This window comes from Mauremys mutica, chromosome 14 (assembly GCF_020497125.1).
Source record: "Mauremys mutica isolate MM-2020 ecotype Southern chromosome 14, ASM2049712v1, whole genome shotgun sequence".
Classification (NCBI taxonomy): Eukaryota; Metazoa; Chordata; order Testudines; family Geoemydidae; genus Mauremys; species Mauremys mutica.
Window position 1 is genome coordinate 1921068 of NC_059085.1, and position 58118 is coordinate 1979185.

The 58118-nt window shown below is 52.8% G+C and overlaps 5 non-coding genes across 5 annotated transcripts; 2 read left to right on the forward strand and 3 right to left on the reverse strand.

Moving 5' to 3' along the window:
* Positions 1-907: 907 nt before the first annotated feature.
* On the reverse strand, positions 908-981 carry TRNAT-AGU. Its single transcript has one exon. It is a non-coding gene; the product is annotated as a tRNA-Thr (tRNA).
* A 13909-nt stretch (positions 982-14890) lies between these two features.
* TRNAG-UCC lies at positions 14891-14962 on the forward strand. Its single transcript has one exon. It is a non-coding gene; the product is annotated as a tRNA-Gly (tRNA).
* Positions 14963-19531: 4569 nt separating this feature from the next.
* On the reverse strand, positions 19532-19604 carry TRNAK-UUU. Its single transcript has one exon. It is a non-coding gene; the product is annotated as a tRNA-Lys (tRNA).
* An 11064-nt stretch (positions 19605-30668) lies between these two features.
* Positions 30669-30741, reverse strand: TRNAF-GAA. Its single transcript has one exon. It is a non-coding gene; the product is annotated as a tRNA-Phe (tRNA).
* Positions 30742-31883: 1142 nt separating this feature from the next.
* On the forward strand, positions 31884-31956 carry TRNAR-UCU. The gene has a single exon. It is a non-coding gene; the product is annotated as a tRNA-Arg (tRNA).
* The last annotated feature ends 26162 nt before the right edge of the window (positions 31957-58118 follow it).

Below are 58118 nucleotides of genomic sequence, written 5' to 3' on the forward strand. Positions count from 1 at the left end.
CTGTGTAAGTGCAATATGTGCCAGAGATTCACAGCATCACAGTGTGAGAGGGAATCCAGGTGGTGGGACATAGGGGTCCTACTGTTGAGGTGGTATCCTGTAGATTCCCTCACAGACTTTCAACAGCCACAGCAGATGTTCACTGAGACACAGAGCAAGATACCAAATAGTGATCTCCAGGGCCTGCAGACACCAAAGAATGAGAAATTCTGTACACAGAGAGGACCCTGATAGTAGAAAATGCTTTTGAAAAAGCCCCTTCTGTCACCAGCTGTGGTCCTTCAGTGCTCTGTGTTGTGGCCTCAAGAGCCATGAATGCCAGTTGAGTTATGATGACCTTTTCCTTGTCCACGTTTCTTAGGTGCCTCCTTTCGACACTTGTCAGAAAAAAACGACCGGTTTCTTTTGGAAGCATTTGCACTGCAAGGCAGAGGCAGTCTTCTCTGCTTCCTCGAAAGATTGACCAAAAGGTGGGAAGAGCAGACACATTTGTTAAGGCACCACTGGGTGCTGCATCCCTAACCTACACTTAACCTGGCAGGTGCCTTGGCCAGCTTAGCCACGGTGTTGGTCTCTGGGACTTTTCTCCCAGCTGCTCCATTTCTCATCACTGACAATCAAAAGGAAGGTGACATGGCCTCTGTGTGTGGACATCCCCAGTGAATCACAAGGACGTGTGGCACAAGCTCTCGTGTTGCAGCAATTGCAGTTGAAGCAACCACCATGCCAATGCCAGTCACAGCAGCCTTTTCATCAGCTCCAGGCTTGTGATTTGATTCTTTCAAATGCTTCTCTCCAAAGAATCCTTTTCCTTAGCAAGATATTATTTGGATACCAAGGGAGGTCTCTTCTGTTTCCTAAGACGACACAGGAAAATGTGAATAGAGGAGACAAAAGCCATACAACAAGGCACCACTGGGAGTTGAACCCAGGATCTCCTGTTTACTAGGCAGGCACTTTAGCCAGCTAAGCCATGGTGCCTGCCTTGGAAAAATGTTTACAACTGTTCCATTTGATGGTCTAGGACAACGCCTCCACATTCTAAAGTACAAACATTTCCCATTTCCCTCAAGACTTGCAGACCTTGAGGTGCCTGGCTCTCCGTGCACAGAAAGCCACAGCTGAGTTGACAGAGGGCTTCTAACATGTGCTTCTCCCACCAGCCACTGTGATCATTTGCTCCAATCCCTCGGACAGAGATAAACACCTACAAGATCTCTATCAAGCATTCTTAAACCTACAATACCCACCTGCTGAAGTGAAAAAACAGATTGACAGAGCCAGAAGAGTACCCAGAAGCCACCTACTACAGGACAGGCCTAAAAAAGAAAATAACAGAACACCACTAGCCATCACCTACAGCCCCCAACTAAAACCTCTCCAGCGCATCATCAAAGATTTACAACCTATCCTTAAAGATGATCCCTCACTCTCACAGATCTTGGGAGACAGGCCAGTCCTTGCTTATAGACAGCCTCCCAACCTGAAGCAAATACTCACCAGCAACCGCACACCATACAACATAAACACTAACCCAGGAACCTATCCTTGCAATAAAGCCCGATGCCAGCTCTGTCCACATATCCATTCAAGTGACACCATCACAGGACCTAATCACATCAGACACACCATCAGGGGCTCGTACACCTGCACATCTACCAACGTGATATATGCCATCATGTGCCAGCAATGCCCCTCTGCCATGTACATTGGCCAAACCGGACAGTCTCTACGCAAAAGAATAAATGGACACAAATCTGACATCAGGAATCATAACATTCAAAAACCAGTGGGAGAACACTTCAACCTTCCTAACCACTCAGTGACAGACTTGAAGGTGGCAATTTTGCAACAAAAAAACTTCAAAAACAGACTCCAAAGAGAGACTGCTGAACTTGAATTAATATGCAAACTAGATACCATTAACTGTGGTCTAAATAAAGACTGGGAATGGTTGGGTCATTACACCAATTGAATCTATTTCCCTATGTTAAGTTCTCCTCACACCTTCTATGGGCCATCTTAATTATCACTTCAAAAAGTTTTTTTTCCTCCTGCTAACGATAGCTCATCTCAATTGATTTGACTCTGCCTGTTGGTATGCATACTTCCACCTTTTCATGTTCTCTGTATGTATAAATATCTCCTGTCTGTGTGTTCCATTCTATGCATCCGAAGAAGTGAGCTTTAGCTCACGAAAGCTCATGCTACAATAAATTTGTTAGTCTTTAAGGTGCCACAAGTACTCCTGTTTTTTTTGTGGATACAGACTAACACGGCTGCTACTCTGAAACCTGTGATCATGTAGTGGTTAGTGATCTGTGTTTCAGTCGCAGCAACCTTGGCTCAGTTCTGAGTCATGGTCACCTTTCCTTCAGCTCTAGACTTCTCATTTGCCGCTTTCCAAGTGTGGTGGGGTGGCTGCCCCTAAACAAGCAGGAGAAAGATTAAGGCATCATTGCAGAGGCTGCGCAGAACCCAGCCAGTCAGGAAAGGGCTTATTGGGAGAGCCAATCAGGAGAAGGCTTGCTGAAGCAGCCCATATATAAAGGGCTGCTCAGCACAGCAAGAGTCAGTCACTCCTTGGAGTTTGAGGAAGGAGGATTGGCTGCCCTGAAGGGAGGGCACCATGATCAGAGTAGTGCTGGGTGGGTAAGGGGAGCGTGAGTGACCTCCTGGCTGACTACTGTCAGACTGAGGCCCTGATACAAAGGCGGAGGAAGGTGCAAGGTCTGTGGGGAAGTGGTCCAAGGAAACAGATGGCGGGGGTTGGAGGTGCACCCCTTTTGCCTCAGTCGCCACTGACACAGGTGGCTACACCCTGGACTGCAGCTGGCCACTGATGCAAGTGTCTGGGTAGAGGACAGCTGCCCCCTGGAAGGGGGGAGAGACCTGAGTGGGGCACAGCCAGAGGCCTGTGTCCATAAGAGGACATTGAAGTCCTGAGAGCAACATGGGTCCTAATGATAGAACAGATGGCAGCCAGATGCCATTAGATGAAGGCGCACCGGGGGACCAGAGCTAACTGCCAGGACGGCCAACAGGAGGCACTGCAGTGGTGAGACATGCCCCATGGCACCAAGACTTAGCCGCAAGGAAGGCTCTCTCTGTCTTGAACCACCACTTAGAAGGATTCTGCTGACAGGTCTTTTCTTTTTATGAAAAGAGATACAAAAAAGGAGCCAACAGAGACATTAGGTTCAGCAAGGAAGAACTGTCAGGCCAAGCCAGGATTTCCTGGTTACTAGGAAGGCTCTTCAGCCAGCTCTTCCCAAAGACCACTATCCAGAGGCCCTTTAACAGTCACTGCAGATGTTCACCACAAAAGAGACAAAGAGATGCCAAAATAGAGTTCTCCACTGCCTGCAGCCATCAACCGACCAGGAGTTCTGTGCACAGAGAGGCCCCTGCTGGTGGAAAAAGGCTTTGGTAGAGACTCTTCTGATACCAGCCATGGTCATATAGCGTTTAGCGCTCTGTGTTGTGGCTTCAGCATCCACAGATGCAAGTTCAGTTGGGGGATGTTTTTCTTGTCTCCACATTCGTCTAGTGGCTCCTGTCAACACTTGTCACCAAAAAGACCTGCTTCTTTTGCAAGCAATGTACAGCTAGGCAAAGGCAGTCTTCTCCATTTCCTCGAAAGATCACCAAGCTGTGGGGAGAGGAGAAACATTCAGCCAGGCACCACTGGATGCTGAATCTCCTCTTTATTCAGCAGGTGTCTGTGAAGGACATAAATCTACACCGTGTCGAGGTCAAGAATAGGAGATTATTACACACAGCGCTGGTGGAGTGTCACCTGGCTTATTAGGCTCAGAGACTCTGTCAGTCAATTGATTACAGCAGAATATATAGGTTTTCCATGGGTGGGGGAAAGTGACAGGGTAGGCAGTTCCACACCCCAGGATAAGTTCTGCACCAAGACAAGACAAGATAGCACAGCAGCCAATGGTTAACAGGTTACATAATGTCTCCGCCCATGGTCTCAAGTTAACATTTAATTAATACTTTGATACAATGTTAGTAGTATATTCAGGGGGAGGGATAGCTCAGTGGTTTGAGCATTGGCCTGCTAAACCCAGGGTTGTGAGTTCAATTCTTGAGGAGGCCACTTAGGAATCTGGGCCAAAAATTGGTCCTGCTAGTGAAGGCAGGGGGCTGGACTCAAAGACCTTTCAAGCTCCCTTCCAGTTCTAGGCGATTGGTATATCTCCAATTATTATTTTTTTTAAATAAAATATCTATGTTGAATTCAGATTTGAGGTCCACAGAAATGGAGAAACTCTTTTGATTGTCTAACAGGTACATTCCTAGAGGTTAAAGCAAAGAACCAGTGAAAGTTTATGGCAATAAAGATTGTTTTCTGTGGGTATGTCTACACTACAAGAGTTGTTCGATTCAACTTAATTCGAATTTGTGGAATCTACCTTACGAAGTCGAATTTGTGTATCCACACTAAGGACACTAATTCGACTTTGTGAGTCCACACTAACGGGGCCAGCGTCGACTTTGGAAGCGGTGCACTGTTTGGAAGCTATCCCACAGTTCCCGCACTCCCCGCTGGAATGCTGGAATGCTGGAATGCTGGGTAGAGCCCCCAATGCCTGCTGGGGGAAAAAATGTGTCGAGGGTGGTTTTGGGTAACTGTCATCATTGAACCGTCAGTCACGCCCTCCCTCCCTGAAAGCGCCAGCGGGAAATCTGTTCGTGCACTTTTCTGGTCAGTGACAGTGCGGACGCCACAGCACTGCGAGCATGGAGCCCGCTGCCCTTATGGCCGTTTTCACCTCCTCGCACCTTATCGTCCACCTCTTCCACAGTCAGCTGCTGAGAAATTGGGCTCCTTTTCAATGGTGCTGCAAGCACTGGTGGACCATAGGGGACATTTTACCAACATCAACGTTCGGGTGGCCGGGCAAAGTTCATGATGTGCGTGTTTTCAGGAACTGTGGTCTGTTTAGATGCCTGCAATGTCTTACACAGAACACACACACACACACACACTGCTCCTGGTGTTGGGAGGGGAACAGGAGAAAGGACAAAAGAAGCAAGAGAAGAAGAGAAAGGAAGGAGGGAGGGAGGGAGGGATGGAGGAAAAGGTGAAACAAAAAGGACAAACCCTAATATCCCCAGTGATTCTATGGGACAAAATCCCAAGTGTGGAATAAAATTCTACCTCCTTAAGCTCATGTTTTCCATGCCTAGAATTCAACTGTCACCAGATGGATCAGACTGAACAGGTTTCAAACCTCAAGGAGGCTCTTACCTTCTAAACAGGGACGTCTGTTTTCTAGTAAAATTAGGCAAAGGGAAGGAGAAAACTCTAAAGAGGTTCCTGCTGGCGCTCACGTACATGAACCTGAATACTCTCTCAGTCCTCAAAGAGAGACCTGGAGAAGGAGACTTGCTGAAGCAAAGCCACAGGGGTCTCTGAGCTTTCCCTGGCCCCTTGCCCCTGTCCTGCCTGGCTGATGTCAGCATCTCTCTGTGAGGTCACCACCTCCCCACCACCTTTGACCAATAGTCTGAGGTCCTGCAAAAGGCCTTTGTGATGTCACTGCCACACCCCTCCTTTGCTGCGCCAATGTCCTGCCCCTGGCCAGGCACTTTGGAGGTTTGAGCTACTCCCTGGGGATCACCCCACTCAAGGAGCGTTCGTTCTAGGAAGCAAGCCGGCTAGACAGGAAAACATCAGACGCTGCTGCTCCCAATGCTACACTCAGTTTTTCAGAAATTAGTCAACTTTATGGACAGAAGAGACTATTAGAGCATCTAATCTGACCCCCTGCATATCACAGGCCTCTAGTATGACACAATAGCTACTTTTGGAGCAAACACATTCCAGAAAGGCATCTAGTCTTCATTAAATGACATCAGGAGATGGAGAATCCACCACTTTCCTTGGTAGCTTGTTCCTCTGGTGAATCATCCTCGCTGTTGAATATTTGTGTCTTATTTGTAATATGAATTTGTCTCTTTTCACCTTCCAGCCACTGGGTCTTGCTATGCCTTTCTCTGCTAGATTAAAGAGCCCTTTAATACACAACCTTTTCTCTCCATTAAGGCCCTTCAACACTTCAATGAAGTCACCTTTCAATCTTCTTTTGATAAGCTAAACAGGTTGAGCTTGTTCAATAGCTCACTAGAAGGCATTTTTCTCCAGCCCTCAAAACATTTGGTGGCTCTTTGGTCATCAGACTCCTGAACTGCAGCTGGATGTGGTTCTTGTTCTTCTGCACAGCATAGCTCCTGGAGAAGAGGGATCTGCAAATGTACATTCATATGATCCCTTTGTTTAATTGATGAAAACATAAACTAGACACTTAGAGGATTGGAACTGATTTCAGCTGATGGACAGCTTCGCTAGGTTTTTATGCATTTGGACAATGAAATGTTGAGTGTTTACATTCATATCAAGCACCCCTGTATAGTGGAGCTTCTGAACATAATGGAGAATGGAAATGAAAATGTTTTCCTTTTTTAAAAAAAAAAGAAAAAAGGTTATAAGAGAACACAGGGGTTTGAACCAAAGAGCAATTGATGGACAGACAAGCACTTGACCACTGAGCTATACCCCCATGACAATAAAAGAATGGACTCATGATCTCCAGGACTTTGAAGGACAAACCCTGCTTCATCGAGGTCCTTTGCCATTCCCACACCACAAGTGGTTTTAAAAATGGGGTTTGATTAAACTTCTTAAATGTGGTAAACACCACAGCTTGCACACCCACCGATATAGCTTCTCCCACTGACATAGCTGCCACCTCTTGGGAAGTGGATTAACTACACCCACAGGAAAACTCTCTCCCATCAGCATAGAGCAGTGGTTCTCAAACTGTGAGTCAGGACCCCAAAGTGGGATGTGACCCTGTTTTAATGGGGTCACCAGGGCTGGCATTAGACTTGTTTGGGCCTGGGGGCTGAAGCCAAAAGTCTGAGCCCCACCACCCAGGGCTGAATCCCTCAAGCTCTGGTTTTGCCCTCCCCTAACTGGGGCAGGGCTCAGGCTTTATTTCCCCTGCCTCTACCCAGTGTGGAGGGGTTTGGTCCCTCTTTCCAGGGCCATGTAGTAAGTTCTTTTTGGCAGAAGGGGGTTTGCAGTGAAAGGAAGTTTGAGAAACCCTGGCATAGAGCCTCCGAATATGTCTAGACTTGGCTCCCTGGGGCACTGTGGGTGATCAGACACTGAAAGTGCAGCCATGGAGACACCACACACCAGCCTTGCCTAGCAGGCAAGAATCAAACCTCCACAAAAAGGCACTTGTTGCTTTTTAATCCATCCCCCTAAGCACTCAGCCACCACCACTTAACAAAGGGGCTTTTCTACACTATGGTTCTGGTCTCACTGAAGGGTCATTTCCAATGGTTTGCTCAGACCAGCATTAGGGAAAATGGTGCCCTGGGCAAAGCTTGTACTTTGGCACTTCCCCATTGCCCCTGGACGATCCCCACTCCCCCTTTACCGCTAGCTCCTGCACTCCCAACCCTTGCACCTCCTTCACCCCTAACTCCTGCCCCCTCCTGTGCCCCCTTTGCCCTTAACTCCCTGGGCCACCAGCCATTGCCCCTCTCCTGCAGCCCCTTCACATGGCTCCAGTGCTGGGGGCCCCGCACTTGTTCTCCCTTTCCCTGGGCTTTGGCATCACTAGCCGCTGATTAGCGAGTAGGGTTCAGTGGTCCCCACAATGTGGGGCATGACTCCTAGGGGGACACAGATGAACATTCATAGGGGCACCTCAGGGTCCGAGCCAGCCCCCATGGAGGGCAGGGAGATAACACCACTCAGCACCACTCTGCCCCAGATCTTCCCCAACCCCACCCTCAGCCTGGGCCTCTGGTGCCCAGCTTGGCCTCGACCCCCTTACCCCCGTCTGCACCCCTCTCCCCAGCAAGCAACAGCCCCATTCCCAGCATCGGTACATGACCGCGGCTTCCGAGGGGCCACAGCCATGGCTAAGAGGGCACAGTGTGAAATGTTTGGGGACCACTGGTTTAGGGTGATGTTCTCAATCACTTCTACGAAGTCCAATAAAAGCAATTCCTCACCCACCCACCCACCCCTCCATCAGGACGGACTAGGTATGTTCTGCTGCCCTTCACTCATGCAGGAAGGATAATAACATTTCATTCCACTCAATCCTAAGGTGATTTGTAACCCACCACCAGCCAAAACGGGTCATTTTGGGAAAGCGGCCCCATCATGCTGCATAGCTAGGCAGAGTAGGTGTGTCTACGCAAACACAGTCTGTTCCTGAAGTCTTTCCCCCAGCTCCTCACTAGATGTGAGGGGGGAGCTCATTCAGCCCCTGCTTATGCTTAGTATTTAAAAACTCCTTAGTGTCCCTATCTGTGCTGACCTCAGATTTCTCCTCCTGTCTCTTTCATGACAGCTCAGATGAGGTGGCTGAGTGGTTAAGATAATGCATTGCTAGTCCATTGTGCTCTGCATGCATGGGTTTGAAACCCATGTTCATTGGATGTGTTTAGTCTTTACCCTGCCTTTATAGACAACCCTCCTCTCTTTGATACAGTAATAGCTCAAGCAATGTTGCTTCCTGCAAACAAAAACCTTCTAAAAACTCAGACCACTGCCCCCCCCTTTGAAAAAAAAAAAGTCTAAATCCCAGATTTCTTTAAAAAAAATTCTCTAGTGCTGTATTTCTTAGTTTTTAATCTCAAAAGGTAACATCCTCATCATCTCCCCCAAACACCCTGGGACCTGTCCAAATTATTAAAATACCCTCAACCCGAGCAAGGCCACACCAGTGAACCAGAGCCAGTGTCTAGGCCAAGCCGTTCTGAAGGAGGCAACTCAAACATTTTCTCCCTGCTTCCCTTGGCAAGGTCTGACTGAGAAAACAAAATTCCCCAAACTGAAAATTTTCTGCTGAAAAATCAATACTAGTCTGTTTAGGGACTTTGGTTTGAATGTATTATTCTTATTATTCTCTTCTGATTTCTGAATCAGTTCAGTTCAGTCTTTGTCCTCCAGGTGTGTTTCCAGCTGCTGAGTTGTGGGGGAGAGAGTCCAAGTCACGATGTCTCTTCTCCTCTTTCATAGTTTCTTCTGACTTGCTAGGAAGCTCTTTTGCTACCATGTGAGTCAAGCAGTGTCCGTTGTCTCTGTGCTATCTCGGAGAAGCCTGCATTGTACATGGTTCCTGGGATAGTCCTTGGGAGTGTGGATCCCTTTAATGGGCCAGCAGTGAGTCCGGTTCCTCCCTTGTCGCACCTGAAAGGCTGGTGGGGGGCATTTGCCAACCTCATAACATATCTCAGTAAGGCACACAGAGCAAAACTTCATAACTTCTCAACCAATGCGAGCACACACAATCCAACCCGATATTAATGTTCAACAGATCAAGACTTTTGAAATGACACCTCACCAGGCAGACTTTGTACAAACAATGTCATCATTATATGAGAGTGGTGAATATGGGGCTTCCAGGTGCTGCTTTGAGCACAGCGTGCCACACCTGGGTTTACACTGCAATGGAGACGTACCCTTAGAGTCCATCTCTCCTGGGATAAAGATGGCAGCAGGGCTGGCCTGGGTCATCTGACTTGGGCTCCTGGAGCTAAAGCTGAGGGGCTAAAAACTGTGGTGCAGATATTTGTGTTCATGCTGAAGCCTGGGTTCAGAAACCCTCACCCCTCATGGGGCCTCAGAGGTTGGGCTCAAGCCCATATGTCTGCACTGTAATTTTATAGAGGTTGGAAGGAAGTTTAGCAAGTAGAAATAGAAAAACCGCATTGAGGGGAGTGGTGTAGACATGTCCAAAGAATCACACACACACCTTGGGAGCAAAACTTCACCTGCTCCTCTGCTTTACAGAATCCAAACCCGAGCAACACTTGTCAGGGCCCAGTGGGGATTTGCAGAGAATCAGGTGTGGACAAACACAGCACTTTAAGTAATAGCTGGTACCATGGCTTAGCTGGTTAAAACACTTGTTTTGTAAACAGGAGATCCTGGGTTCCAGTGGTGCATAAGGAGTGGCTTTTGGGGCACCTGGTATTGGCTACTGTCAGAAGACAAGATTCAGAACTAGATGGACCTATGGTTTAAATAACACTCGCAGGCACTGATAACAGACTTACTGAAAGTTTGGGAGTTAAGAGCTGATAGGTCAGTGTTCCAGCCTGTCACAGATGACCCCCTCCCTCTGGGACAGGGGCAGGTCTGGGCTCTCACACCAAATGGCTCATTGTGGCTGCCAGAACCTGTGGGCAGCTCATTTAGTTTACACGGAGGGTTGAGTCCTGCTTTGTGCACCGTGTGTGAGAATGAAAATCCTAAACCGCCCTTTGAAATAACGAAGGCAGCAGGACGTGTTATTGTCCCTGCCCCAGAGCAGACAGACCAATGGAGAAATGCCATTGAGTCCAGGGTAATACTCCACTGCCATTTTACCTTGTTTGCTTGCTAAACTCCCTCCCAACCTTGAGGGCTCCCAGAGCCCGATATTGAGCTTGAGCCGAGATGTCTACAGTGCAAATTTACCACCCCACGGCCCAAGCCCCGGGAGCCTGCACTGGCACGGGGCAGCCGAGGGTGTTTCATTGCAGTGTGGACATAGCCTAGCGTTATGTCTACACTGCCATTAACACACCCAAGTTACTATTCTCAAACCCTGGGTCAGCTGATTCAGGCTTGTGGGGCTTGTGGTGCAGGGTTATAAAATTACAGTGTAGACACTTGGGCTTCAGCCCAGCCTCCGAGACCCCACGAGGGGTGAGGGTCTCCGAGCCTGGGCTCCAGTCTGAGCCCCAGGAGCCCAAATCAGATCATCCAGGCCAGCCGGGCCACAGGGATTTTGTCACAGTCTAGATGCCCTCTCAGGGTATGTCTACACTGCAATGTAAGCCCAGGGTTAGCAGAACTCATGTCAGCAGCCCCAACACATAAACATAAACCATGAGGGAAAGACCCACCCCCAAATAAGCTGGGCAGTGTCCTTCTCCCTATGGTTTGTATGTCCAGCAACCAAAAGTCCTTTAACATGAGCCATCCCCGCTCTGCAGCCCACTCACAGCTGTTGTCCTTAGTCAGTGCAAGCCCAGAGGTGCCTCTGTAGAGTTCACCTGCCATCCTGGGTGGAAAAGGGGGAAATAAGAAGGCACCGTACTCACTATGGTGTCTAGGGACTCATTCATCCCTCCACAGCCCCCCTGTCCTAACGTTGGTCTGACACCTACATTTTAGTATTGGGACCCAGACCCTGGCCCACTTGGCTTTGGAACCCCTGTCCCCTGCCTAGCAAGTGCTATTGAATTGAGGGTGAGTCCCTCAATCAGGGGCTGCCAAGCACAGTTGTGCTGCCCTCGATTCACACATCAAGGATAACAACCCTTTATTTCTCCTGCCCCTGTAACATGGAGACTGGGAATCCAACACCAGCCACAAGTGATCATTTCCGCAAGCAACCCAACCTATTTCCAACATACTGTAAAATCCACATGCAGCCTCATACACGAAACCTTGCAAGAAAATCTTCCTAAGGGGGTCTGAAGCACCTGGTGCTCGAGGGAAAGAGGGAGCCGTGGGTTGGGATTGAGGGGCAGTGGGAATAGGAGGGGGCTGTGGGTTGGGATTGAGGGGCACTGGGAATAGGAGGGGGCTGTGGGTTGGGACAGAGGAGAAAGGTGAAGAGGAGCAGGCTCTGGTTGGGAGTGAGGAGCAGTGAGCACAGGAGGGACTGAGGGTTGGGATTGAGGGGCACTGGGAAAAGAGGGGACATGGGTTTAGGCTGAAAAGCATCTTCATTTGGGGATCCAGCAGGACAGGGGAAGGCAGCAGGTGATTCTAATTCCTTAGGGATATTCTGTGTCTTTGTCTGTGTGTCTGTGTGTGTGTGTGCAGGGAAGGAACATGCTCTATGCCCAGAGGCCTTTATTCCTCCAGGCTGCAAGGACAGAGGGGCTGTCAGGAAGTTGCCCCTTCAAACCCACACACAAAAAGGCCCTTCTGAGGAAAGGGAAAATCCTGAAGAGAAAAAGTAACATCAAAGAGGACTCCAGAAAGACAATGTAAGATCTTTGTGAGTAGTTTATCACCTGACCAGAGACTTGAAGCCTGGACCCTCAGATTAAAAATCTGATTTTTTGCCAACTGAGCTAGCCAGGCTCACAAAGCAAAAGAGCAACTTGATGCAGGGGAGAAACTAGTCAAGAAAACAAGAGGGAAACAATAGTGGAAACCTGCTGCTCTCTCTGGCCTGGTCAACACTACGAGTTTATATCGAATTTAGCAGCGTTAAATCGCATTAACCCTGCACCCGTCCACACAACGAAGCCCTTTATATCGATATAAAGGGCTCTTAATACCGATATCTGTACTCCTCCCTGACGAGGGGAGTAGCGCTGAAATCGGTATTGCCATTTCTGATTAGGGTTAGTGTGGCCACAATTTGACAGTATTGGTCTCTGGGTGCTATTCCACAGTGCACCATTGTGACCACTCTGGACAGCAATCTGAACTCGGATGCACTGGCCCGGTAGACAGGAAAAGCCCCGCGAACTTTTGAATTTCATTTCCTGTTTGCCCAGCGTGGAGAGATCATCAGCACAGGTGACCATGCAGTCCCAGAATCAAAAAAGAGCTGCAGCATGGACTGTAGGGGAGATACTGAAGCTGATCTCTGTATGGGGAGATGAATCTGTTCTATCAGAACTTCGTTCCAAAAGACAAAATGCCAAAACATTTGAAAAAAATACCCAAGGCTATGATGGACAGAGGCCACAACAGGGACTCGACACAGTGCTGAAACTTAAGGAGCTGAGACAAGCGTACCAGAAAGCCAAAGAATTAAATGGATGCTCATGGAGGGAGGGACGACTGATGACTGTAGCTATCCAACAGTTCCCGCACTCTCCGAAAACCATTTGAATTCTTGGCGGAGTTCCCAAAGCCTGAAGGGTCACAAACATTGTCGCAGGTGGTTCAGGGTATATATCGGTCCCCTCCCACCCACCCACCTCCGTGAAAGCAAAGGGGAAAAAATAATTTCTCGTCTTTTTTTCAATGTCACCGTATGTCTACTGGATGCTGCTAGAAGATGCAGTGCTGCAGAGCTACACAGCAGCATCTCCTTTCCTTCTCTTCCCTTGCGGATGGCAGACGGTACAGTAGGACTGGTATCCGTCATCGTCGTCCCGTGAGTGCTCCTGGTTGGCCTCGGTGAGGTCGGCCGGGGGTGCCTGGGCAAAAATGGGAATGACTCCCAGGTCATTCTCTTCTTTAAGCTTTGTCTAATGGAGATTCAGTCCTGCCTGGAATATCATCACAGCTGGAGGCTGCCCTCCCTCCCCTCCTTTGATCTCTACTTGCAGAGGCAATAAAGTCAGTGTTGTTTCAAATTCCTGCATTCTTTATTACTTCATCACACAAACGGGGGGATAACTGCCACGGTAGCCCAGGAGAGGTGGGGGAGGAGGGAAGCAACGGGTGGGGTTGTTTCAGGGGCACCCCCTAGAATGGCATACAGCCCATCATTTCTGTGGGATGTCTGGGGCTCTGACCTAGAGCAGCCGTTTGCCTGTCTGGTTCTTTAGTAGGCTTGCCCGATAGTCCAGACAGGACTTACTCTCCCTTTAGACAAAACTTAAGGAAGGGAATGACCTGGGGAGTCATTCCCATTTTTGTCCATGTGCTCCCGGTCGACCTCACTGAGGCCAGCCAGGAGCACCCATGACAGCAGCAAACTGTACAGTCAGGTCCGGATCTACATATTCCGCCGCCCCAAGCAGTCATGCGCGGGAGGCGCCCTGGAGCCGCGGGAGCAGCGGACCTCCCGCGGGCATGACTGCAGAGGGTCTGCTAGTCACGCGGCTCGGCTGGACCTCCCGCAGCTGCGGGCGGTTCACTGGTCCGGCGGCTCCCGCTTGAGCTGCCACAGGCATGCCTGCGGGAGGTCCAGCCGACCCGCGCGACCAGCGAACCGTCCGCAGTCATGCCTGCGGGAGGTCCACTGGAGCCGCGGGACGAGCGCCCCCTCCGCAGTCATGCCTGCGGCAGGTCCGGTCGTCCCGGGGCTCCGGTGGACCTCCCGCAGGCGTGACTGCGGCAGGTCCACCGGCCCAATCTGCTGCCCCTGCCGGCAAGTGCCGCCCCACGCGCGTGCTTGTCGCGCTGGGGTCTGGAGCCGGCCCTGTGTACAGTATAACTGGAAACTGTCATTGTCAACTTGCAAAGCAGCAGATGGGATGGGATGGGTGGTAACCATCTTTGCTAACTTGCAAAAGGTAAAGGAATTCTGCTGTGTAGCGCTGCAGTACTGTGTCTGTCAGCACCATCCAGTAGACATACGGTGACAGTGAAAAAAGGCCGAACAGGCTCCATGGTTGCCGTGCTATGGCATCAGCCCAGGCAATCCAGGGAAAAGGGCGCGAAATGATTGTCTGCTGTTGCTTTCACGGAGGGAGGATTGAGTGATGACATTTACCCAGAATCACCCACTACACTGTTTTTGCCCCATCATGCATTGGGATCTCAACCCAGAATTCCAATGGGCAGGAGAGACTGCGGGAACTATGGGATAGCTATGGCATAGCTACTCACAGTGCAACGCTCTGGAAATCGACACTAGCCTCGGTACATGGATGCACAGCGCTGAATTAATGTGCTTAGTGTGTCCGCGTGCACTCGATTTTATACAATCTATTTCCAAAAACTGGTTTCTGTAAAATTGGAATAATCCCGTAGTGTAGACATACCCTGTGATTAACAACTTTGGTGGCTAATTGAAAGGCTGTTGGTTCAAACCCAAGTGAAGATGGAGGTGGTTTATTTTTAGTGATAAGAATCCAATACATTTTAACAGGCAGAAAATCTCCTCAATGCTGGTCTAGCCTCATTGGGCAAGCATAAGTGATATTTTTGCAAGATGCATTGGTGGTATAGTGGTGAGCATAGCTGCCTTCCAAGCAGTTGACCTGGGTTCGATTCCCAGCCAATGCAGAGACGTGACATTTTCTCCCCTGGGAACTGGTTTAATTTCAGTCACGTTGTATCAGTTTATCAATGGAATGAGAGAATCAATGTCCTGCAGGTCATTCAACACAGAATGGAGGAAGAAAGGGGCGGGACTATACAATGAGCTGTTGGAGTTATCCTGGTATTACAATGTTTGGTTTATTTTTAAAAAAAACTTCCTTTACTTCCCTCTCCCTTTTAGACTCAGAGCCTTTAAGGTCAGAAGGGACCAATGTGATCATCTAGTCCGACCTGCTGCACCTTGCAGGCCAAAAGACCCCACCCACCCGCTCCTGGAATAGACCCGGGAGGAGAGGCAGCTCCGTGCTCTGCCCCTACCCCAGGCAGCACATGGAGGCCCTCTGCTCCCCCCCCCACAACGGGTGTGCAGAGATGTGCCAGCAGCACTGAGGTGGCTCCCTGCCCACTCTGCCTCCATCCCTCCGTGCCGCTCCCAGAAATGGTTGGCATGTCCCAGCATCCCCTGGGCCGGTGGGAGTGTCTCCATTCACTGCCCCTGCCCCAAGTACCAACTCCGCAGCCCCCATTGGCCAGGAACTGCAGCCACTGGGAGCTCTGGGGGCAGCGCCTGCAGGCAGCGGTGCACGAAGCCCCGCTGGCACGGCCCACCTAGGATCTGCTGACGCAGCGTTGTGTGTACTTTGGGAGCTGCACTGGCTGGGGTAAGGGGCCCTGTGGGGCCCCCTCCCCCAGCGCCGAGCCCGCACCCCACACCCAAATTTCCTCCCAGAGCTTTGCTTGTCTTCCTTTCACCCAGAACTGTCCTTCTTCTCCTGGGCTGCAAGTAGCCATCCCTGGGAAGCCAGGAGGCAGGCACAGGATTCTACCTCCCAGCAGCCAACCGCACCTCCCCAGGCTTTGCAGAACGACTGGTGACGCTCTACTAACCCCACTTAGCCGCACTGAGGCACTTAGCTTCTGCCCTGCCTTCCTCAGCTCGACTTTCCTCTTTTTCCCCATTCCTGCCTCACTTCCTCCTTTGGCAAGTCACGCAAAGGAGGCCAGCAGGAAGAGTCGGCCACTGTAGACCAACCTCCAAGGGCAGAGGAGACCAAGCCACAAGGCTTCAAAAGGTGCCTGGCCCAGATCCTCTAGCTTTCCCCTGCTGATGCCAAGGCTTTTTCCTTAGCTCATTTCACCACCCTCTGCCATGAAGGGGTTGGGGTTATCGCAGGTGTTACCCAAAACTGGGCCAGCTAGTAAGCATAGGGAGGACTAATGACCCACCAGAGTTTGGCAGAAAGCAGCACATTTGTTATACTGACAGCTAAGCTCAAAATAAGCGGGGCAGGGGGGTCACACTCTCACTCCGAGAACTGGCACGGCACTGGAGATGTCAGGATTCTGCAAGGTAAGTGTCCCACAGCGCAGCGATGGACGGTGCGATGAAGGTAAGTCTTCCTGAGGCACAATGAAATACAACACAGAGAACCACTGGCCAGGCAGTCCAGGTAAAGGGCATTCACTGGAGGTACAAGCTTGTGAGTGCTCTCCTGAGCACAGGGCCCCTTCCCCTTTTAAGGGCCTGCACCTCATGGCCTGCGACTAGAGATGACTTGGCTCCATCTGGTTGGTCACACTCCACCTTGGGCAGTGTCAAACAGCAGGGACAGGCCAGCAGGAGGTGGGAAAATTAAGCCAGCCTGTTTTTGAACCAGGGACCTTTTGCGTGTTAGGCACACGTGATAACCACTACACTACAGGAAACCCTAACAGAAGACTTTGCCACTCCCTTCATAAGAACATAAGAATGGCCATATTGGGTCAGACCAAAGGTCCATACAACCCTGCATCCTATCTGCCAACAGTGGCCAAAGCCAGGTGCCCCAGAGGGACTGAACCTAACAGGTAATGATCAAATGATCTCTCTCCTGCCATCCATCTCCACCCTCTGACAAACAGAGGCTAGGGACATCATTCCTTACCCAGCCTGGCTTATAGCCATTCATGGACTTAACCTCCATTAATTTATCTGCAAAAAGAATGAGGAGTACTTGTGGCACCTTAGAGACTAACAAATTTATTTGAGCATAAGCTTTGCGGGCTAAAACCCACTTCATCAGATGCATGCAGTGGAAAATACAGCAGGAAGATATATAGATATAGATATAGATATACACAGAGAACATGAAAAAATGGGTGTTGCCATATACACTATAATGAGAGTGAGCAGTTAAGGTGAGCTATTATCAGCAGGAGAAAAAAACCTTTTGTAGTGATAATCGGGATGGCCCATTTCCAACAGTTGACAAGAAGGTGTGTGTAACAGTAGAGGGACAAATAAACATGGGGAAATAGTTTGACTTTGTGTAATGACCCATCCACTCCCAGTCTTTATTCAAACCTAATTTAATGGTGTCCACTTTGCAAATTAATTCCAATTCAGTAGTCTCTTGTGGGAGTCTGTTTTTGAAGGTTATTTGTTGTAATATTGCAACTTTTAGGTCTGTAAATGAGTGACCAGAGAAACTGAAGTGTTCTCCAACTGGTTTTTGAATGTTATAATTCTTGACATGTGATTTGTGTCCATTTATTATTTTACATAGAGACTGTCTGGTTTGGCCAATGTACATGGCAGAGGGGCATTGCTGGCACATAATAGCATATATCACATTGGTAGATATGCAGGTGAATGAGCCTCTGATGGCGTGGCTGATGTGATTAGGTCCTATGATGGTGTCCCCTGAATAGATATGTGGACAGAGTTGGCAATGGGCTTTGTTGCAAGGATAGGTTCCTGGGTTAGTGTTTCTGTTGTATGGTTGCTGGTAAATATTTGCTTCAGGTTGGGGGGCTGTCTGAAAGCAAGGACTGGCTGTCTCCAAAGATCTGTGAGAGTGAGGGATTGTCCTTCAGGATAGGTTGTAGATCCTTGATGATGCACTGGAGAGGTTTCAGTTGGGGGCTGAAGGTGATGGCTAGTGGGGTTCTGTTCCTTTCTTTGTTGGGCCTGTCCTATAGTAGGTGACTTCTGGGTACTCTTCTGGCTCTGTCAATCTATTTTTTCACTTCAGCAGGTGGGTATTGTAGTTGTAAGAACGCTCAATAGAGATCTTGTAAGTGTTTGTCTCTGTCTGAGGGGTTGGAGCAAATGCGGTTGTATATTAGAGCTGGGCTGTAGACAATGGATTGTGTGGTGTGCTCTGGTGAAAGCTGGAGGAATGTAGGTAAGTATAACGGTCAGTAGGTTTACGGTATAGGGTGGTGTTTATGTGACCATTGGTTATTAACACTGTAGTGTCCAGGAAGTGGATCTCTGGTGTGGACTGGTGCAGGCTGAAGTTGATGGTGGGATGGAAATTGTTGAAATCATGGTGGAATTCCTCAAGGGTTTTCTTTTCCATGGGTCCAGATGATGAAGATGTCATCAGTGTAGCTCGAGTAGGGGCATTAGGGGATGAGAGCTGAGGAAGCGTTGTTCTAAGTCAGCCATAAAAATGTTGGCATACTGTGGGGCCATGCGGGTACCCATAGCAGTGCCACAGACTTGAAGGTATACATTGTCCCCAAATCTGAAATAGTTATGGGTGAGGACAAAGTCACAAAGTTCAGCCACCAAGTTTGCTGTGACATTATGGGGGATACTGTTCCTGATGGCTTGTAGTCCATCTTTGTGTGGAAAGCTGGTGTAGAGGGCTTTTTTGGCCTGCTGCTTCTCTGTCTGGGAGGTTTTTGTCAGCCCTGGCACACAAAAAGGGCATCATTGTGAGCGCCCACGAAGGTGAGATGAATTTTTGCCTGCCTTGCTCAGCTTGACTTGCTTCCTCATCCCATTCCTACCTTAGATCCTGGGTCGCCTGGTGGCTGAAGATGGTCCATTGTCTCAAGCGGTGCCAGAGCCTGACACAGTGCGGCCTTTGCTCTGCACATGCCGGCCGTGCACATTTGCAAATACTTTAAAGCTCCTGTCAGAAAGTTCTGGGGACAGTTGCTCACCTTCAGAGGAAGCTCCCTAAAATTGGCCTGTCTCACCCAGTGGTACATTGACCTCTGTTCAGACTGAGCCGAAGGGGGGGGGCTCGCTGCTGCTGCTGTGGCCGCCGCTGCTGTGAGGGTGGCCACTGTTGCGGATGAAGCCATCCTGCAAGCACCTTCCACCTTCCGCCTTCCACCCACTGAAAATCGTGTAGGGTGTAAGGTGGGGTAGAAGAACACTGCAGGGGAGCTCCTCCTTCCCCCACCTTGGAAGACCCAGCAGGGTTTGTGGCACAGGAATTGTCCTCAGATCCCACTGAGACTTCAGCTCAGATTGCAGGATTCACATTCCCAAGTGCTGCCCTTAGACCATGGGACCAATAGGGAACCCCCAGACCTCTGCTGAGGATGACCCTGTGCAGGGAGCCCTGCATTTACTCATCAAGTTGGCCTGCAGCAGTTTGCTGCAGCTCCCAGAGGCCTTTCTTAATCCAGCCTTCAGTCCCAGGCAGTACATGGCCCTTCCTAGGAAAGGCCAAGTCCTGGGGGAAAGAAGTGATGTCAAATAACACCCTGGAGAGATGCCTTCTTTCCTTTTGTGGAAAAAGATTCTTTTTTTACCTGACCAGGGACTTGAACCCTGGACCCTCAGATTAAAAGTCTGATGCTCGACCAACTGAGCTAGCCAGGCTCACATTAAAAAAAAAGAAGCAAATTTCATGCAGAAGAGAAACTAGTCATGAAAATGGGGGCAGGAAACAATACAGAAAACCTGCTACTCTCGCTCTCTCAGCAGTCCTAGCCCCAGCCTGCTCCTCCATCCGGCGCCCTGAGGCCTTATTCTTTTTTTAGTTAACTATCAAATCCAGGAGAAAACACAGTTATACGAAGCAAAACGAAATCACAAACAGAAATGTCATTGGAAATACAAAAATAAAAAAGGAAAATGCAGTCCCCATCACTTTATCGTGTCTGGGCCATTCCTGTATCGAGAGCACCCGCCAAGGTCCCTGTGTGCTTACGAGAAACCTGGAGGAACTCATACCACAGCCTGAACATGAAACTCAACTGCTCCCAGGTGCTGCAGTAAAACCCTTTCCCTGCTGTGACCTTGCACTCCATAGGCTTTTATGAAAATATGCTAATTAGTGTGAATATAAAGTGACTGGACTATGCTTCATGCAAAAGGTCTCTTGTAAGGTATCATTACAAAGCTTATAATCCACTGTGTATGTTCATTCTATTTGTATGAACCGATCATTCTTGTATCTGAAATTAGAAATATGAACTATAACTCTGAGGTCCTGTTGTAATGATGCAAATCATGGGCCATTAATAGTGGTTTGGAATCTTGATGGTTCCCATTAACCAGGACAATTGACTGGAGATGGCTCTGTCCTGCACCATCCGTGAGTCAGGCCAGGAAGAATGAAGGCTTGGGGGTCTCACAGGATGCAGCTTTTCAGCCATGAGGCTATGGCTACACTTGCACTTCAAAGCGCTGCCGTGGCAGCGCTGCCGCGGCAGCGCTTTGAAGCGCTAAGTGTAGTCAAAGCGCCAGCGCTGGGAGAGAGCTCTCCCAGCGCTGTCTGTACTCCACCTCCCTGTGAGGAATAACATACAGCGCTGGGAGCCGCACTCCCAGCGCTGGGGCTTTGACCACACTGGCGCTTTGCAGTGCCGCAATTTGCAGCGCTGGAGAGGGTGTGTTTTCACACCCTGCTGCAGCGCTGCAAATTTGCAAGTGTAGCCAAGCCCTGAGACTCCAGTACGTTTTAACAGGAAGAAAATCTCCTCCTTTCTGGCTTAGCTCCATTTGACTCTTCTGCCTGTCTCTCCCCCCACTCCAGTCTCTTTCCTTCCCCATTGGGGCCATGCAGAGAGGAGCGCCAGTCAGTCTCTGTCACAGTCTGTATCCCATAAAGGGAGGGAGGGGTCGCTCTAAAACACTGATAATGGGGAGGGGAGGGGTGGGCATGGTTAGGGGGAGAAAGGATAGAGACCTAATAGTGGGGCCCAGAGAGACTGGGGAGATCCCCTGCTGCCCCCCCATCAGCCAGCTGTGGGAAGAACAACTGTGGTGGTGGGGGGTCGCCACATGCTGCCCCCCCAAGTGCCATCTCTGCCAATGGAGGCAATGGGAGCTGCAAGGGTGGAGTCTGCGGGCAGCCGTGCTCAGAGACACCCCCGGCCCTCCCGCTTAGGGGCTGCTGCCAGAGGGGGGTGCAGGTTGCTTTTGCAAGATGCCCAAGGTAAATGCTGCACCCCTCACCCTCTCCTGCACCCCCAACCCCCTGCCCCAACCCAGACCCCACACCTGCACCCAAACTCCCTCCAAGAGCCTGCCTCCTGCACCCTATCCTGCACCCCAACCCCCTGACTGAGCCCAGACCTTGCACCCAAACTCCCTCCCAGAGGCTTAGGGAGATGCATGGGAAGCCTTAGGCAGGTGTGTGTGGGGAGGGGGTGGGGCAGGACTTGGTCCCATTCTGGGAACGACCAAAAATTATACAAACCTGCCGCCCCTGTCCAGCCCAACCTTCTGCTGATGCACCTCAGCCCCCACCCGTGCAGGGTTTGAAGTTTCCATTGCTTAAATTCCAGGACACTGAGGGATTTCAGCTCCCCTTTGCCCAGAGGGAGCTTTCACCCCACTCCCAGCCAGGTTCTTGTCCAAGGAATCACTGTAGGGGGGCTGGGTCCCGCTGGGTCTTTTCTCTCTCTGTGACAGGCCAGGGTGCAATAACTGGGGCATCTGAGCACCCAGGACCTTCTGTGGGGCTGCCATTCCCCTTATCCTTCTGTGGTCTCGTCTGTCATTGACTCCAGCCTTTTTTCTATCCATCGTCAGCACCATCCCAAGCCAGCTGCACTCGCCTCAGAAAGACAAAGAGTCCTGTGGCACCTTACAGAGAAACAGACGTATTGGAGCATGAGCTTTCGTGGGTGAATCCCCACTTCGTCAGATGAATGTAATGGAAATGTGCAGGGGCAGGTATAAATATGCAGGCAAGAATCAGTCTAGAGATAAGGAGGTTAGTTCAATCAGGGAGGATGAGGCCCTCTTCTAGCAGCTGAGGTGTGAACACCAAGGGAGAAGAAACTGCTTTTGTAGTTGGCTAGCCAGGCACAGAATTCCCACTTCATTCATCTGACGAAGTGGGGATTCATCCATGAAAGTTTATGCTCCTGTACGTCCGTTAGTCTATAAGGTGCCACAGGACTCTGTCGCTTTGTACAGATCCAGACTAACACAGCTACCCCCGTGATACTCAAAAAGGCAGTGTCCCCTGCTGGGTGTAAATCACTGACCTCTCTCCTCTCTGAGCACTGACTGCCCCTCAGTTTCCTTGCCTCGCAGTCTGTGCAGATGGGACCGTTCCCTCCAGTGCTGGAGGATTCTCCCTTCTCATCTACCCTTGTCCCAAGCAGCGGGTGGAAATCTTAAATGTACCAAGGTGACTTAGGAGCAGAACCCCCCCCCCCAGACCTTCCATGCAATTGGCACTTGCCCCTCACTGAGCAGGATTGAAACTCCTGCAGGGAGACTGGTGGGCCACATCCCAGCTGGGCATGAGCAAAGCAGCAGGGTGAAAAAAAGAACCTGGAGATGCAACCCAGGACCTTATACATACCACTCAGCTACATCCCCAGATGAGCTGCAGGTTACACTCAGAGCTGTCCTATTACCAGAGCATCCAGTGGCCTAAGAGCAGCATTGGGGACACATTCCCTGCTATGAGGGCCAAACCTGCGGTCCTGGAGGCTGCTGGTTTTCTTCTCACTTATGTTACACTTTCCTAGGGTATGTCTACACTACCAGATTAGTTTGATATAAGTTAATTCAAATTTGTAGAATCGACCTTACAAAGTTGAATTTGTGCGTCCACACTAAGGACACTAATTCGACTTTGTGAGTCCACACTAACGGGGACAGCGTCGAAATTGGAAGCAGTGCACTGCGGGAAGCTATCCCACAGTTCCCGCACTCCCCGCTGCCCATTGGAATTCTGGGATTTTCCCCCAATGCATGCTGGGGGAAAAACTGTGTCGAGGGTGGTCTTGGGTAACTATCAGCATTCAACCGTCACTCCCGCCGGCGGGAAATCAGTTCGCGCACTTTTCCTGTTAGTGACAGCGCGGACGCCACAGCACTCCACTGCGATCATGGAGCCCGCTGCGATCATCGCTGCACTTATGGCCATTGTCAACTCCTCGCACCTTATCGTACACCTCTTCAACAGTCAGATGCTGAGAAATCGGGCGAGGAGGGGACGTTTTACCAACATCAACGTCGGGTGGCCGGGCAAGGTTCATGACGCGAGTGTGTTCAGGAACTCTGGTCTGTTTAGACGCCTGCAGGAAGGTAGTTTCTTCCCGGACCACAAAATAACTGTTGGGGATGTGCAGATGCCTACAGTGATCCTCGGGGACCCAGCCTACCTGCTAATGCCCTGGCTCATGAAGCCCTATACAGGCGCCTTGGACACTGAGAAGGAACTCTTCAACTACCGGCTGAGCAAGTGCAGAATGGTGATGGAGTGTGCTTTCGGACGTCTCAAGGGGAGATGGAGGAGCTTACTGACTCGCTCTGATCTCAGCGAAACCAATATCCCCGTTGTTATTGCTTCTTGCTGTGTGCTCCACAATCTCTGTGAGAGCAAGGGGGAGACCTTTATGGCTGGATGGGAGGTTGAGGCAAATCGCCTGGCTGCTGATTACGCTAAGCCAGACAGCCGTGCAATTAGAAGAGCCCAGCGGGAAGCGCTGTGCATCCGAGAGGCTTTGAAAGATAGATTCCTCAGGTTGCAGGGTAACCTGTGACTGTCCAGTTTCTTTACAGAGAAGCTGAACCTGCCCCTGTTTCAGTTACTGTTGACTTTCTTTTGCGGTTACATACCCCGTTCACCACGTTTCCCCCCTTCCAACACACGTTTAAAAATAAAGTTAATGGAATATTGTTAATTAACAACGTTTTCTTTACTAATGAATTCGCGTTAAAGGGTTGAAACAGGGACGCAGACTGTGGTGGGTAGGGTGTGCAGTGATGTTAACACCGCTTCTGCACTCGAGGAATGACAGGCTCCTGCTCCTAGAGCGGTCTGCAGTGCTGGACTGGTTGTTTCAACGGAGCCTGCCATCCCTCCTTTTCGGGACTCTGTGTGCGGGGGCTATGTGGCCTTGTGGCGGGGGAGGACTGGGGGGAGGACGGTTACAGGTGGGTGTGCAGGAAGGGGTGAGGGGTGCAGGCTCTAGGCTGGGGGCGTAGGAAGGGGTGCGGGGTGTGTGGGAAGGGGGAGGAGGTGTAGGGGGATGAGGGCTCTGGCTGGGGCTGAGGGTTTGGGGCATTGGAGAGGCTCAGGGCTATGATGGAAGGGCAGGGTAAGGGCAGCCTGCCTTGCCATTTGTGGATGGCAGGCGCTAGGACCCTGAGGCAGCAGGCAGCATTTCTGCGGGGAGCTGCTCTACTGTCAGACCGACCAGGGTGCCTAGTGACTGCACTCTGTGTGTGAGACCTGCTGTGTGACACTGTGTGCTGTGACCTGCTGACCTGCTGTAGATCCTGCCCCCGTGTCTGTACCCTGGTAATGGTGACTGTGCTATGCAATTACCAAAGCCCTCCCCCCGCTTCACACAAAGTCTTCTTCAAAGAAACATGAAGGAAACAGTAATGAACAGCAAACTATTTTTAATAATCAACTACACAGTTAGGGGATGAAACTGGGATTTGGCCTTGGGTGACACAGAAAGGGAAGGACTTCTCAAAATTTAGCGAATGAGTGCTTTTTGGTACTAGAGCACAGTGCTGGGGTGGAGTGACAGTGTTCACGGCCATTGGCGCACCTCCTTCTTGTTATTTTGAGTGAGGGGGGTATTGGACTTTGTGGCGGGGGAGGGCGGTTGCAGATACAGTGCAGGGGGGCTCTGTCCTCCTGCCTGCGGTCCTGCAGAACATCCACAAGGCACCTGAGCGTGTCTGTTTGCTCCCTCATTAGCCCAAGCAGCGTTTGAGTCTCCTGCTGGTCCTCCAGACGCCATCTGTCCTCCCGTTCGCTGTGTGAGCGCTGCTGCTGGGAAAGGTTCTCCCTCCACTGGCTCTGCTGGGCCGCCTCAGCTCGGGAGCAGCCCATAAGTTCAGCGAACATCTCGTCCCATGTCTTTTTCTTGCGTCGCCTAATCTGCGCCAGCCTCTGTGAGGGGCATGCTGGAGCAGGTCGGGATGCAGTTGCAGCTGTGTGATGGGAAAAAGGGAGTGAATTCCTTACAAAGATACATTTTTGCAAAGAAGAAACATAGTCTAGTCAGTCTCTGTGAACAAGACCATGCACACCACCTATCTCATGCGCACTCACTCAGGGACAGTTCAAATTTTCGGAATTCGCTTTCATTGCCTGGGGGATTGCACTGCAGATCAGACAAGCGGGGCAGGACAGCAGAATCCGTGGAGCAGACAGGCATGGTAAGCCAAAGACTTTTGGCTGCTTAAAAGTGAATGTATACCACTGTCCTCTTGCTGCAGGCAATCCTGAAAGCATAAACTCTGCCCCTGTTCCACCCCCTCGCGTCTGTTCCCTGGGAAAGATCCCTGTAGGCTGCCACTCTGCAGCCTCCACCACGTGGCTGTAAAGTGACGCTTCTTGTTATGCAAAGGAACAGTGAAGCACTCCCAATACTAATAGTAAACAACTTACTCTAATTAAATGCAGGAGTCTCTGAGCGAGATCACCCTGAAGAGGGTCACAGAAAGAGATAGACAGCGCATGCTGCATGAAAGCGAGCACAAACCAGGGGCCTATGCTGCCATGCTCGTTGAGGCAATGGTCCCGGAGTACCAGATGAAAGCCTGGTGCGGAAAAGTGTGCTACTTCGGAGCACCCAATAAGGCAGCTCTCCCCAGGAACCTCATGCGTAGGCTTTTCGATTACCTCCAGGAGAGCTTCTCGGAGATCTCCCAAGAGGATTTCTGTTCTATCCCCATATATGTTGACCTTCTTTTCAACTAGTAACTATTCCTGCTCCATTAAAAATAAACGTTAACATGTTTAAAGCACTTACAGACTGATCCTTCCCCTGATTCAGGGTCCGGGGTAACGGCTGGGGAGGGTTGGTAGGGGATCTCAGTGAGGGTGATGAAGAGATCCTGGCTGTCTGGAAAATCAGCGTTGTAAGCGCTGTCGACTGCCCCCCATCCTCATCTCCTTCCTCATCTTCCCTGTCTGCGAACATAGCCGAGGAACAGTCCGTCGACACTATCCCATCCTCAGAGTCCACGCACACTGGTGGGGCAGTGGTGGCAGACCCACCGAGAATGGCATGCAGTGCCTCGTAGAAGCGGCATGTATGGGGCTGGGCTCCGGAGCGTCCGTTTGCCGCTTTGATTTTTTGGTAGCCTTGTTTCAGCTCCTTAATTTTCACGCGGCACTGCATTGCATCCCGGCTGTATCCTCTGAGTGCCATGGCTTTGGAGACCTTCTCGTAGGTCTTTGCATTCCGTTTGTTGGAGCGCAGCTCCGAAAGCACAGACACATCGCCTCACACAGCAATGAGATCCAAGACTTCCTGGTCAGTCCATGCTGGGGCCCTCTTTCTACTCTGAGATTCCCTGGATTCCTCTGCTGGAGAGCTCTGCATCGCTCCCAGTGCTGCTGAGCTCGCCACGATGTCCACACAGGAAATGAGATTCAAACTGGCCAGACAGGAAAAGGAATTCAAATTTTCCCGGGGCATTTCCTGTGTGGCTGGTCAGAGCATCCAAGCTCAGACTGCTGTCCAGAGCGTCAACAGAGTGGTGCACTGTGGGATAGCTCCCGGAGCTACTAAGGTCGATTTGCATCCACACCTAGCCTAATTCGAGATAGCCATGTCGAATTTAGCGCTACTCCCCTCGTCGGGGAGGAGTACAGAAGTCGAACTAAAGAGCCCTCTATGTCGAATTAAATAGCTTCGTGGTGTGGACGGGTGCACGGTTAATTCGAATTAACGCTGCTAAATTCGAATTAAAGTCCTAGTGTAGACCAGGCCTCAGTTTTTCAGAAATTAGTCAACTTTATGGCCAGAAGAGACCATTAGAGCATCTCATCTGACCCCCTGCATATCACAGGCCTCCTGTATGACACAATAGCTACTTTTGGGGCAAACACATTGAATGATATAAAGAGATGGTGAATCCACCACTTTCCTTGGTAGCTTGTTCCTGTGGTGAAACATCCTCGCTGTTGAATTTTTGTGCCTTAGTTTTAATATGAATTTGTCTCTTTTCACCTTCCAGCCACTGGGTCTTGTTATGCCTTTCTCTGCTCGATTAAAGAGCCCTTTAATACCCAATATTTTCTCTCCATTAAGGCACTTCAACGCTTCAATGAAGTCACCTTCCAATCTTCTTTTGATAAACTAAGCAGATTGAGCTCTTTCAATAGCTCACTAGAAGGCATTTTTCTCCAGCCCTCAGAACATTTGGTGGCTCTTTGCTGCCCCAGCTCCAATTTCACAACATCTTTTTCAAATGAGGACACCAAAACTGGAGGCAGTATTCCAGTATCAGTCTCACTGATGCCGTGTCACCTCCTGTGACGTTATTGACATAATCTGTAACTGTATAGATCACTGTTGCGACCACTGTTCTATATTTGCAGCCAATATGGTAGAAAGGTTGTCGTGTAAGGGGTCTATGGAGAAGTTATGATTGGCTGCTTATAAGGATGCTATCTCTAGATGTGTATCATTTTTGTAGTTGACGTTATGAATATTGGCTCTATGCTGCCCGTATTTCAAACTTGTTCTTTGCTTCCGGGGAACACCCCAGACAAGTTGGTGTCAGTTCTGTCTAGCCTGCTTGATGGGTCATTAAGGACCATCAGCTATACAATCAACCCATTGACAGAAGGCAGATATGCCTTGTGACTCAACAAGGTATGCAGGGACCTGCCTATGGACAGAACTTTAAGGTTTTTCTATGTCACATGCTGGATAAAGAAAGCGAAGACCACATGGCAAGAGACTATAAAAGGCTGATGCCTCATTTCCATCTTGTCTTCAGTCCTGCTTCATATCTCGGAGGGACTTTGCTACAAACTGAAGCTCTCCACAAAGGACTGAATGACCCCTCCCAGCTGTGGATGTACTCCAGAGACTTCATTTCAACCTGCAGTTTATTCCATCACTGCTACAAGCCTGAACCAAGAACTTTGACATTACTGTATGTGAAGCAGGGGTGGCTCTAGACATTTCACCACCCCAAGCAGGGTGGCACGCCACGGGAAGCGCTCTGCCTGTCGCCGGTCCCGCGGCTCCAGTAGACCACCCGCAGGCATGACTGAGGAGGGTCTGCTGCTCCTGCAGCTCCACCGAAGCCGTGTGCAGTTTATATAACAACCTGGTGTATGGCTTTTGCCAGCTCTTTTCCAGACCCAAAGTCCAGAGTATGGTCAAGGGACCAGAGGCCTAGCAAATAGTGATCAGCTAAGAGAAAGCCTTGCTTGCTAAGATAGGCCTCGTCATCAGATTGCCAGGTGTTGGAGCTAAGACTAATTAGTAGAGCCCTACCAAATTCATGTGTTCCCTTAAAGCTGTGTGTCTCCCTGTGGGGACTGTAATCCCCATATGCTTGTCATGCCAGGAATGAACCCTAGGCCCTTTCTCCTGCCAAGACTCTTTTGGGTGTCCCTTGCCAGAAATTCAATGTGTATATTCTTTCTGCCAAGAATGTCATCCCCTGTGGTGTTCCAGTGAGGACTCTGAGCTCTGCGCTTGTCATGCCAGCGATGCTGAAGCTTTCTTTTGCCAAATTCAAATATATACGTTTGTCCTGTTCAGGACTGAACCCTTAAAAAAATCAAGGGGGTGGGGTGTGTTGTTTGTACTCTTTTTGTTGTTCCCTCTCTGGATGGAGAGAGAGACCAGGAAGGAAAAACATCTCCTGAAAACATACCTGAAATGAGCATCTAAGATTACAAAAGTTGTAAGTAAGGGCAAGGAAATGTATTAGATTATCTTTTGTTTTAGCTTGTGAATTTTCCCTATGATAAGAGGGAGTTTTAGTCCTGTTTTTTGTAACTTTGAAGCTGAGCCTAGAGGGAAATCTGGTTTTGGCCTCTGCCACCCCTAGCAGTCAGCCAGAAGACCAGAAGCCACCCTCTCCCTCCTGCAGTAGGCAGCATGGGGCTTGAACCCATGACCGTGGTGTTATTAGCACCACACGCTAACCAGCTGAGCTAGCCAGCCTACAGGAAATGCTCCCTTGCCTGACCCTTTTGGAAGGAGTCACCGGCTGGCGCGGGGAACGATGTGGCCTCCGTTATCGAATGGATGGATCAAGACGCAGCCTGCTAAGGTAGGGGAATTAGCTCAAGTGGTAGAGCGCTCGCTTCGCATGCGAGAGGCAGTGGGATCAATGCCCGCATTCTCTAGCGGCAAGGCAGCTGCGGGACCTTCTCTTGCCCTTCTTTTAGAAGCCATGGACAGTGAGCCGGCTCAGCTCCTCCAGTGGCCTCCATCCCTCTCCCCGCTTGGCCTCCCAAAAAGCCAGCCCTTGCGGAGCACAAAGCTCTTCCACCCCGGCCCTTCTCCCCCTTGTGCTGACTGGGAGGCTGGAGACAGCTGGGGGAAGTTAGCTCAAATGGAAGAGCATGGGAGAAGTAGTCAGACCCATACACACATTCTCCAGCCTGCTCTGCTCTGCTGTGCTCTGCTGGGCTCTAGTGGGGGACCGGCACCTTTCTTTCTGAGCTCTCACTGGAGCACAATCCCTTTCCTACTCCCTCCCTGCTAGTCTACGCCAAGCTCATTGGCCGGGAGGGAGAGAGCCACTCAAATACAGAATTACTCACATCCCAGGGGTCCATGAAGGGAATGAGGAGATGGGCGGGGGAAGTGAAAGCCCTCTAACAATGGCTCCTTGCTTCTCTCCCTCCAGGCTCAGGGGTCAAGGAGGGGCAGGACTCCAGGCTCTGCTTGAGGGATCCTGGCACAGGGGCTGGTGGGGGAGAAAGGAAGGTAGATTCTGACCTGCACTCTGGAGAGGAGGTAATAAGTGAAGGGGGCATTTTTGACTCCTCCCCTGCCTCAGTGTCCCCTGGGCTGGAATTCTACATTCCAGAGGAGTAAATAAGGGGGTGAAGCCACTTGGTTAATGAAAGCCAGTGCTCTAGGCCAGGTTGGAACTCCCAAACTCAGCATAGCTCCTCTCAGCACTGCCCTATAAGTACTGTGCACTAACCAATTGTGCCACTGGAGCACATGTTAATGGGGATTCTCCGAGACCCCCTAGGTTGATACAGGCGAGGAGTGACCCCAAAACATTCTCAGTGGGGTTGAGAGCAGGTAGCGACAAGTGTTGTACTCGGTGGGGTGGATTCTTCTTAAGGGTTCCAGGCCCCATTTGACCCTTTTGTTCTTCCCTGTGTAATAACAGAGCTGGTTAAGACTCAATGGAGAGTCTTGCTGCAGACCAAGAGATCTGAAATCACTGAGAACCAGCTCTAAGCATTAGTCCTGCTTTGGGACAGTGTCTCTCATGCAACGAACTGCCAAGTCTGCGCTAGCTCTGCCAGCTTGGGCTGGGGTCGACAAATAAGTCATGTGGGAAAGACAGCTCCCATCTCTCATCGTTATAGGTCAGGTGGGCCAACTAGGGGGAGAAGCCCATGCTCTCTGTTATCCTGCTCGGGAGCTCAAAATCAGGTACCTGCTTCAGATAAAGGTGCTGCTGTGCTCCCAGAAAACAAGCCACCCCTGCCCAAAGAAGAATCCAAGGGCCTGCCAAAGCCTGGGATTGAACCAGGGACCTTCAGATTTTCAGTCTAACGCTCTCCCAACTGAGCTACTTTGGCAGCTGTATAATAGTATTTGGGCCTGTTGCTTCTCTGCCTGGGAGGTTTTGCAGCAGTTGCACACAAAAAGGACATCATTGGGAGCAGCCCATGAAGACAAGACTCGCTTTTGCCTGCCTTGCTCAGCTTGACTTGCTGCCTCACCCCGTTCCTACCCTAGTGCCCGGGTTGACCTGGTGGCGGAAGGGAACTGGGGGCCAGTGGCGCGGGGAGGAAGTTGAGCTGGACCCTGAGCTAGACTAGACCCTGGCGGTGAGAGTCTGGCCACCACTTGCCACCCAACGCTGTTGTCCTGGCTTCCCCCACTGGGCGTCATTTCGGGAGGGAAGTGGGGCTTCTGCCTCCCCTCCCCGATTTTCACACCGCAGAGGAGTGCGAACAGGAAAACGAACGGCTGCTCCACACCCCCACCGGAGGAACCCGACGCCCTTAGCTGCTCCCCCTGCTCCCCCCCGGCTGTGCTACTGAGTGGAAGCGTCCTGTGCCCAGCACACAGAGGTCGATTAATCAAAACCCTCTTCTGCCAGCACCGGGCCTTCTGCTTCCTTCACTGGGCCTGCAAGCGAGGGGGCGGCTGGCACAGCGCCAAGAGTCTAACCTGTGAGGCAGGAGGTGGCTGACGCCCACAGCCTGCTGGGAGCTCCCAGAAGTTATTAAGGGACAGAGACTCCTCAATGCCCTTAGTAACAAGGGTTTGGGAGTCACCGAGGCCAGTAAGGGGGTCACTGTGTCAGCCCTATAACCCTGGGTGTCAGGTCACTGTGCAGCTTTGATCTAGAGCTCGGATCCCAACAACCAACCAGCAGCCCACAGCCTCCCCCTGGGTCTGCCCCACCTGGTTACTCCTCACAGGCCGACATTACCCCCCTTCCAGCCCCGGATTCGCCCCCTAATCATCCTACTGCCACTCAGAGCCACAGCCGTGGAGGTGCTGAAGGAGGGAGGGGTGACGCTAGGGTGGGGTTCTTCTCTAAAGATGGCTGGCAGAAAGGTGCTGCTCAGCTCTGTCAGTGACCTGCCCAGTTGCCTCGCTGCCAGGGGATGCAGACGTTTCTGTAAGGCCATTAAATGGGGTATTTGGTGTCTGAGTGAATATGAGGAATGTGCAATCCTGAGAGGGAATTTCCACTCCTCTCTCCAGGGCCCCAGTGGCCTAATGGACAAGGCAATGGCTTTCTAAGTCAGAGATTGTGGGTTCAAGTCCCATCTGGGGTGAAAAACTTCTTTCTTCTTGTATATTGCAAAGAAGCATTGGTGTTATTTTCACCAAGGAAGCTGGGAGACGTTTGAACACAAAGTACTGGATCTTGGGAACAATCCCCCAGAAATGGCATCTTCCACTTGACAAATGCTTTCGAGACCCATCAGTAGGAAACACTTAATACTAGTGTTTGTCTGAGAATAGAAGGAAGGGGAGCGTTTACTCCCACACCTCAGTGAGTGAAACAGATGGAAAGAGCAAGGCCATCCTGAAAGAGAATGGATCTGTCTGGAGACAAAGCAGAACCTGAGAATGAGCAACAGTGTGAAAAGAAGAACTTCAAATGTGTGTTAGGTGTTAGTTAGGTTGGTCTGACAAATTTCAAGAAAATACCAATGTTCGTAGACTGATACAGACACTGGCTGCTTCTGATCTTTTACTGAGAGTTCATTGGGAAATATTTTCCTTAACTCTGTTATGGAATATTGGGTGGGCTATGAAGGCACCATTCCTCCTGCTTTCGCCCTTCGAGACAACACGGCTACATGGAAGGTGCGGCCAATGTGCACCTTCCAGTCAACTGCTAGAGAAGACAACACAGACAGGGATGGCAGCAGGGCAGACTGGAGCTCCATGGAGATGGTGGGACCAGGTCTCATCAACGGGGAGGTGGCCACCCCACCATGTACAAGGCTGAGCCAGCAAGTGTGGCGTGTGCTCCACGGTGCCCCTACTCACTGCACATGGTGGTGGAGGGCAGTTACTGAGTTCGGTTGGTCTGGCAAATTTAGGGCTTGGCTACACTTGCAGAGGTAGAACGCTGGGAGTTAAACCACAGCAGGTGAACCACTGCCGTGTATTCACACTGACAGCTGCAAGCGCACTGGAGTGGCCACATTAGCAGCTCTGGCAATGCCACAGAGAGCAGTGCACTGTGGTAACTATCCCAGTATGCAAGTGGCTGCAACGTGCTTTTCAAATGGGGGACGGGGTGGAGTGTGACAGGGAGTGTGTTGTGTGTACGTGGGGGGAGCGACAGTGTGTTTGGGGGTCTGAGTGTGTCAGCATGCTGTCTTGTGTGTTCAGACAGCAGCAGACCCCCCCTCTCTCACACACACTCACAACAGCAGCATTCCACACTAATGGTTGCTTTGTCCCGGAGCAGATAAGCAGCTGGCTGTCAGAAACGGAGCTTTGAAAGGGGATATCCGCATGCCTGCAGCCGATTTCAAAACAGTGACCAGAGTGGGCACTTGACTTCAGGGGATTATGGGACATTTCCTGAGGCCAATCACAGTGCAGTAACACAACACGTCATCCACCCTGACGCCCGGGCATTTCAGCCGAGGCTCAGCGAGCTTTATGCTTCTCATGGAGGTGGATTACCCAGAGCGCTCCAGAGCCCAGGTGCTCCATGTGCCTTGCGAGTGTGGACACCTCAGGAGTTAGGGCGCCTGGGGCTGCTATAATGAGTGCTAACTTCCAATGTAGCCAAGCCCCTAGACCGGGGTAGACAATCTATGGCACGTGTGCCGAAGGTGGCATGTGACCTGATTTTCAGTGGCACTCACACTGCCCAGGTCCTGGCCACTAGTCTGGGGGACTCTGCATTTTACTTTAATTTTAAATTAAGCTTCTTAAACATTTTAAAAACCTTATTTACTTTACATACAACAATAGTTTAGTTATATATTAGAAACTTATAGAAAGAGACCTTCTAAAAATGTTAAAATGTATGACTGGCACGCAAAACCTTAGATTAGAGTGAATAAATGAAGACTCAGCACATCACTTCTGAAAGGTTGCCGACTCCTGCCCTAGACTTTGTCACTTGTGTGACTTACTTGTGCTATTGTAATAAATACAATAGACGTGCAATGGTCAGAAATCGCACCAGCATCGAAATATATTGCAGGGAAACCCGTAAGGAAATTAAGAGTTTAAATTATCCTCCACATGTCCCGTGTCCCACTAAAATGAATCCAACCCACAGGGCACGTGGGCAGAAGTATCGGTGTCAGGATGCTACATTGTTAGCACAGTAAATGAAGCTGCAAAATAAATGATGTTTAAATGACCTCACTCTATTTTTTACAATCCTGTGTTAAGAGGTAATAGATACAGATGGACACCAGGCAGGGTAGTTTGGAGGATGAAGCCTTTATGCTTCCATCTCCCACCACTGTCAAGTTTGAGCCAATTAGGACAAGTCAGCAAATAAGAACAACCTCAGGTCTCAGTAACTGCTGCAGGTAGCAAAGTCCTACAGGGAGCAGTTTCTGGCACTACACCTGCGCAGCTCTGCTCCTTGGCTCTTCTCGGGCTCCTGCTCTCTCCTTAGCTCTGCCCCACTCTGGCCCAGGCAGTTCCAGCTCCCACGGAGGATGGGACCCCCTGGCCTGGTGACTCCCTCATTACACTGCCTGGCCTGTCAGTGCGGCTAACTTGGAGCTTTGGCCTCTCCCCTTTGCCCAGGGGACTGTCAGTCTCAGGGTCCTGATTTCTCATCAACCCTTCCCCCTTCTATTGGGACTGGGAACTAGCCAACCAAAAACCCCACTAAGTTTTATTAAGGGGTCAACAGTCCCTTACACAAGCCAGTCCTGTGAGGGTCACCGATGTGCAGAAAAGGCAGCATGAGCTGGTCCCATGGTGTAACGGGCAGCACTCAGGACTCTGAATCCTGCAAGCTAAGTTCAAATCTCAGTAGGACCTTGTGTTGGCTTGTGGTAAAACCCTGGAGCTCACAGGGCTCAACTTCCCTGTCTCCAGCTGTGCAAGAGCAAATCTTTCCCCTCCTGCTGGGTGACTCACACCCACTGGAGTCAGGCCTCTGGGTGGGACGGCTGCAGTGGGTCAGGGCTCTAGAACTGGCTACTGACACCTGAGGGTTGGGATTCTCACTGCTTCACCTGATGCCCACAAGTTTGGCACTTGCCATTGTGCTGTTCCTCTTGCCCACCTGGCGCTTGAAGAAAGCAATGCCAGGGCCAGGCTTCATAGTCAGGAGGAGGAAGAGTCCCAGGCGGGATCCCAGCACCTCTCCTCCTCTGGGCACTTGGAGCAGAGGCGGCTGGTGTTGACAGCTCCAAGGGAAGGCTTATAAACCACAGAGCAACCAAGGGCAGGGCAAGAGGAGGGGAGGACCATGCCTATGTGTGGCCAGCAGACAGCCATAAAGATACATGGCCAGCCTGCTCCCTGGCATGCCAAACCCCCACTGAAGGCCAACAGCCACCCAGCATGCGGGGCGGCTGCTGATGCTCTGTGGCCAGCATCAAAAGACAGTAGGAAAGCAGGGCCAGCCCCCATGGTGGGGCCTCTGACCGTTCGTACTACAGGTGCTCACTTTGGCAGTGGGGCAGGAGATTTTACCCCAAGAGGCTTTTCCTCTGGCGAGAAGCAGAGAAACACCCAGGCTCCCAATGTGCTATGTAGCAAGTACCCTCCAGCACAGGGACAGGCGCACACTTGGAAGAGGGAAACTGCTCCACACTCTAGCCCGGGCAGCTGCCCATTTTCTTTGGCAAGTCAGGAAGGGCAAAGGCGAGACTGGAAGCACCTGGGGCTCATGCCCCAGCCTTTGTGACACCCACCCCCAAACTCCTTCCCGGGGCTCTAGCTGAAGCCAGAGCATTGGCCTGAGCGGCCAAGAAGAGGTTCCAGCCCTGAAGGGAGCAGGACTTGCAGCACAAAGGTAAAACTGCACAAGCACAACCACAAAGGGACTCGAACCCTCAATTGCCTGATCTAAAGTCAGATGCCTTATCCATTAGGCCACCTCGTCACACAAGAAAAATTTCTCCAAGTACTTCTTTAGAGAAGACGGACACTGTGTTTCTCAGGTCATCTACTGAGGGGGGCTTAGACTCTCTGGGCACAAGAAGTCGAGTTCCCAGCGAGATGTGAGACTTGATTCTCTGGAGCCAGGTGCAGGGTTTTGGCAGGGAGGCTCAGGCATGGGGGATTAGGGTGCAGCGGATGGACCGGCTGTCTAGGTGTGGAGATTTAGTCACACGAGGCACAGGAGGGAGGAGGAATCCTGCTGATGATCAGTGGCTGTGCAGAAAAAAGGGTGTTGATTCCCCCATCCTAAATGGGCTGGTTGGCTTGACCCTTCTCCCCTCTGCAGAGCGAGGTGGGGACTGCAGCTCACCTCTTGTGGGGCAGGAGGGCACAGGTGCAGGACGCTGGGCTCCGATGCACCTGGAAGGCAGCTCCAGTGCAGTGGGGTGGGGCAGGGCAGGGCCTTTGGTTTACGTTCTGCGTTGCCTGGTGCTGGGCCATTGCACAATCCCCAGCCACGCCGCACAGCGCACCCCGAGAGGGGGCAGGGGGCCAAGCAGACGATCCAGCACGAGGGGGGAGAGGATGTGTGGTTGGGGGAAGAACGGCCTTGGGCTGCACTGGGGGAGCAGAAAGCAGGGGTGACACCCCAGAAACCTGCAGCAAAGGGATGGACAGGTGGGGTGGGTGGATAGAAGAGGCAGCGAGCCTAAAAGGGGAGTGGGGTCTAGTGGTCAGAGCAGGGAGGGGGCTGGGCACCAGGACCTCTGGGTTCTATCCCTGGCTCTGGGAGAGGAGGGGGGGGTCTAGAGGTGAGAGCAGGGGGACTGGGAGCCAGGACTCCTGGGTTCCATAGTAGCGGCTGCTTTTTCCTGTGTCTCCCTCCTTACAGATCCCAGCCCAGCCCCCTAGCAGAATCTGACTGGGGGAGGGGGTTGCCCTGCCACTCCAGACTATGATTCAAACCCCTCCCCCCATGGGCTCTGACATCACGGAATCTCCTCCCCCCCCCCAAGTCAGAAAGTAGGAGCCCCTCCCCGCATGCGGAGGAAGCTAGTGAGTTTCTTGGGGGTCTCTGGCGGAGGTGACAGCACCCACCAGACATCCACTCATGGTCGCAAGGAGACCCTCCTGCACAGCCCCCTGCTACGAGGGGCCAGGGGCACCCAGCCAGGGTCAGGAGGTGAGATGGGGTCGCAGTGGCAGGAAGGGGGCAGAGCTGGGGGTGGTGCCAGGTCTGGTGCTGGCTGCTCCCCAGCAACACACACACACACCCTCCTGGTGTTAGGAGGGGAACAGGAGAAAGGACATAAGAAGCAAGAGACAAAGAGAAAGGAGGGAGGGATGGATGGAGGAAAAGGTGAAACAAAAAGGACAAACCCTAATGTCCCCAGTGATTCTAAGGGACAAAATCCCAGGTGCAGAATAAAATTCTGCCTCCTTAAGCTCGTGTTTTCCATGCCTAGAATTCAACGGTCACCAGATGGATCAGACTGAACAGGTTTCAAACCTCAAGGAGGCTCTTACCTTCTAAACAGGGATGGCTGTTTTCTAGGCCTGGTCTACACTAGGACTTTAAATCGAATTTAGCAGCGTTAATTCGAATTAACCGCTCAACCGTCCACACCAGGAAGCTGTTTAATTCGACCTAGAGGGCTCTTTAGTTCGAATTCGGTACTCCACCCCGACGAGGGGAGTAGCGCTAAATTCGACATGGCTATCTCGAATTAGGCTAGGTGTGGATGCAAATCGAACTTACTAGCTCCGGGAGCTATCCCACAGTGCACCACTCTGTTGACGCTCTGGACAGCAGTCCAAGCTTGGATTCTCTGACCAGCCACACAGGAAACGACCCGGGAAAATTTGAATTCCTTTTCCTGTCTGGGCACTTTGAATCTGATGTCCTGGTTGGACATCGGGGCGAGCTCAGCAGCACCTGCAACGATGCAGAGCTCTCCAGCAGAGGAGTCCATGCAATCCCAGAATAGAAAGAGGTCCCCAGCATGGACAGACCGTGAAGTCCTGGATCTGATCGCTGTGTGGGGCGATGAGTCTGTGCTTTCGGAGCTGCGCTCCAACAAACGGAATGCAAAGACCTACGAGAAGGTCTCCAAAGCCATGGCACTCAGAGGATACAGCCGGGATACAACGCAGTGCCGCGTGAAAATCAAGGACCTGAGACAAGGCTACCAAAAAGTCAGAGCGGCAAACGGACGCTCCGGAGCACAGCCCCAGACATGCCGCTTCTACGAGGCACTGCATGCCATTCTAGGTGTGTCTGCCACCACTGCCCCACCAGTGACCGTGGACTCTGAGTATGGGATAGTGTCGAGGGGCAGTTCCTCGGCGATGTTCGCCGATGGGGAAGATGAGGAAGGGTTTGTGGAGGACGACGCAGGCGACAGCGCTTACAATACCGCTTTCCCCGACAGCCAGGATCTCTTCATCACCCTCACAGAGATCCCCTACCAACCCTCCCCGGCCGTTAACCCGGACTCAGAATCAGGGGAAGGATCAGTCAGTAAGTGCTATAAACATGGAAACATTTATTTTTAAAAAAACAGGAATAAAAATATGTAAAAACTATATAAAAACTTTTCCTTAAAAAACTATATAAAGAGAAGGTCCACACATATAGGGATGGAACAGAAATCCTCCTGGGACACTTCCACGAAGCTCTCGTACAGGAGCTCGAAAAGTCTCCGCAGGAGGTTCCTGGGGAGAGGTGCCTTATTTGGTGCTCCGTGGAAGCACACTCTTCCGCGCCAGGCCATCCTAATGTACAGCGGAATCATTGCCTCCACCAACATGGCAGCATACGGTCCTGGTCTGTGCAGGGATTCTAGCAGCATCCTCTCTCTCTCTCCGAGTGACCCGCCTCAGGGTAATCTCGTTCGGCGACTGCTGCATCTAATTAGGGCAATTAGTGTACTGTTACTATTGTGAATGCTTGACTTTTACTTTGCATAGCAATGACCTTCGTTTAACAGCCACGTGTTGGAGGCCGCAGAGGAAAAGCATACAGTGATCTTTCCCGGGCACAGCCGCGAGGGGCTGGAACAGGGTCAGACTTTATGCTTTACAGATTGCCTTCAGTGGGAGGGCACAGCTATCCATTAACTGTTAAGCAGCCTATAGTGTAGTGCTTACCAGGCCTGGCTGCTACACGGATTCAGCTGTACCGCCCCGCTTGTCCGATCTCCTGTGCAAGACCGCAGCCAATGAAAGCGTATTCCGAAATCTCGAACTTGTCCTGAGAGCTCGTGAGACTAGGTGCCCTGTATGGTCTTGTTCACTGAAACTGAGTAGACTGTGTTCAGTGTTCACAAACATGTATCTTTTCAAGGAAATCACTTCCTTTTTCCCATCACACAGCTGCGGCTCTTTCCCGAACTGCCCCGGCATCCCCCTTACAGAGGCTGGCGCAGATTAGGCGGCGAAAGAAAAAGACTAGGGACGACATGTTCTCTGAACTGATGGCCAGCTCCAGAGCCGAGGCTGCCGAGCAGAGACAGTGGAGGGAGACCCTATGTCAGCACCAGCGCTCACACAGCGAACGGGAGGACAGGTGGCGGCAGGAAGACCAGCAGGCGACTCAAACGCTGCTTGGGCTAATGAGGGAGCAAACGGACACACTCCGGCGCCTTGTAGATGTTCTGCAGGACCGCAGGCAGGAGCAGAGAGCCCCCCTGAACTGTATCTGCAACCTCCTTCCCCCGCCACAAAGTCCTGTCCCCCCCCTCACCAAAAATCACAAGAAGGAGGGGCGCTAGGGGCCGTGAAAACTGTCACTCCACCCCAGCAGAGCGCTCATGTACCAAACAGCTCTCATTCCCTAAAGTATGAGAAGTGCTTCCCTTCCTGGATCACCCAGTCCCAAATCCAAGTTTCATCCCCCCACTGTGTAGTTGAGTATTAAAAGTAGTTTGTTGTTATTCACTGTTTCCGTCACGTTTTCATTGTCAGAAGACTTTGTGTGAAGGGGGAGGAGGGGTTTTTTAATTGCATAGGACAGCCTCCATTACCAGGGTACAGACTTGGGGGCAGGATCAACAGCAGGACACACACAGACTGCAGTCACTAGGCAATAGGGTCATTCTGGGAGGTGAATGCTGCCCTGGGTCAGTCTGTGAGGTGTATGCTGCCCCAGGGTCCTAGCGCCTGACATCCACAAATGGCAAGGCAGGCTGCCCTTACCATGCCCTTCCACCCTAGCCACGAGCCTCTCCGATGCCCTGAGCCCCAGCAAGACTCATCCACGGACACATACTCACCCTTCCCACACACCCCTCACCCCTTCCTACGCCCCAACCCCCAGCCCAGAGCCTGCATCCAAACTCTGTCCCAAAGACGGCACCCCTCACCCGTTCCTGCAAACCCACCCCTTCCTGCACACCCACCTGCAACCGTCCTCCCCCCAGAGACCGCTGTAGGAGCAGGAGCCTGTCATTCCTCTAGTGTAGAAGCGGTCTGGACATCAGTGCACACCGTACCCACCACAGTCCGCGTCCATGTTTCAACCCTTGAACAGGAATTCATAATTAAAGAAAACTTTATTAATAATCAGTGTTCCATTAAAGTTATTTTAAAATGTGTGTTGGAAGGGGGGAAACCTGGAGAACGGGGTATGTAACCGCAGATCGAAGTCAACAGTCAGTGAAACAGGCTCAGGTTCAGCTTCTCTGTAAATCAACTGGAGAGTCATAGGTTACCCTGCTCTCCGAGGAACCTATCTTTCAAAGCCTCCCGGATGCACAGCGCTTCCCGCTGGGATCTTCTATCGGCACAGCTGTCTGGCTGAGCGTAATCAGCAGCCAGGCGATTGGCCTCAACCTCCCATCCAGCCATAAAGGTCTCCCCCTTGCTCTCACAGAGATTGTGGAGCACACAACAAGCAGCAATAACAATGGGGATATTTTTTTCGCTGAGGTCCGAGCGAGTCAGTAAGCTCCGCTATCTCCCCTTGAGACGTCCGAAAGCACACTCCACCACCATTCTGCACTTGCTCAGCCGGTAGTTGAAGAGTTCCTTCTCAGTGTCCAAGGCGCCTGTATAGGGCTTCATGAGCCAGGGCATTAGCGGGTAGGCTGGGTCCCCGAGGATCACTGTAGGCATCTGCACATCCCCAACCGTTATTTTGTGGTCCGGGAAGAAACTACCTGCCTGGAGGCGTTTAAACAGACCAGAGTTCCTGAACACACGCGCGTCATGAACCTTGCCCGGCCACCCGACGTAGATGTTGGTAAAACGTCCCCTATGGTCCACCAGTGCTTGCAGCACCATAGAAAAGTAGCCCTTTCGGTTAATGTACTCGCTGGCCTGGTGGGCCGGTCCCAGGATAGGGATGTGAGTGCCATCTATAGCCCCACCGCAGTTTGGGAATCCCATCGCGGCGAAGCCATCTATGACGACCTGGACGTTTCCCAGGGTCACTACCTTTGAGAACAGTTGCTCAACGATTGCGTGGGCTACTTGAATCACAGCAAGCCCTACGGTAGATTTGCCCACGCCAAAGTGGTTCGCTACTGACCGGTAGCTGTCTGGCGTTGCAAGTTTCTAGAGGGCTATGGCCACTCGCTTCTGCACACTCAGGGCTGCTCGCATCCGGGTGTCCTGGTGCTTAAGGGCAGGGGACAGCAAGTCACAGAGTTCAAGGAAAGTGCCCTTACGCATCCTGAAGTTTTGCAGCCACTGTGATTCATCCCAGACCTGCAGCACTATGCGGTCCCACCAGTCCGTGCTTGTTTCCCGGGCCCAGAATCACCGTTCCACACCATGAACTTGACCCATTGCCACCATGATCTCCACTACGCGGCGTACCCTGCTTTGTGAGAGGTCTGCGCCACTGTGTGATTTCCTGTCCTCACCGCGCTGCCGGAGCCTCCTCGCCCGATTTCTCAGCAGCTGACTGTGGAAGAGGTGGATGATAAGGTGCGAGGAGTTGACAACGGCCATAAGTGCAGCGATGATCGCAGCGTGCTCCATGCTCGCAGTGCTGTGGCGTCCGAGCTGTAACCGACCAGAGAAGGGTGCGAACAGATTTCCTGCCGGCGCTTTCAAGGAGAGAGGGCGGGAGTCACGGTTCAATGATGAGAGTTACCCAAAACCACCCTCGACACATTTTTTCCCCCAGCAGGCATTGGGGGCTCTACCCAGCATTCCACTGGGCAGCGGGGAGTGCGGGAACTGTGGGATAGCTTCCCACAGTGCACCGCTTCCAAAGTCGACGCTGGCCCCGTTACTGTGGACTCAGACAGTCGAATTAGTGTATTTAGTGTGGATACACAAATTCGACTTCATAAGGTCGATTCCACAAATTCGAATTAAGTAGATTCAAAATAGTCTTGTAGTGTAGACGTACCCCTAGTAAAATCAGGAAAAGGGAAGGAGAAAACTCGAAAGAGGTTCCTCCTGGCACTCACGTCCGTGAACCCGAATACTCTCTCAGTCCTCAAAGAGAGACCTGGAGAAGGAGACTTGCTGAAGCAAAGCCACAGGGGGTCTCTGAGGTTTCCCTGGCCCCTCGCCCCTGTCCTGCCTGGCTGATGTCAGCATCTCTCTGTGAGGTCACCACTTCCCAACCACCTTGGACCAATAGTCTGAGGTCCTGCAAAAGGCCTTTGTGATGTCACTGCCACACCCCTCCCTTGCTGTGCTAATGTCCTGCCCCTGCCCAGGGACTTTGGAGGTTTGAGCTACTCCCTGTGGATCATCCCACTCAAGGAGCGTTCGTTCTAGGCAGCAAGCCGCTTAGACAGGAAAACATCAGACGCTGCTCCCAATGCTACACTCAATATTTCAGAAATTAGTCGCCTTTATGGCCAGAAGAGACCATTAGAGCATCTAATCTGACCCCCTGCATATCACAGGCCTCCTGTATGACACAAGAGTTACTTTTGGGGCAAACACATTCCAGAAATGCATCTAGTCTTCATTAAATGACATCAGGAGATGGAGAATCCACCACTTTCCTTGGGAGCTTGTTCCTGTGGTGAATCATCCTCGCTGTTGAATATTTGTGCCTTAGTTGTAATATGAATTTGTCTCTTTTCACCTTCCAGCCATTGGGTCTTGTTATGCCTTTCTCTGCTGGATTAAAGAGCCCTTTAATAGCCAATCTTTTCTCTCCATTAAGGCCCTTCAACACTTCATTGAAGTCACCTGCCAATCTTCTTTTGATAAGCTAAACAGGTTGAGCTTGTTCATAGCTCACTAGAAGGCATTTTTCTCCAGCCCTCAGAACATTTGGTGGCTCTTTGCTGCCCCAGCTCCAATTTCACAACATCTTTTTCAAATGAGGACACCAGAACTGGAGGCTGTATTCCACTATCAGTCTCACTGATGCCGTGTCACCTCCTGTGACGTTATTGACATAATCTGTAACTGTATAGATCACCGTTGCGACCACTGTTCTATATTTGCAGCCAATATGGTAGAAAGGTTGTCGTGTAAGGGGTCTATGGAGAGGTTATGATTGGCTGATTATAATTATGGAACAATGGGATAGAGAAACCTGCATCACTGAAAGTACAGCCATGAAGAAACCACACATCAGCCTTGCCTAGCTGGCAAGAATCAAACCTCCACAGAAAAACCCCTATGGTGTCATAGCCCTGCTCCCTAAGCCCTCAGTCACCACCACTTAACACAGGGGCCTTTCTACACTATGGCTCTGTTCTCACTGAAGGGTCATTTCCAATTGCTCAGACCAGCTTCCCCAGCACACTCACTGCTGTGCAGCTCTGTACGTGTGTCCATGGCTGAACAGCAAGAATTCCTGCCCGTTTCCCTACTGGCTGGAGCATGGCTAGAGTGTGTTTGTGGTTAATGATGCTGCTGTAGATTGTTCATTCGCTGCCTTGACAATTCAGACAGTCCCTTTTCCCATCGTATTGCCAGCACCTCTGTGAGTCCAGTAGCAGGGCAGGTTTTTTCAGGGAGTTGGTGGCTCCTTTCTTTCCTCACCTTGGAGTAACCTCAGCTTTTTATTCCATCCTTGATGACTCATGGAATAACAACAGCAGCATGAAGAGGAGAGAGAATATCTCACTGCCGGGGGGCGGGGGGTGAAGGTGGACACATCCCCTCTGTTTGACCATTGCCATTGCAGGAGAGAAGGTGTCAATGGAATCGAATGCCCTGGCTCAGACCAGAGGCACAGGGAGGTTTTGCTGTTCATGGATCCATGCAAAGGAAATTGTGTCTCTGTGTGAAAATGGGGAGGGAAATGAAACACCCACAGGGTGGTGTCTAAGGCAGAAGGGACCCCTATAGGATTAGAACAGGACACGTTCTCAAGCAGCATGTTTCTTACTTTGCCCATCTGTCAATTTTGATTATTATCGATGGAAATATTTTGCCATTGGGTCGTGTGTTTCCACAGAAATTGACATTTACCAACAAACACGTAATTCTTCCAGTCCTGCCTAGTCTGCCCTGGGTGAGTTTAGAGGGACACATTCCCCCTTCCCACTCCCCATGCCAGGCCTGGACTCTCGATGCTGCCCACTTCCCACACTGCTGGGATCCTTCCCTGATCTCCCCTCAGAGCTCTGCCACCCACTGCCACTTCTGGGATCCCCTCCCAACACTGTCTAATGCCCTGTTTCCAGGATCCCTCCCCATTCCCTTCCTCCCCTCTGAGCAAAAACTCTGCATTATTCCCACACTGGGAATTAAACCCAGGCTGCCTGAGTTAAAACCAGGAATCCTGACCACTAAACCCTACGGAACTGGGATTGTGATGGTTGTCTGTTAAAACCCTCATAAGAGCAGCAGCGCCACCCAGTGGGGGTTGCACACAGGGCTGCATTAACCCTTCAGGTGCTGAGGTTTCCCTCTCTCCATTCCCAGTGCCTGTGATCAGGAAACAGACATCAGGGCTCCCAGGTGCTGCACAGACCATGACTAAGATCGGGACCCTATATTGCGCTAGGTGCTGTACAAACCCTGGCCAACACTGGGACACCCAGGGGGTTCCCCTCAATTTCTCAGAGCCTCTGCTGCCCAACTTCTTCTGATTCCCTCTGGATCACCCTCCCCCCTCGCAAAAAACCCGCTTTTCCAAACAGTCCTTCTTTCCCTGCCCCCTAATTTTGCTTTCACACCCTGGGACCATCTCCTCTCTTTGTCTCTCCCTCCCTCCCAGGTAAAGCAGAGATGGAGGCAACTTCAGCCACTGGAGACAGCCCCAGCGAGCGCTGCAGCCCGCCCCGGGCGGGGGCGGGGGGAGGGGGGGTGTTTGCAGACACAGGAAGGGAGCAGCTGGGAGCAGGGGGTGCTGGGAAGAAGGACGCAGGAGAAGAAAGCCCAGAGATGGGACATTGGGCAGCTCCTGGGGGCGGGGCTCTGGCACAGCCTGGGGGGGGCAGCTCCTGGGGGCGGGGCTCTGGCACAGCCCGGGGGCGGGATAGCCCCTGGGGGCGGGGCTCTGGCACAGCCCGGGGGGGGGATAGCCCCTGGGGGCGGGCTCTGGCACAGCCCGGGGGCGGGGTAGCCCCTGGGGACGGGGCTCTGGCACAGCCCGGGGGCGGGGTAGCCCCTGGGGGCGGGGCTCTGGCACAGTCCGGGGGCAGGATAGCCCCTGGGGGCGGGGCTCTGGCACAGCCCGAGGGCGGGGCAGCTCCTGGGGGCGGGGCTCTGGCACAGACTGGGGGCGGGGCAGCTCCTGGGGGCGGGGCTCTGGCACAGCACGGGGGCGGGGCAGATCCTGGGGGCGGGGCTCTGGCACAGAGCGGGGGTGGGGCAGCTCCTGGGGGCGGGGCTCTGTCACAGACCGGGGGCGGGGCAGCTCCTGGGGGCGGGGCTCTGGCACAGCTCGGGGGCGGGGCAGCTCCTGGGGGCGGGGCTCTGTCACAGCCCGGGGGCGGGGCAGCTCCTGGGGGCGGGGCTCTGGCACAGCCCGGGGGCGGGGCAGCTCCGGGGGGTGGGGCTCTGGCACAGCCCGGGGGCGGGGCAGCTCCTGGGGGCGGGGCTCTGGCACAGCCCGGGGGCGGGGCAGCTCCTGGGGGCGGGGCTCTGGTGCAGCCCGGGGGCGGGGCAGCTCCTGGGGGCGGGGCTCTGGCACAGCCCGGGGGCGGGGCAGCTCCTGGGGGTGGGGCTCTGGCACAGCCCGGGGGCGGGGCAGCTCCTGGGGGCGGGGCTCTGGCACATTGTGACGCAGGAGCCGGGCGGAGCAGCTGCTCCCTGGTGGCCACGTGCTGCCAGCAGCGCTGGAGCCGCCCGAGCCGGAGCGGAGCTGCTGTTCTCCGCTGCAGCCGGGATCTGCCCCCGGCCCCGCTGGGCTCCAGGTGGGGACAGAGCCTGGGGCCTGGGGGTTCCCCGTTGTGTGGCTGGGGGGGAGGGAGGGGAGGGGAGAAGCCGGAGTTGCAGGCGGGGGAAGGGCAGTGGGGCAGGCGGGGGTTGAACGGTCTCTGGGCAGCCGGGAAAGTCCAGGGGGAGAGTGTGTGTGAGTCGGGGGGGGGGAGGAGATACCTGCCTCCTTCTCCTGTCTGTGCCACTTCCCTCCCCAGTGCTGGTGACAAGTCTCTCTGGTTCTCCCCATTTTCTCTCCCCTCACCACACAGGACTGTCAAACCCAAGGAGATTCCCTCATTTTTCCTAAAATTATTGACTCTCTAGGCTCTTATTTTTCCTGATTTTTTTCTATAATTTTCAAATGTCAGTTTAAATTCTCCTCATATTTGGGGGGGGGGCTTCCCCCCACCCCCCATTTCATCTGCAGCAATTCGTCCTTGTTGGGGTGGGACATTGTTGCCCAGAGTCATTCTCCAAAAGGGATCGGGGTTACTGGGTGCTGTTTGGGGGAGCCCTGAGACACAGCTCCCTCTGGGGTGTAAATGGGGTGGCCGTTCTCTGCCAGCCACAGGGCATGGCTGGGGCACCGGTGGGGAAGGAGGAACCAGTGTCCCCTATGGAGCCTGCCCGGCCTTTGGTTCTGCTCCTTTCTAGCATTTTGTTCAGAGAGTTTATTACTGCGGGGGCTGAAAAATGTCTGTGGATTTAGCCCTGGCAGGAGGGGTCAGGTCTACACTGTAATAAAGAGATCGAGCATGTTCCCAACATGGCAGAGTCTAAGATGTCTGTCTGCAGGGAAGGGGCCTGGGGGAATCGTGATGTGAAATTAACTAAAGCCTGTTCTGTAACCCCCACAACTGCCCTTCTCGCCCTCCCAGGCTGCAGAATGACGTCCGTGTTTCACTCCAGCTCATCCCATCCTGCCATGGGACAGGGGAGAGAAATGGCTGCAGAGGAGCTTGTTCAGGTAGGGATTGTCGGGGGGTTGCTGGTGGGTTCCTGCAGGGGGAGAGGGACAGCAAATACACCGGAGCTGGGAAGATTTGCACAGTCTGGTTTGGAGGTTGGAGCGGGGCAGGAAATGCACAGGGTGGGGAAGGGAGGAGGACAGGGTGTGACAGACCTGCTGGGATTTGTTTAATAAGGAGCCTAGATTCTAGGAACAGACCCATAAGGTTTGGAGGTGGAAATGCCCTAATTTGTTAAACAGAAAATAACCCTCCTACATGGGGCTAGGAAAACTGACCAGACTCCCAGTGCTGGAGCCTGACCCGACTAACCAGCGGCTGCTGTGAGATATGAAGGGGGCATCCACCAGTCAGGCTTAGGGGAGATTCCTCTCCCTTCATATCCAGCTCCTCACAATGGGGAGGGTGTCGGGCTTCCTACCAGGGAGCTCTCCTTGGACCCGGCTAGGGGCTCCATCTCCTCTATCAGTCAGTGGCTAGTAGGCGTGTGATGGATCTGCTGGGAGAGACAAGGGGCTTTCGCTTCGTCCCCTCACCCTGGTGTTTCCTGGATGCTCTGAGCAGGGTGGGGGTTGGAATCTGTTGACTGCAATCCACCCAGAGCTTCCCTTTGATGGGCTCCTCTGCCCCACAAATCGTGGGGCTGTGAGTGGGGCAGCAGATACTGAGTGTTGGACTCTTGCTCTTTCAGGGGCCAGTGACCTTCGAGGAGGTGGCTGTGTATTTCACCAGGGAAGAGTGGGCTCTGCTGGACCCTGCTCAGAGAGCCCTCTACAGAGACGTCATGCAGGAGAACTATGAGAACGTGACCTCGCTGGGTAAGGATTCCAATCCCCTCCCTTCTTGGTAGGGGAAATGAAGACATAAGGTTCACACCAGCCCCACAACGCTACCTCCACTCTGTCCTGTTTCAGCATCACCCCAATATGCCAGTGACACAGAGGACCCTTCCCCCCCACTGCAGAACACTTTGGGAACAGAGAGGGCCGCCCAGAGGGGGGGGCAAAGGGGGCAATTTGCCCCGGGCCCCGGGCTCCGCAGGGGCCCCCAAGAGAAGAGCGGAGGCTCCCGCCTCCGCCCCTCTCCTGGAGCCTCGGCGCATGAAGCGCCGAGACTCCGGCCGAGCCCCTGAGCCCCGCCCCGAGCCGCATGGTGAGGAGGCGGGGCTGGGAGCTCCAACGGGGCCTGAGCCCCGCCCCGCTCAGAGCGGCGTGGGGAGGGGGCGGGGCAGCTGCCTCCGCTCGGCGTGGGGTTCACAGCCCCGCCCCCTCACCACGGATGGGAGAAGCCGGGGCCGCGGCCGGGCGGGCGGACGGGAGAAGCCGGGGCCGCGGCCGGGCGGGCGGCTGGGAGAAGCCGGGGCTGGGGCGGCGGGCGGGTGGGCGAAGCCGGGGCCGAGGCGGCGGCCGGGCGGGCGGGCGGGAGAGGAGCTCAGGCCCCGTGGGCGACGCGCTCGGTAAGGGGCCGGGGCCGCAGGCGGGCGGGAGAAGCCAGGGCCGGGGCCGCTGCCGGCCTGGCGGGCAAAGCCGCGGCCGGGTGGGCGGGAGAAGCCGGGGCCGGGGCCGCGGCCGGGCGGGCGGGCGGGAGAAGCCGGGGCCGCGGCCGGGCGGGCGCGGGCGGGAGAAGCCGGGGCCGCGGCCGGGCGGGCGGCCGGGAGAAGCCGGGGCCGCGGCCGGGCGGGCGGACGGAAGAAGCCGGGGCCGCGGCCGGGCGGGCGGCCGGGAGAAGCCGGGGCCGGGGCGGCGGGCGGGCGGGCGGGCGAAGCCGGGGACGAGGCGGCGGCCGGGCGGGCGGGAGAGGAGTTCAGACCCCGCGGGCGACGCGCTCGGTAAGGGGCCGGGGCCGCAGGCGGGTGGGAGAAGCCGGGGCCGCTGCCGGCCTGGCGGGCGAAGTCGCGGCCGGGTGGGCGGGAGAAGCCGGGGCCGTGGCCGCGGCTGGGCGGGCGGGCGGGAGAAGCCGGGGCCGCGGCCGGGCGGGCGGACGAGAGAAGCCGGGCCGTGGCCGGGCGGGCGGCCAGAAGAAGCCGGGGCCGCGGCCGGGCGGGCGGACGGGAGAAGCCGGGGCCGCGGCCGGGCGGGCGGACCGGAGAAGCCGGGGGCCGCGGCCGGGCGGGCAGGAGAGGCTGGGGCCGAGGCGGCGGCCGGGCGGGCGGGAGAGGCCGGGACCGAGGCGGCAGCCGGGTGGGCGGGAGAGGCCGGGGCCGGGGCCGCGGCCGGGTGGGAAAGGCCGGGGCCGCGGCCGGGCGGGCGGGCGGGAGACACCGGGGCCGGGCGGGCGAAGCCGGGGGCGGGGAGGGGCCGGGGGCGGGGGGGAGAAGCGGGACCCGCCGCCGAAGTGCAGCCCGGTCTTCGGCGGCGGGGGGCCCCTTCTGTTCCGGGACCCGCCGCCGAAGTGCTCCGAAGACCCGCGGCGGGGGCCTCCCGCCGCGGGTCTTCGGGGCACTTTGGCGGCGGGTCCCGGAACGGAAGGGCCCCCCGCCGCCGAAGACCCCGGGCCCCCGGAATTCTCTGGGCGGCCCTGGGAACAGAGCACAGGAGCAGTATTGCACAGTGTCAAATAGCTCATGTTTGCTCAAGTGAAACTGAGGTTAGGTCTGGCATAATGAACAGAAGGTTCCTACCCCTGCCCTTCTCTTCAAACACTGAGCCTACTCCCCCCAAACCAGAATGTGCTTGGGGTGTGAGAGGCAGGCTGCCGGAGTCGGAGCTGCTGGGCCAGGGTTACTTATCACACAGACACTCAGGGTACGGCCACACTTGCAGCTGTACAGCGCTGGGAGTTAAACCTGCCTTTGTACAGCTGAGTAGGGAAATGTGGTGTGGCCACATTTGCAGCGGCATTGGGAGTGGTGCATTATGGGCAGCTATCCCAGCATTCAAGGGCTGCAATGTGCTTTTCAAAAGAGGGGTGGGGTGGAGTGTGACAGGGAGTGTCGGGGGAGAGTGAGTGGGTTTTTGGAGTGCTGAGAGTGTCAGCTCCCTGCCTTGCAAGTTCCGACCCCCTCCCTCCTCCACCCCTCTCTCACTCAGTGAAAGCAAACAGCAGCTGTTTGTTTTTTTCTCATAGACCAGATAAGCAGCTTCCCTCCAACCCCCTTCCTTCCTCCCCCGTGCTGCCTCTCTCTTCAAGCAAACATTAGCTGTGGGCATTGCAAAGGGAGCCCCCCTGCTCATTCACAGCAAACAGTAGCTGTGTTTGTTTTTTTGATAAGCAGCTCCCAAGGTCAATCACTGCGTACTAATCGTTTACACTGGAGCGGCAGTGTCTCAGCCACTCCACAGCAGCTGTTATTCCTCTCAGGGCTTGGCTACACTTACAAGTTGCAGCGCTGGTGGAGGCTTTCCAGCGCTGCAATTACACCCCATCCACACTTGCAGGGCACAACCAGCGCTGCAACTCCCTGGTTGCAGTGCTGGCTGAAAACCCATCCCGGCAGGGGTATAAGGAGTGCAGCGCTGGTGATCCAGCGCTGCTCAGCAGGTGTGGACACTCACCAGCACTTTAATTGTCCTCCAGGGAATAAGGAGTTATCCCAGAATTCCTGTTCAGCCACTCTGCTCATCAGTTTGCACTCTACTGCTCTTGCCTCAGGTGACCCGCCCTTTAAATGCCCCGGGAATTTTAAAAATCTCCTTCCTGTTTGCTGCAGCTAGGTGTGTGTGGAGTGCAATCAGTTAATCTTTCCAGGTGACCATGCCTCCACGCGGCAAACGAGCCCCAGCATGGAGCAATGGCGAGCTGATGGACCTCATCAGTGTTTGGGGGGAGGAATCTGTGCAGGCACAGCTGCGCTCCAGCCGTAGGAATTACGATATCTTTGAGCAGGTATCAAGGTCCATGCTGGATAGGGGCCATGATCGGGACGCACTACAATGCAGGGTGAAAGTTAAAGAGCTGCGGAGTGCCTATTACAAAGCCCGCGAGGGCAATCGCCGATCCGGAGCTGCCCCCACGACCTGCCGTTTTTACAGGGAGATGGACGCAATACTTGGGGGTGACCCCACTGCCAATCCCAGGACAACGATGGACACTTCTGAGCAGGCTGGGGGACAGGAGGAGGAGGAGGCGGAGGCGGAGGCGGCGGGGGGGGGAGGAAACCGCGAGTGAAGCTCCTGGGATGGGGGAAGACACCCCAGAGTGAGCATGCAGCCAGGAGCTCTTCTCAAGCCAGGAGGAAAGTACCCAATCGCAGCAGCCAGCAGTTGCAGAAGGACAAGCAGAGGAGCGGGTTACCGCTAAGCGGCTTTTATTTTCTGGGTGGAAATGTTTCTGGAGAGGAAGGGGGGTTATGGCTGCATGCATGCCAGACTAGATGTGGAATAGCCCGTTGATGTGGTCTATCACGTCGCGGTAATCTGCTTCAGTTATCTCAGCAAAAGTTTCATCCAGAGCGTGGGCAATATGCCTGCGCAGGTTTATAGGCAGAGCCACTGTGTTCCTTGTCCCAGTCACGCTGACGCGTCCGCGCCACTGTGCTGCGAGTGGTGGGGGGACCATTTCTGAACACAGGCAAGCCGCATAGGGTCCCGGGCGGAATCCACATTGCTCTAAAAGAGCCTCCCACTGTTCCCTAGTGACTCACAGCAGGGAGACATCTTCCAGGATTAATTCCTGTTAAAAATGTTGAAGATCACCCCTGCAGCTGCATCTTCACTCAACCCCTCTATCACTCCAGATTACCCGAAGCAACCAGCTCCCCTCTATCAATCAAGCCCCACTTCTCCCTCTATAAGCACCCCTCACTCACCATTTCGTGGCTTCTGTCGTGTTATGCGTGTGGTAAAAGAATGCTAAAGTGAGAACTCCCTCAGTGTAACAATTCATGTCTGGAGATAGTGGATACAATGCTGCCCCTGTTAAATGTTGTCATTTCTGGGTTTCTACAGTGACCTTGACTACTGGACTGAGCAGATGTTCCACAGCACAGAGGCTTCAAAATTTGAGAAAAAATCCCCGAAAGAGCAAAGAGGACATGCTGAAAACTGTTCTTCATCACTCTGCTAGAGAGAGTAAGGAATTGAAGGAGTGGAGAGAGAAGGAAAGCAGGATCCGCAAGAGAAATGCAGTGGCCAAGAGGAAAAGCACAGAGCGGCTGCTAAGCATCCTGTCGCGCCAAGCAGACTCTATAGAGTCACTCGTTGCCATGCAAGCAGAGCACTACCGTGCTACTCCACCCCCCCCGTCCCAAAGCTTTTTGCCTTGTGCCCCAATGTCAGCTCAAACCACCTTTCCCCAGCATCCAGGTTCTTACCACCACCAGCTGCCTCCAACACCTGTACGTTCACCAACCAGCCCTGATACCTACCACCCTTACCCTCTGCACTCAACCCCCATCACCATGCAGTATATGCACCCTGAAGTGCAGGATTCATTAAACAGCACTCCAGACAGGACATATGCAATCTTGTGACTGTACAGTTCACCAACCCACACCCCTGCCCTCTTGTGTTCATGAAATGTTGTGTGTCTGTCTGTCAAGGAAGTTTTTTTCTTTTCAATAAAACAATTCTTGGCTTTGAAAACAGTCTTTATTATAGCAGATAGTGAAAGATACCTTAGCCCAGTAAAGAAAGAGGCACTGCAAATCATTTTAGGGATAATAGAATATCAGTGTAACAGTGTAAACAGTGCACTTCACTCCCATGCAAGGCAGCAAACATTACTGTTGGCTTTCAGCCTCAAATTCTTCCCTCAAGGCATCCCTAATCCTTGAAGCCCTGTGCTGGGCCTCTCTATTAGCCCTGGTTTCTGGCTGTGCATATTCAGCCTCCAGAACTTGAACCTCGGTGGTCCATGCCTGACTGAATGTTTCACCCTTCCCTTCACAAATATTATGGAGGGTACAGCAAGCGCATATAACCGCGGGGATGCTGCTTTCCCCCAAGTCTAGCTTCCCATAGAGACATCTCCAGCGAGCTTTTAAACGGCCAAAAGCACACTCCACAGTCATTCGGCACTGGCTCAGCCTGTAGTTGAACCGGTCCTTGCTCCTGTCAAGCTTCCCTGTATAGGGTTTCATGAGCCAAGGCAGTAACGGGTAAGCGGGGTCTCCAAGGATCACAATGGGCATTTCGACGTCCCCTACTGTGATCTTCCTGTCTGGGAAAAAAGTCCCTGCCTGCATCTTCCTGAACAGGCCACTGTTCCGAAAGATGCATGCATCATGCACCTTTCCAGGCCAGCCTGTGTAAATGTCAATGAAACGCCCGCGGTGATCCACAAGCGCCTGGAGAACCATAGAGAAATACCCCTTACGATTAACGTACTCTGATGCCAGGTGGGGGGGGGGGCCAGAATAGGAATATGCGTCCCATCTATCGCCCCTCCACAGTTAGGGAAACCCATTTGTGCAAAGCCATCCACAATGTCCTGCACGCTCCCCAGAGTCACGGTCTTTCTTAGCAGGATGCGATTAATTGCCTTGCAAACTTGCATCAAAACGATTCCAACGGTCGACTTTCCCACTCCAAACTGGTTCCCGACCGACCGGTAGCTGTCTGGAGTTGCCAGCTTCCAGATTGCAATAGCCACCCGCTTTTCCACCGTCAGGGCAGCTCTCAATCTTGTGTCCTTGCGCCGCAGAGTGGGGGCGAGCTCAGCACACAGTCCCATGAAAGTGGCTTTTCTCATACGAAAGTTCTGCAGCCACTGCTCGTCATCCCAGACTTCCATGACGATGTGATCCCACCACTCAGTGCTTGTTTCCCGAGCCCAAAAGCGGCGTTCAACGGTGCTGAGCATTTCCGTGAATGCCACAAGCACTTTAGTGTCACACGCGGCAGGAGAATCGATATCGATATCATCGTCAGACTCCTCACTGTCACTTTGGAGCTGAAGGAATAGCTCGACTGCCAAACGTGTTGTGCTGGCGACACTCATCAGCACAGTCCTCAGCAGCTCGGGCTCCATTTCCCACAGAAATCGCGATTCACACACAGAGCAGAAAGACACTCACAATGGCGCCAAACGTTGCAGGAAAGACAGAATGCTGGGATATGAAGCGATGCACCATGGGGCGTTGGAACAGGAAGCGGAATGACCCACACACTTCCTTCCCCTTCCCACAATACTCAGCGCCAAAACGGGACGAGGTGCTCTGTGGGATAGCTCCCCACAATGCACCTCTCAATACAGCGCTGGAAAGTGCTGCAAGTGTGGCCACACTGCAGCGCTGGTAGCTGTCAGTGTGGCCACACTCCAGCGCTGGCCCTACACAGCTGCATGACCAGTGCTGTAACTCCCAGCGCTGCAACTTGTAAGTGTAGCCAAGCCCTCAGGGAGGCGGAGTACCTGCAGCGCTGTAGCCATGGAGAAACAGCGCTGTACGTACCTTGCCAGTGTGGACGGGGAGTGAGGTACAGCGCTCTGGGGGGCTTTATTGCACTATAACTCTCAAGTGTAGCCAAGGCCTCAGTGCGTCCTTGAATGCTGGCTGGGGGTATCCAGAGAAGGAAGCTCAGTGGCAGATTTAGCGTTAGTGGGGCCCTGTGCTCAGCTTCATTTTTGGGGTCCCTCCTTGGGACCCAGCCAAGGAAAAGAACATTCTCTCATCTCCCCCCACCTCCATTTTTTATTTTTTTTCTTCATCCTCCTCCTATAAGTAATAGGAAGTAAATGAAAATAAAGTGAGGTACCTTCATTGTTTTTGTAGTCTAACTTCTTTTTCCAGAGACCACTTGAAAATCGCTGAGGGTCTCGGCAGACCACTTAATGATCTTTCCAAATATTGTTTATACGGTTAGATAACTATTGTAAAGTGCTTTGGATAAGAGCCCTTTATTTAAAAAAAAAGGGTGGGGTGTGGGGTCTGGCCAGGATTTAGGATGTGAGAAGGGGCTCAGGGCTGGGGGTACAGGGTCTGGGAGGAAGTTAGGGTGCAGGAGCAGGCTGGGGGTTGGGGTGCAGTGTCTGGCCAGGACTTAGGGTGTGGGAGGGGGCCCAGGGCTGGGGCAGGTGGTTGGGGAGTGGAGCGCTTACCTGGGCAGCTTCCATTTGATGCGAGGGTTTCAGATGCGGATGTGGAGGGGGGTGCAGGAGTCAGGATGGGCAGGGGGCTGGGGGTGTGGGGGGTGCAGGACTCAGGGCTGGGGGTGTGTGAGGGGGTGGAGTCACGGGGCTGGGAGTGTGGGGGGAGCAGGGGGCATGGGGGGTTGCAAGAGTCAGAGAGGGCAGGGGGCTGGGGTGTGTGTGAGGGGGTGCAGGAGTTAGGGTGCAGGAGCAGGCTGGGTGTTGGGGTGCAGGTTCTGACCAGGAGTTAGGATGCAGGAGGGAGCTCAGGGCTGGGGCAGGTGGTTGGGGTGTGGAGCACTTACCTGGGGCAGCTCCCATTTGGTGCAAGGGGTGCAGGTGGGAATGTGGGTGTGAGTGCAGGAGCTCCTGTTTAGTGCTCGGGGTGGGGATTTGGGGGGGTGGGTGCAGGAGTTAGGGCAGGGGGCTGGGGGTATGTGATGGGGACTGCAGGGGCTCTGCCCTAATTTCACCCTCTTCCACACGGCCCCACCCCTGCCTCTTCTCCGCCTCCTCCCCCGAGTGTGCTGCAGTCCCGCTCCTCCCCCTCCCTCCCAGAGTGACCTGAGCACTGGGGGAAGCACTGGGAGGGAGGGAGGGGAAGGGGAGGGAACACGGCACAGGTGGGGGAGGGGGGAGCTTGGCTGCCGGTGGGTGCGGCGCCTGCAGCAGGAGCCCCAGCAGCCGGCAGGACCAAGCTTCTGACCTTGCAGCTGCCCAGCCCTGGGGCCTGCTGTCACTGGGGGCCCCATGCCAGGGCACCCTGTGTTTTACTGTAAATCCCTTTCTCCACTGAACCCCACCAGCCCATGGTTACTGTTCCCAGCTTCCCCGGGACTCTCTCATTGTCTCTGGACCTGTCTGTCCGCAAGAAGCAGTGGCAGGGAGACTTGCCCTCTCTCTGGAGTCTTCGATTTCTGGGACATGGATTTACTTTATCTGGGTTGTAGGAGCCTCTTTGGAATTGAGTGTCTGTGACATTAACCACAGTGCAACCTGGAGTGTTGAACAGCTGTGTCCCCTCAGTTCCCCAGGCTGGGGTGACTTTTACACTGTTTTACTGTGAGAGCAGCCACTCCTGGGCAGGTCACACACACTCTCCAGCATGTAACTCACTCTCAGCTACACACTACTGAGTGCTGCTAGTCAGTGACTCACAAATGACAGTACCCCACAGGGGAACCCCAGAAAATTCTCCAGTCCCAGACTTGCCCCAGAAGTGTGCATCTTGCCCTGTCCAGCACACTACTGAACAACACAAGTTCATATGAAATCTGTCATTTCATCAGTGGAAAATGACATGCACCAGCCTTGTTATCCCAAATGGAGTTTCCAACACACTTTCATCCTGTGACAAAGTGGGAATGTTCTTAATGTTTTCTTTGAATACTGGGTCAGTGCCGGTGATGCAGCAGGGAGTGGGGAGTATTGACCTGGGAAGATTGCAGGGGAGTGTTACTTGGACTGTCTGCACTGGGGATGGGAGACTTTCCTTGAGGGAAGATACCTGAGCATAGAACATGAGAAGCCAGGATGGGGGTTGGAGATCAGGTGACCTCCTGGACTGGGAAAGAGACAAAGGGAGAGGAGGGGCTGGAGACTTTCAGTTTTGGAGCTGGCTGGGAGAATGGAGGTGAGGTCAGACAAACCTCCTGGCCCCCCAGAAGGACCTGACTAAGGGACCCTGTTTATGCCTACAAGCTTTGGTTTGGACTGTGTTCCTGTCATCTAATAAACCTTCTGGTCTGCTCTCTGGCTGAGAGTCATGGTGAATCGCAGGAAGCCGGGGGCAGGGCATTGTCTCCCCCAAACTCCGTGACAAATCCATACACGCTGATTAAATAAAACAGTAAAACAAGATTGTTAACTATGGGAACAAAAGATTTTAAGTGACTACAGGTGATGAGAACAGGAGTACTTGTGGCGCCTTAGAGACTAACAAATTTATTTCAGCATGAGCTTTCGTGAGCTACAGCTCACTTCTTCGGATGCATAGAATGGAACACACAAACAGGAGATATTTATACATACAGAGAACATGAAAAGATGGAAGTATGCATACCAACAGGAAAAAGAACAGGAGTACTTGTGGCACCTTAAAGACTAACAAATTTATTTTAGCATGAGCTTTCATGAGCTACAGCTCACTTCTTCAGATGCATACCAACAGGAAGAGTCTAATCAATTGAGATGAGCTATCATCAGCAGGAGAAAAAAACCTTTAGAAGTGATAATTAAGATGACCCATAGAAGGTGTGAGGAGAACTTAACATAGGGAAATAGATTCAATTAGTGTAATGACCCAACCATTCCCGGTCTCTGTTTAAGCCTGAGTTAATTAGGCATAGAAGTCAGAATTTTTTGCAAAAGAAATGCAAGATAAAACACAAACTAATGTCTAATTAACAAGCTAAAATGGATTCAAAGCAAATGTTTCTCACATATGCTGAGACAGCCTGACTTTCCTTTCAGCCAGGACGCCCCCTAACCTGTCCCTGCCACTCAAGTTCAGCTCTGCAGGAGTTGTCATGGGCAGAGGGAAAGGGGAGAGAGAGACTTTCCTCACCTCTTTTTATAATTCAGTCCTTTGTACTACAAACAACTTCAGTTCTCAGCTGAGTCAGGGTGCCAGGCTGTCTGTTGTAGATATGAGTTTCAAGTGGTCCTTGTGATGGAATGTAAATGTCTTCACACCTTCCCCCTGCCGTGGAATGGCTATTTGACCACCTGTTTGCCTTGCTGTCTCTGAGGAACTGCTCTGTAGGTGTTCCCCATAATTGTAACTTTTTCAGTAATATCATACAGTAAAATCTCATAACTTTACATACAATGTTACTACACCTTTTGACAAGAGGATAATATTCACTAGATTATGTGATTTCAAATGGTACCTCACAAGCAATACTGTGTAAAAAATTGATCCTAATTTTGTAGAAGAGTGAACATCGGGGTACAGACTGACTCAGTGTCTGTGTCCGGTCTCAGCAGATATGTGGGCATTTCAATCCCTCCTAAGCAGAGTGTTTTGCATCTTCAAGGACCTGGGCAGCTGGCCCTGGGAATTCTCTGGTTTACTAAGTGTGACACTGTATGGAATTGTGGAACACTTTATATTATTA